The sequence below is a fragment of the Nicotiana attenuata genome, unplaced genomic scaffold (assembly GCF_001879085.1).
Source record: "Nicotiana attenuata strain UT unplaced genomic scaffold, NIATTr2, whole genome shotgun sequence".
Lineage (NCBI taxonomy): Eukaryota > Viridiplantae > Streptophyta > Magnoliopsida > Solanales > Solanaceae > Nicotiana > Nicotiana attenuata.
The window spans coordinates 20,553-92,641 of NW_017673523.1; the positions used below are offsets into that span (position 1 = coordinate 20,553).

At 39.4% G+C, this 72,089-nt stretch overlaps 2 protein-coding genes across 2 annotated transcripts; one reads left to right on the forward strand and one right to left on the reverse strand.

The window, feature by feature from the left end:
* Positions 1-1,897: 1,897 nt before the first annotated feature.
* On the forward strand, positions 1,898-7,671 carry LOC109216627. The gene is made up of 3 exons (XM_019380803.1): positions 1,898-2,126; positions 6,837-7,019; positions 7,230-7,671. The coding sequence occupies exons 2-3, from the start codon at positions 6,849-6,851 to the stop codon at positions 7,299-7,301; spliced, it is 243 nt and encodes an 80-aa protein (XP_019236348.1). The 5' UTR covers positions 1,898-2,126; positions 6,837-6,848; the 3' UTR covers positions 7,302-7,671.
* Positions 7,672-10,181: 2,510 nt separating this feature from the next.
* LOC109216626 (heat shock cognate 70 kDa protein 2-like) lies at positions 10,182-13,367 on the reverse strand. Its single transcript, XM_019380802.1, has 2 exons — positions 13,030-13,367; positions 10,182-12,148 (listed from the first exon to the last, which is right to left on the reverse strand). The coding sequence occupies exons 1-2, from the start codon at positions 13,241-13,243 to the stop codon at positions 10,416-10,418; spliced, it is 1,947 nt and encodes a 648-aa protein (XP_019236347.1). The 5' UTR covers positions 13,244-13,367; the 3' UTR covers positions 10,182-10,415.
* Positions 13,368-72,089: the final 58,722 nt, after the last annotated feature.

Genomic DNA, 72,089 nt, shown 5'->3' on the forward strand with positions numbered 1-72,089 from the left:
AGTTCTGAAGTTACGCTTTGACCTTTTAAAATTCAGACCCAAAACTCTTAAGAATAAGAAGAAACATCAACAACAAGTTCAGTATGAAGTTTACCAAAATTGGCGTCAAAGTATAGAAAATTTTACAAAATTTCTCCTATAAATATATGTTTAAACGGGGGATTTTTTCCTAACTATACCATATATGAAACCTTATTATTAAAAATGTGCATTGTTTGTTAATTACCCGCCCAGTCCACGTTTTGCCTACAAATTTTGAACCATTCGACTATTAGGCATTAAAAGGGCAGAATATTCCCTAAAATTAAGGAGAGAATCTTGGTGTTAATTGATTATACATTAAATTCAATTTTTAAAAAGGGAAAGGAGATTTCTTATCTGCGTATTTTTCTCCGGAACTACAATTCAAATTCTCGAAAAAAAAAAACGAACAATTCAAATTTTCGAGTTTCAACAACTCAAAGTTGAAAAAATCTGTGCTTCGTCGTTTCTTCTATCACGGGAGGTTTGAGAGACTTCAATACCAAGTTCCGTTGCAGCAGGATTAGGGGTGTTTGAGGATCCTGATCCACCACCCTCTACTTATACCCTTATCTTCTACTGATCCTCCCACCGCAACTGATCAACCCCTTCAACATCTTCAAGGCTAAGATCAAAATGAAGTCAATGACAATAACTTAAAGCTTGTAATGAACAACAAATAATTAGAAGAAAAAAATAACAGCAATAGGCCTTCTTAGTTTTATGATATTATCTACAAATTTACTACGTATATCTACAATTTGACTACAATTTCTTTATTTGGTGCAGGAAAAAAATATTTTAAATACAGTGTCTCCAGATTGTAGATAAATTGTAGGCAAATTGTAGTTTACTTATAGTTTGTAGTTAATTTGTAGATAAAATGTAGATATATTGTAGATACTATATTTTTAATATTGTAAATTTTTTTTCTTTGTGTTTGTTCTGAAAATGTAGGTGAGGGCTTCGACAGATCATATACATACTGTGTTGGATGGTGTGAAGCGGTACATTGTGTGTCTAGAAAACAAGAAATGTAGTTGTGGCCAATTCCAACTTGAAGAACTTCCATGTGTAAATTGTTTCCAGATTGTAGTTATAATGTAGGTTAAATATAGTTAATTTGTAATTTTTATAAAATTTTGCAGACAATTTGCAGATTAATTGTGGATGTCACATTTCTACAATTGGCTCTTCATCTACAAAATTTGTACAAAAAACTACAAATAAAAGCTGCCAAAATAGCAATTCATAACATTCCAATCAAGAAATATGAGAAGACGTTTAGAGGTGATTTATTATCATGTCTTTTTCCATTAATTGGATCGACACTAACATATCGCCCATGCTGTTTTATGACACTTGATGGCCACGATGGTGATGCCTGCAATCTTGATGGCCACGAGGGTGATGCCTGCAACCTTTCGATCAGGTGACGTCGAAACGGAATTCAAACAAATCATTTTCCAGAAAGAGGGAATTTTGTTTGGTTACAGAAGAGGGAAAATGGTAAAAAGAATGTGGGGTATGGGTAAAAACGTGGGTGAGGGGGTGAGGGGTAAGGAGAGAGAAACGTGAGATATATGGATACCTTTAATTAAGGAGTAAAAACTGCCCATTAATTGGATATGGATACGTTTAATTAAGGAGTAAAAATAGCCCATTAATTAGACCCTTAATTAAGTATGGTATAGGATTGGTAATTTGGTATACGGGTTTGTAATTAAATCAAACCTTAAACATTAAGGGTAATAAGGTTTCATATGTGGTATAGGAATGTAAAAATCCCTTTAAATAGAGGTGCTACATCCTGGCGTCATTTCTACAACTCTCTGCCAATACAAAAGTTGTTTGGGTTGACTCGATAGAAGGCTCAATTAGTTTCAAATTGCGAGCCCAAATTATGTCTAGCGGATTGGATCAATAATAACTGTATGGGCTAATTCTACAAACCCAAAATTGAATAGATTTTCGGCCCATTAATTTGCGTAAGATTCTCTTCTTGGTTCAAGTTCTCGCATTTCTCCCTCGACGGCGAACTCTCTAGAACCTCCTTCTCCCGTCGGCGAACTCGTTCCGATCTCTTTCTCCGGCGAATTCCACTTGTAAGAAACTCTCCAATCTCTCTTCTATTCTAATATTCTTTTCTTTTTGTACAATTTAAACTGATTTTATAATAAAATTTACTTACCGTGTTGTTTTAAATTTTAAGCTGGCATTACTTGCTGATTGCTTGTTTGAAAAATCTGTGTATGAATTAATGCCATAAAAAGGTGGAACCTTTTCATTGTTTTATGGATGGAAATTCGTGACTATCAAGTCATTTTTCCGTTCCTGCAAATTATGTTAAAATTCCAGGTTTCAAATTTTTGTTTCTCACAAGCCATAAGGTCAACGTTAGTTTGTTACAGTACTAGATAATCAATATCTCTAATAAGTAGCAATTATTAGTTTTTCTTTTCTTAGAAGGAGCAATTATTATTAGTTCTTAAAGGGTGCATTGTATACTACATCTAGGAGTGCGCTAATCTTGTTTGATTGTGTAAATTGATTCTGTATTGAAAAATGACCCCGGAAATGATGTGGCGAACTAGTTATAAGAGATATGGAAGAAGACGCGGGAGTGCGATAACTTCAGACGATTGATTAAGTTATGCGATCGTTGTGTTTATTGTTTACTACAAATATACTTTAGCTTGTTGGTCTATAATCTCAGTGGAAGCTAAAAATTCTGTGTAAACGTTGATGGGAAGAATTATCCGGTACTTGCAGGGGCGGACACACATTAAGCGAAGCGGTGTCACGCGACACCGCTTCATCGGAAAATTTTACTAAATATATGTATCAATACTATGAGGAAACGGATACGTAGGAAGAAATGACACCACTTAACGCAAATTGTCTCCTGGCGCATTGGTATGTGCCTGATTTTGCTCCAAGAGGTCAGAGGTTTGAATCACAATTGCAAATACTTGAGAGAGCCTCTATAGTTAAAAATTGTGATGAAGTAGGATTGAACTCGGGATCTTTTCTAACTTAAGATTCGACAGAACTAATGGACTAAAGCTATTTACTGTCTAGAAATATGATAATTAAAGTTATTTATTCTTGTTCTTCTATAGATTTCGACACCGCATACAAAAGTTCATGCATACGCCCCTGGGTACTTGTATCGGTGGGAGGTAGCAGGTACCCGGTGGAATAGTCGAGATGGGTGCAAGTTGGCCTGATACCACCGTCAAAAAAAAAAAAGAAGAAAGAAGAATCATGTTGGTGCAAGGAACATGCTTGTAGCACATTGGATATCTTGCTTCTTTTGCATATCCATGTTACAACTTGCAATACATGGTGCTTTCTCAAACTGATTGTTTATTCTGATACTTGATGCTAATTCCAACATTAAAACGATAAATCAAACTTTCCTTGTCAATTCACTGGTGAAGGACAAGCTTGGCGCTGACAGTTTTGCCAGAAATAAAAAACAAACAGAAGGAATTTGATGTTTTAGGGGTTTGAAGAGATGTGAATAGGTTTCTGTGTTTCAAGTTTAAATTAGTGCCTGAAATGGATAATGTTGTCCTTTTATCATGCTGTGTGGTGCCACACTTGTTTGAGGATCCTTGTGGATTTGAGGTCTGCAAAATAGGCAATAAGTTAACATAAGAAGACAGGAAAAGGATTAGCTCTGGGTGTTGCACTCGGGGTGTTTTAGCTTTTAGTTGTTCATCCATCTTCTCTTATAATTGTACACTTTAGAGACTGACGCAAGTCAAATATGGAGTTCAAACTCAATTTCCCTTACATTATTTGGCCTTTTTCTGAGTTGTCAGCTCAATCCAACTCTTTCACAAATATAAACCTTGAAGCCCCAGTTAGGTAGTTATTGTTGTTGATGATGACTTGATGGTCGATTGCCTAGTAACTCCGCGGATAAAAAACTGAAATGATACATTATTCTGTGTTACTCGCAAAAGCAGGGGTGGAGGGGTTATTGATTTTCTTATCCTGCTGAATTGTCACCTATTATTCCTTGATAGGAGCAGGGAGAAATTACCTCTTATTTTCCATCTAATTTTAATAGATTGCATTTATTGATTTTACTTCCTGACTTGGATCTAGTTAGTTGGTTAACTGTTCAACAGGTAAATTTCGTTTCCTTCGTTGCTGATATTTAGTTGTGGAGACAGAGTTTGGTTTTATCCCTAAGAAAATGGAGGAGATGAGTGGACCTTTGTCTTGGCCTCTTATTTTGGTTACTCTTTGTCATAAGAGTGAATACATAGACAGACCCCTAAACTTGTCCCTTTTTTTCACCTAGATACTTAAACTCACCCGATGACCTATTGAGCACTCAATCTCTATTGAGATCATGCCAATTAAACACAAGAAGCTGACATGGCACAAAAGGTGAATCTCACCTATTTTGAACGCGTGTTCATTAAAAAAGAGAGCTAAAATGGTCTTCTTCTTCACATTGAAGCCAAACGCACTTTAAACTTGCTTAAGCTCCTTTCATTCACCAAAACAAATACACAATAGAAACCCAACACAAAGTTTTATAGAGAACTTTACGAACACCCAGCAATAAAAAGAAAGAAAAATGCACAGGAAGAAGAAAAGAAAAATGCATACCCAGCTTCTGGAAGAAGAATTTGCAGCTCATCGACTATTTTAATTTTCGTTTTACTTTTATAATTATTGAAGAATTTTTTGTTATTCTCTTTGGGGCTAGAGAGGTGAGGTCGTTGGTTTATTCCAAAATATAACTCTTACTTTCATTATAATAGACCCAGAAGCTTTTTTCTTAATTAGCTGTTGGATATTCCATAACAGATTCGGTGTTGTTCATCAAGTAAAAAATGAGATTTGTCCACAAGTCTATGGAACTTGGCCATAACAGAGGAATGAGATCGGCGAGGATGATCCCCGATCTGGTCAAACAGAGGAAGGTCTTGAAAAAGAAAAGAAGCTCGTGTGGGGAAGAAGACCAACAAGAGAAAAAAAAAAACTACTGTAAACTAACAGAAGAAAGCCATAAATTAATGGAGATAATTTTCTGTGGAAGAAGAAGATGTACGTGGGGAGTATATTGTTTTTCTATTTTAATGCTCAAAAGTTAAATAGATCCACATGTTCAATTTTCATTGGCTTGTTACCACATCACACCGAGAGTGAGCTACACGCATCTTGTGTTCTCAGCTGATCCAGCTTGTCGTGTCTAATTGGCACATTCTAAATAGAGATTGAGTGCTCAATAGGTCATGGGGTGAGTTTAAGTGTCTAGGTGAAAACAATGGACAAGTGTAGCGGTCTGTCTATGTATTCAGCCTTGTCATAAACGTAATGTTAGACTTGTCATTGGTGGGCTCTTAGTCTTCCCAACAAGGTGTTATTGATCAAAAAAGTACATATTATCATTGGATGTGCTTAATCTATTGAAACTACCTATGCTTGAAGAGTTTCAAAATCAACTTTAGTCAAAGCAAGAAATTGAGCTTTTGAAACAATTTTTTGAATTGAAACCTTAGGCATTAAAATCTTTCGTGACCGACTTATTGCGAAAGAGTACGGGCTCCCTACATTTTTTACCATGAGAAAAGCTCTTATTATTGCCCTGAGGGTTTTATTATAGTCAAAGCATAAAATTTACTTCAGAAAGTAAGTTTAGTTGTGCTGTTAGTCTGTGACAGTCCATGGGAAGCAACGTTTGAATCTGTATCACTCTTGTCAAACTAAATTAACTTGCAGAGATATTGGATACCTTACTGCTCATTGGTGGGAAACCTTGCCTTGAAGCGTAGATCACTAGAGCATAATTACCCTCATCAGAAATGCGCTAAAACAATAGGTAATATAGGTATAAAAAAGTTAAGCATCCACGGGAAAGAGGGAGAATAGTTGCATTAATTGTGGTCCCAAAGTGTCTATAGTAGTAGCTAATAGCAGAATCAGGTCACCAAGGTTCAAAGCATAATTCGCCACACTCTGTGTCAAAAAACATATGTTGCAGCAGCAACAACAACAACAACAACCCAGTATAATCCCATGTGTGGGGTCTGGGGAGGGTAGTGTGTACGCAGACCTTACCCCTAACCCGGGGGTAGAGAGGCTGTTTCCGAAAGACTCTCGGCATGTTGCAACAACAACAACAACAAAAACATATCTTGCGTTTCTTCCAACTTTCTTTGTTTGAGAAAACTGTTACAGAAAGTACTTGAGTAAAAGCTTTATTTCCCACTTTGTAGAGTAGGAAAACATAGTAATAGTATCAATATCTCTCCTTCTTGGGACTATCAACTTTAAAGCTTCCTCCTCAAATTGCTGCCTTTATGAAGTTTGAATATGCTACTTATATAAAAAAGTTATTAGTTTATTGTGCTACCATGTGCGAAAAGACTAGGCTGAGGGAGCAGCTGGTCGTGCAACCTGCAGCTTATAAAAATCCTCACTTTCACCGTGTATTATTTTCTCAAGGCTCTTTTTTTCCTTGTATTCTGTTAGTAACTTTTAGTTGTTCCGTCTAATGTATGTATGGTAATAGTGACTATAACTTATAACTGCTCACTCCTTTTATTGACCTCCTTGTGTGCATTTAGTTGTGGTGCCTTCATAGTAGAGAATCATATAGATGGCAAAACAGCATAGAAATAGTTTTTCTCTGTTCCATCAAGAATGTTTTCATCCTGCTTTTGTCTCTCACAGTGAAAAGTGTAATATATGAGTCTTTTGCCTGTTGATTTTGCTGCTACTGCTATAACTGCTGATTTGATTTAATCTAATGCCATGTCTAAGGCTTCCTCTTTATATTTACGTAGAACTGGAGAAGAATGGGCCGCAAAGCTGGGACTTTATATATTAATCCAAGGAACTTTGGAAGCCTCCAAAAACCTTGTGCAAAGGAAATGGTCACATTTCTTAATTGTTTGACTTTAAATCATAACAAGGATGAGAAATGTGGCAGGCAAAAGTCACTTCTGAGTACCTGCATGGAAGCTCAGGTAATTGGATGCCTGTTCTTTAGTTGAATAATGAATATTGCTTCTTTTTTTCTTCTTTAATATTGTTCTTAGCAAAGCTAGAGTAAGCTTCTTCCATGTATTTTCTATATTTTTGTATAAAAATTTAGTTATTTCTTGATTAAAGCATGTGATAAAATCCTGTTATCTTGCCTTTCGCATTAAGATTTATTGTGATACCTATTTCTGCAGAGTGGCAAGAACCGAAAGCCTTGGGGTAGCATCAATTATCACCTTCAGAGGCTTAGCAGGGGAAGGAAGTAACTTGAATCAAGTTACATCTGCATTTTTCAAACCGGGGCGGTTGTGGCTTTTTGGCATGTTTTGAAATTAGTTACTGAGATGGTTTTTTCAATTTCTCAACGAACAACATTTTCCTTGGACGGTCTGTAATTTCTATAGAATAGTATGAATTTAGACTCGATAAGCAGTTGAGGAACATCTTTTATTGTTTGTTTCAGTATGTGGATTTTTAACCTTTCAGTTGTAGCTATAAAGTTGATAACCATCCCTAGGTTTCAGATTGTCTCCACCACAATATCTGTAGCTCTTATAGTAGTGCAATAACTTGTGTTGGCAGGAAGGGATGTGTTTAAATTGAGAGATATATCATCATTTACATATTGTTTGGTCTTGTTGCATTAGCAATGTAAGGCTGATATTCACACCATTAATGTTTGATATCCTTGGATAGTTTCAACAATCTGTGGAATCAGCAGGTCCTTATCTGCTGGTGAAAGACTCATTAATTTTTTCATTGAAGTAATTTTTTGCAAGGGAATGGGGCATCGTGCCCCTTACAAATCTAAAATTAAAAAGATAGACTTTTATATATCTCTTACATGTAAAGTAATCTCTCATGTGCAAAGAAAAAGGGGGTCGTAAAACTAGAAAAAGTTTGCAAACCTACAAAACCATGACCCTTTTCTTAGCAGCTTTTTCAACCTACCCGAGGTAAGGAAATAAATCAACCATTTCACTTACTATGCCTTTCACCAGGTGAGCAAAAAGTAATTATCTTTAGTCCGGTCTTCCATTTTTGCCTGTGATTAACTTGCAAAATATGCCTAATTTTTTAATTGAAGTATTCTTTCTTGGTAACTTACAAAATATCCATCCAAGACAAAAATCTAATTCATGTCTTACAGAACAGAAAGCCCAAAACTTTGAGCCATCTTCAATATTACAATGTGGGTAGGAGTGGCAAACGGGCGGGGCGGGACGGGGTGGGTATAGTTCTGGTCAAAATGGATAATGAAAAAACGGATCAATTATCCGACCCAACCCATATTTAATACGGAAAAAAATGAGTTAACCGGCGGATAATATGAGTAAATATTATCCATGAATTCTTGCATATGATCACTTTTGGTAGAAGTTAGACACATTGGTTATCCATTTTCTAAAGAGAAACTTTCAGAAGCCACTATGTTTTAGTGGTTATTAGCTAGTTGTAGCTACCATTTATTATATTACTTCCTATAGCTATGTTTTCAGATTTATTAGAATGTATTCGATATATTTAGGCTACTGTATTCATGAATACAGTAGCATTTCTAGGCATGAAACAGGAGATTACAGCTAGACAGATTTTTGTATTCGAGTGTATTCGACTGTATTCATGGCGTGAAACATGGGATTACAGCCGGACAGGTTATTGTATTTGACTGTATTCACGGCGTGAAACAGGGGATTACACTGTTTTTAAACGGAAAGTGAATCAATTAACATAATAGACTCCTAATATAACTCAACAAACTCAATTATAACACATAAATTTTGTATTTCCAGTTATAAAAAAGATTCTCAACCGAAAAACACCCAAAAAACATAGCAATCTTCAGAGAAATTATAAAATACATCTGAATACATAAATTATATTAATTAAAAAAAATATATGAATACATTCATGGAATATAACGAGATAGTGAATACAATAAAATACATAGAATACAGCGGGATACATTGAAATACAATGAAAAAAAAGACAATGAATACAATGAAATACATAGAATATAGCGAGATACATTGAAATACATTGAAATATATTAACAGAAAATTCAAGTTGCTCAGCCCCCAACTCTGTCGTCTTTGTTCAAGAACAACCCTAATATCGTCTCGTTGAATCAGCATCAGTATCCAGTCCTCGCTCGCCGTCATCGTTGCCTCCGATTGCCGACGATTAGCACGTAATTACCGGATTGAAGACAAAGCATGTGATGAAGGGGAGAAGAAGAAACTTAGAAGCCGCTCTAATAGACTGTCTCCATCGACGCCACTGTTCCTGTTACCATAATACCCTTACGTGCGCTTCAAAAAACCTATTCTTTACAATTGAATTTGAATTGCGCTTGTGGATTGGGACGGAAAACCCCAGATTGGGCAGAACCCTAGAACGACGAAGAGAAGAGGACACAACATAGCACATTGAGTTAATTCAACTTAATAGGCTGTAATAAATCATAAATTACAAATTAAATCATCACACCTGTGCCATTTTCAACGTCCACATGAGTCTGTTTAGGGTTGTAAGGGTATTTTGATGGCCTTTTTTGGTTCTTGGCCGTATCAGATATTGAAGCTTTTTGATTTTTGTCCATAGTTGACTTCACTTCTCTCTCCATTCCATTCTTGCTGAAAAATTTCAGATGGAGAGTCAAAGCTGCCCGTTTCGATCTGTATTTGAGAGAATTGTGGTTGTACTCATGGAGAAAGACTGGAGTTGAAAGAGAGAGGGTGGAGAAAAATCTAAAAGAATGAGAGAGAAAAATAATACAAGACTGTATTTTATGGCTTAAGAGTAGCAGATGACAATAAATAGATATTTGGTTATAAAAATAAAAAAAGTAGATGTGGAATATAATTTTTTAAAAGGGTTTTTATTTAAAATAAATAAGGTATGAACCTTTGCCATAGGAGATAACTATTCCTTATCTAAATGGATAATGGTTCTTATACATATTTAACCCGTTTATAAAAAGTTCATTATCTAACTCATTTTTTAGTAAATTATATAGGTGGTTAACTGTTACCCCTAATTGTGGGGTTAGAATCCAGCCAGTGATCCAGAGAGAAGATACTTCTCTCTCTTCAAGGTAAAACAATAAGAAGAAATACTTGAGACTAAAATTGCACCCAAAAGTAAGAAGATAATAGGCTAGAGTAATATACTTGCATAGAAAAGAATCTAATAACTAGACATTGACAATGCAAAATCGAGGACGCTAATCTAAAGCCATCAAAGATGAAAATTCAACAGCATACTATATTCTCAAAAACCAATATACTGCCCAATTAACCATTGCAAAAATATTAAAAGTACCCAATATAAGAAGTACTGTACTAAAATATAAACCCAGCACTGATCACTCCACACACTTAGTCGACCTCCTCAATCTTGGGGCCTGCACCGCTACCACCAGCTGGAGGAGCATCATCATCCATAGGTGCACCTGCTTCACCACCTGCACCTTGGTACATCTTGGCGATGATGGGGTTGCAGATGCTCTCGAGCTCCTTCATTTTATCTTCAAACTCGTCAGCTTCAGCAAGCTGGTTGCTGTCAAGCCATGAGATTGCCTGATCAATTGCATCCTCAATCTTCTTCTTGTCATCTGGGCTTAGCTTAGAACCAATCTTCTCGTCCTTTATGGTGTTCCTCATGTTGTAGGCATAGTTCTCCAGTGCGTTCTTGGCCTCTACCTTCTTCTTGTGTTCTTCATCCTCTGCCTTGTACTTCTCTGCTTCCTGGACCATCTTTTCAATTTCTTCCTTCGACAACCTACCCTTGTCATTGGTAATTGTGATCTTGTTCTTCTGTCCAGTGGTCTTGTCTTCAGCAGAGACGTTCAAGATACCATTGGCATCAATATCAAAGCAGACTGTGATCTGAGGCACACCCCTAGGTGCAGGAGGGATACCAGAAAGCTCAAATTTACCCAGCAAGTTGTTGTCTCTAGTTCTTGCTCTCTCACCCTCATACACCTGAATCAACACTCCAGGTTGGTTGTCAGAATATGTAGAGAACACCTGCTCTTTCTTGGTAGGAATAGTGGTATTCCTTGGAATCAAGACAGTCATCACTCCTCCAGCAGTTTCCAACCCAAGAGATAGAGGGGTGACATCCAAAAGCAACAAGTCTTGAACCTTCTCGTTACCCTCTCCGCTTAGAATGGCAGCTTGCACAGCTGCACCATAGGCAACAGCCTCATCTGGGTTGATGCTCTTGCAAAGCTCCTTTCCATTAAAGAAGTCTTGCAACAGCTGTTGTACCTTGGGAATTCTAGTGGATCCACCAACAAGAACAACATCATGTACAGTGCTCTTGTCCATCTTGGCGTCCCTCAAACATTTCTCAACTGGCTCCATACACTTCCTGAAAAGATCCATGTTCAACTCCTCAAATCTAGCACGAGTAATGGTGGAATAGAAGTCAACTCCCTCATACAAGGAATCAATCTCAATTGTTGTCTGAGCAGTGGAAGAAAGAGTTCTCTTCGCCCTCTCACATGCTGTCCTCAATCTTCTAAGGGCTCTTGGGTTACCAGTAATGTCCTTCTTGTGCTTTCTTTTGAACTCTTGGACAAAGTGGTTCACCATTCTGTTATCAAAATCTTCACCTCCAAGGTGAGTGTCTCCTGCTGTGGCTTTCACCTCAAAAATACCTTCTTCAATAGTAAGGAGGGACACATCAAAAGTACCACCACCTAGATCAAAGATAAGAACGTTCTTCTCACCAACACTTGTGGCTTTCTTGTCAAGACCATAAGCAATGGCCGCTGCTGTGGGCTCATTAATAATACGCATGACATTCAAGCCAGAAATGACACCAGCATCCTTAGTAGCCTGGCGTTGGGAGTCATTGAAGTATGCAGGTACAGTAACCACAGCATTTTTCACAGTTGATCCAAGGAAGGCCTCGGCTATTTCCTTCATCTTTATAAGCACCATGGAGGAGATTTCTTCAGCAGCAAACTGCTTCTCTTCACCCTTGTAGTTGACGACAATCATTGGCTTGTCACCTGGTCCGGAAATAACTTTGAAAGGCCACAATTTGATGTCACTCTGTACAGAGGCATCACTGAACCTCCTTCCAATAAGCCTCTTGGCATCTGCCATTGTAAACACATAGTAAGTACTGATTCAATCACATGCAATCTTTACTTCAAAACTATTTAAATCAAAAGTTAAATCCCCCCCCCCCCTCCCAAAACCACGCACACTATGCATGAACGGCAACTATAGCACAAAACGTAACATAACAGCCAAAGACCATCAAATTCAGGAAAGCTTTAAGAATCGATGACAGCAGAGATATTCATGAATATTAAACCGGTAGCAGTCCAAAAAATCCATATTAATGGTCAATATTTTGGTGGAACAACCTATATGGCTAGGGGAGGATGCAGTATGAATGTGTCAGGACATGGAGCATATTAGATTTGATTGCAATAAGTAGTAGATATGAACCCCTAGCTTTAAAAATATAACAGGTTCAATGCTAAGAACCTTAAGGTTTAAACCTTGAAGCTTAAATCCTGAATTCACTTTTGTTAATATGGCTATGTCTAGCAAACATGAACATGAAATTACGAATAAGCCATTGGCATATGAATTAAGACATGGGACATGGAAGGCATTCAACTAAACATCTACATTAACTCATATATAGATAGACGATAGTTGTGCTGGTAGTACTTCGCTACAACTGGCTCGAAGTCCTAAATCAACAATTGGTTAGAAATAATTCATAACACTATTCTAGAACATTTACCTTCATCAAACGAGAAGGTAATACGTATTAACACTATTTAAAAAAACAATTACTACATACATTAACACTACTATTAACAGAAACAAGGTCATTATGCAATAGCTCAACATTCAATCTAGATCTAACAACAGCTCTACTATTAATCAACAACAAAACAAGCTAAAATCACAAACCACAAAAAAATTATGATCTAACAACAGATCTGAGCTCAAAACTAACCGAAAACAGTGTTAATAGGATTCATGGCGACTTGATTCTTAGCGGCATCACCAATGAGACGTTCAGAATCAGTAAATCCAACATAAGACGGCGTCGTCCTGTTCCCTTGATCATTAGCAATAATCTCAACACGGTCATGTTGCCATACACCGACACAAGAGTAAGTAGTTCCGAGATCGATTCCGATCGCCGGACCTTCACCTTTTCCGGCCATTACTTAGCTTTTTTCACTATACACCAACGTAAAAGCGAGACTCAAAAAAGAGAATGTGAAGACGGCTGAGAGAAAGTAAGGGAATAAAGAATTGTGGTAGGGTTTGATGAGAGGGCGAGGGGAAAGGAGAGGAGTATTTAATGGGCTGGGCTATTTGGTTCTAGAATGTTCTTTTGCAACTGGATCTGACCAATCAAAATTTACAGGGGTATATTTGGAGTTTCCTATTTCTTAGGGGAATTGGTCTTTTTATGCAGTGTTGTTGTTGGACAAAGAATCAACCACAATTTTTTTTGGGGCCCCAAACCGACTCCCATATACGCGCTCCCCACGAAGTTTACGTGAATTTCTTGCATTAATCATGTGGTTACAAGTGTGCAAGTAAAATGGACCTCATATTCATCAAACGTTCTAAAGTTCCAAATTTCCAATATCTTAACTTCACGTCCGTATTTTAAAAGGCGTTTTGGGGCGAGCCCTGAGGCGAGGCGCATCAAAAACGCCCCGAGGCGATGGTATGGGGTGAAAGTCTCAAGAAGCATACTGTTTAACTAGAAAATAAAAATTTCGGTCAAAGCTTATTTTTAGAAGTACTCGAGTTACTGATAATCAAGAGAAGGAATATTCTTGTAATAAGAAAGGAAAATTAGAGTATGAAATAGCAGAGTAATCAATATAAAGCAAAAGTAAATAATTGTATTCCAATGATAATTAGAACGTGTCCATACAAATGACATTTCTATTCTTTATATAGACATTTCTAAGTACAACGTCTTTTCCCCTTTATGACTGGGTCATTATGAGCATTTATGACATTAATGGAACGTTATAATTGGTTATCGTAATCGTTTCGTGAAGATTATGTAACGTATGTAATCATTCATGCTCATTAATTGAAGACCAATGAATCTGTCCTTTTTCCTGTCTTGGTTCATTCTACCGATGTCTTTTCAAATTACTAAAGAGACTCGAGCAACCGTTCCTTCTCGCCCCTCGGACGTTTTACTCGTACTTATTAAGACTCACGTCTTTTTAAGTACTCTTTTCCAGCTGTCACTTTTCTAATGACCCACGTGTCTTGCCATGTCAGCCACACAATTAATTCCACGTGTAATATTTATTTTTCCCCAATACATAGTCCCCCCACTTGCCAATTATTCAGCAATTGAATATTTGGGAAGTGGATCTCATTTAAAGCGGGAATTTTTGCCGCCGTTTCTCACATATACCTTCTTCTGAACCGACGCGTCGCATGTCACTTTCATTTAATGCACGTGACACGTGGTGGTTATCGATTGGTTCTGCAACTCTTCAACGCTTTCTAGGGCTTTTTTACGGCTGCATCAATCACGAAGTGACAGTTTTCATGATGACGTTTCCATCATTACCTTTTTTGCGTGACGGTTGCTTCTGCATATAAATACACCATTTGTCTTCACTTTCACGAAAAAACTTTCTTCAGTGTTCTTCATCCGCATCCTGCTCTTCTATACGTTCTACTTCTCTATACAACTATGTCTTCTTCAAATCCTAATCCTCGAAAAGTTCTTATTGTAGACGAACTTCCCACTTCTTCTGCTCCAACTAAAAGTAGGAGAGGTGGTATGTTGTGTAGTCTAGGGTCAGTTTTTGTACGCGGCTTTTCTTCTCAATTTAATTCTACTCACCCATCATCTTCTAGAACTAGGGCCTCTTTTTTACATAGATCTTCTGTTAGAGGTAGATATTCTAATGAACCAGTTCGTGAACCTTCTGTTGATGAGATCATCCCTGCTGAACTTTCTTTCTACTCTGATAGGGAATCGATTAGGAATCAAGTCACTTCTATGACTTCTCATGATCGTGCTGATGTTTGCCCTTCCCAAATTACTGAAGGTTTGATTTGTGTTGTGCGTAGAGACTGCCATTGGAAATTTGACTTCCCAATTTTGGTTCCTAATGAAAATCAAAGAATTACTTCCTTTAAAGCTGGTTTTTCTTTTGTGTATACATATCCCTTCACATTAGGTTTTAGGCCTCCTATTGACCCGGTCATCATTGAATTTTGCCGTTTCTTTTATGTGTGTTTAGGATAGATTGACCCTATTGTATGGAGGGTTGTGGTATGCCTTAGGTATTTGGCAAATCTGGCTCAATTACCCTCCACCTTTTACCATCTAATCCATCTCTACTCTCCCAAGTTATTTCGTCATTAAATTTTTACTCTCGTGGCAAGAAGTGAGAGAGTTTTGGTTAGCCCTGAGGATGATAAAGATCGTGGCTGGTACGCCCGATTCGTTGCCGCCCCTACAAGTGGGTTAGTAGGTGAAGAGAACATGCCCTTCCCTAAGTGGAACTTTGCACATAAGTTTTTCTTTCAATCTTTATTTCTCTTCTTTTTTGTGAAGAGCTTGTACTTCTCGTAACTGTTTTACTTCTCTCTTTCAGCAACCATGGGAACTGTTGAGGAGATTCCTGGTTTCCATGGTTGGGTAGAAATTTTTTTAACAATTGCTCCTATGGAAGTAAGATATTGGAAGTATCTTTCAAATAGATTTAGATGGAAAGTTAAGACTCACGGTAACTTTCTCTTTCACTTTCTTCTTTATTTTTGTTCTTATCCTAGAACTTGTTAACCCTTTTCTTTATTAGGGTTTCCCGTTCGGGGTGTGAGTGCTGAATCAATTGCTGCCTCAAGGCTCTCCTTAGCAAAGGCTCAGGAAATAATTTTGAGTTCCTCATCAAAAAGAAAGGCTGATAGGCACAGGATTCCGAAGATGAAGAGGAGAAGGATGAAGGCTCTTTGGTTTGTAAGCCACGAGCCAGAAGACGGGTCATATCTGATGATGAAGCTACTCCTCCTCCTCGTCTTGTTTCTGTGTTTGAGCCTGAAAATGCTACTTTAGTGAGTTCTGATGAAGAAACGCCTGCAGCACCCCGTGACTCTACTTAACACCTCTTTTCTCGTGGATTTGATAATGAAAACTTTGGCTTAATTTCTGAGGAGGCGCCACTTGTCTCTTTTCCTGTGTCTGCTCCAATGGAAACTCAGTTGCCTGTTCCTACTATTGTTGCTACTGCTCCGCCCGTGGCTATTTTGACTTCTTCAACCGTTCCTGCTGCCACAACTTCTTGCGCTGAAATCGGTTCCTCTAGTGGAAGTAGGGCAATGAAGCAAGTTACCATCTGGCCAGGCTGATGTGTGGTTGAAACCACTGATAAGCCCAGTTGAGAAGTCTAAACTAGAAAGTCACAGCTCTCTAACTTGGATGAACGATATTGTTCATTCTTCTTTGAAGGTATAAACCTCGCCTTTTTATCTTATGTGAATTTTCTTTTATCAATATCACATTTCTTTTTCTCATTATGTAGATCAATCTCATCGGTACGGAGATGATGAAAAGGATCGTCCATACAAAGCTGCTAATGCATGAATACCATGCTGAGGCAGATAATTGGAAGGAGCAGTACGAGAGTCTTCAACTTGAAATGGAGGTGTTAGAGGAAAACAAGTGTACCTTGGAGCAGCAAGTAAAGGTTTTGGCAGCAGAACTAGCGGTTGAGAGAGCCTCTTCTAATCAGGCGGGCAAAGACAAGAACCTTCTTGAGTCTTCATTTGCTGAACAACTTTCTAGAGCTAGTGAAGAGATTAGAGATCTGAAAGACCTATTGAATCAGAAAGAAGTTTATGCTGGTGAACTCGTTCAAACGCTCACGCAAGCTCAAGAAGATCTCCGAATGTCTTCTGATAGGGTTCGATTTTTAGAGAATTCACTTGCCCCCTGTAGGCTTCTTATGATGTTGCCTTAATTGAGAAGGAAGAACTCAGGAATGAGATTGAGCATTGGGAAAGAGACTATGAAGCCCTTGAAGACAAGACTATCGTTGAAGTAAGTTGGGCTTTTTTGAACGCACGCCATGATACTTTACTGGAAGCAAGCCAGAAAGGCTTTGACTTAGCTGTTGAGATTGCAAAGATCAAGGAGACCATTGAGAAAACCCAACAAAGTCAAAGCTTTTCTTCACGCGTGACTGACATTCCCGAGGGTGATGAAATTACTCCTGGTGAGGCTGCTATTCAATTTCCTTCCGCTCAAGTTACTCTTCTTGCTTCTGATGATGCCGTTCTTCCTGGTTCTGATTATGCCTCTTAGTGAAAGTATAAGAAAATGTGAAGTGTTGTTTTATTTTTTTATTGGTAGAATATTTGGAGGTTTTACCCCTGGTCCCATTTGGGGCGATATTTTTGGAAGACCTTGCCACTAGTTTGTTTCGGGGTTTTTCGTAAAGACAATCAGGTTGAAACTAAGTTCATACTTAGTTTTAACCAAGTTATTATGATATTATAAAGTTTTTGTCCAAGTTTTATGACATCTTTATTTCGAGTTTCTGTTTTACTCTTTTAGTGGTTTGCCCTTGCTTTTTTCTTCATAAGTTTGGGGCTTTACTTATCACTTAACTTTAATGTTTGGGTTTGTGTTTTACCCTTTGCTATTTTAACTTTTGCATTTAAAAATGCTTTGTAAATTTCATGACTTCTTTGAACAAGCACGAATTATAAAAGAGGGCCCTTTTATATACGACATGTAATGAAGAAGATATCTCAACTTTATAAGGGTGTAAACATACGAAAGAAGAAATAGGAACACACATGTTTCTTTGAACAACTTTGAGGAAATTTTTGTTTCATTTGAACTTTCAACAATAGTTTACATGTATTTACGTATCATCTATGACTTTTTCGTAACTGTTTTCTTTACAACAGATTTGTAAAAAATTCGAGGTATCTTGGCAACCCACAAGACTAAATATTGCCTTTAACCTATACATTCGTAAAATTTTTGGAATTTACATCCACGAGTGTATTCTTCATAGGTTTTTGAATCAGGCTTGCGTTTTTGGCTCGTGACTCTGCTCTGAACTTTCAGATGAGTAGACTTTTAGGCTTAACTTGAATTATGATTGTTCCAGTCTTCTTTGCCTTTCTTATATATATAGTCCCCCAAGTGTTTGACCTTTGAAGTATGAAATCTCGAGCACTTGATTAATCCTTCCATGTGGTCCTTTTTCTAAAAAAGGAAAAACGTACGGGACTCGGAGGCATATATATTTTAGATGATGACTGCTTAACCCTTTATATTTCCATCAGAAAGACTGTAACCCTAGACCGGGAATTATGTTGCTTCCGTTAGTCTTTTAGGTCTAATATCATCATTGGTACGGGTTAGCTTTTTCCCTATCATCAAAAATCGTTAGTATAATTTTAACTGTACAAAATAAAATCGTAATTAAGGGGTACCTGACTGTGGGTATTTCCTTTTCTTGGAAATAATACTTCTTCAGACGAACAATATTCCAACTCGAGGGTAGAACTTTGCCATCCATGGTTTCCAACTCATATGCACCTTTCCAGCGATACCTCGAACCTTGTAAGGTCCTTCCCAATTTGGACTCAACTTCCCTGCATTGGCTGCTTTTGAGGATTGGAAAACTTTCTTGAGTACGTAGTCCCCAATCTTGAAGTACCTAAGACGAGCTTTCTGATTGTAATATCGCTCAATGATTTGTTTCCGCACAGCCACCCTTATTAAAGTTGTTTCTCTCTTTTCTTCAAGCAAATCGAGATTTACTCGCATCTCCTCCTCATTTGAATCTTCGGTTGCTTGGGTGTTTCGCGTACTTGGCTCTCCTATTTCGACCGGAATTAAGGCTTCAGCACTATACACAAGTGAAAATGGTGTCTCTCTGTACTTGTTTTTGTTATTGTACGGTAAGCCCACAAGACTCCAGGTAGAACTTCTGGCCACTTACCTTTTGACTCCTCTAGTCTTTTCTTCAAGTTCTTAATAATTAACTTTATTTGTTGATTTAGCTTGTCCATTGGCCACATGGTGATAAGGTGTTGAAGTAATCCTTTTAATTTGCCAACTTTGAAAGAATTCTATGATTTGCGCACCTACAAACTGCGGGCCATTATCACACGCGATTTCCTTTGAAACACCAAACCGACATATGATGTTTCGCCAAATGAAGTCTCTGACCTCTTTTTCTCGTACCTGTTTGAAGGCACCTGCTTCTATCCATTTAGTAAAATAATCAGTGAGCATTAATAAAAATTGTACCTTTCCTTTGGCTTGTGGTAATAGACCCACAATATCCATTCCTCACTTCATAAAAGGCCACGATGCAATAACTAGATGTAGTAACTCTGCTGGTCGATGCATGTTATTACCATATCTTTGGCACTTGTCCCATTTGGCCACAAATTTTTCTGCCTCTTCTTCCATTTTTGGTCAGTAATACCCTGCTCTAATTAGAGTTTTTACCAGGGATCTTCCTCTGGCGTGATTTCACAATGTCCTTCATGTACTTCTCCCATCACATACTCCGTTTGAGAAGGTCCGAGACACCTTGCTAAAGTCCCGTCGAAGATTTTTCGATATAAATTGCCTCGGTACAAACAATAACGGGCAACCTTTTGACGGAGTGCCTGAGCCTTTTTCTTATCTTCAGGTAATATTTCGTACTACGAAAAATTGACGATCTCGTTTCTCCAATCCCAGGTCAAATTATTGAAATTTACCTCGTTTTATCTTGGTCGAGTGCCAAATGAAACAAACGTATTACAGATGCATTTTCTTCATTTGTCACTTCTGCAGCGGATGCGAGGTTAGCCAATGCGTCTGCTTCGACGTTCTCGTCTCTCGATATCTGCATGATTTTTCAAGTTTGGAACTGTCTAATCAAATCTTGTGCCTTTTCCAAATACTCCTGCATCCTCGTCTCTCTAGTTATATAAGTCCCCTGCATTTGATTAACCACGAGCTGCAAGTCACTTTTGATTATGACCTGCTCTATTCCGAGCTCTTATGCCAATTCTAAACCTGCAATCACAACTTCATATTCTGCTTTATTATTAGTAATAGGATGGCATTTTATGGCTTGCCCTATAGTCTCTCCCGCAGGTGGGATTAGGACAATGCCTAAACTCGCTCCTTTTACATTTGAAGAGCCATCGGTAAATAGGGTCCAAGTTCGTGGATTAGACCCGTTAAATACCTGTAGTTCTTTTTCTGCTTCTGTTATCATCCCTGGGCTAAAATCTGCCACGAAATCTGCTAAAACTTGTGATTTTATCGCACTTCTAGGTTGATAAGTGATGTCATATTCACTTAGTTCTATGACCCATTTTGCTAACCTACCTGATAACTCTTGCTTATGCAATATATTACGTAAGGTGTAGGCGGTCACTACAGAAATAGGGTGACACTGAAAATAAGGCCTAGTTTTCTAGATGCCATAATTAATGCTAAAGCAAGTTTTTCTAAATGAGGATATCGAGTTTCGACATCCAATAAAGACTTACTAACATAATAAATCGGAGATTGTCGCCACTTCTGAAACAGCAAGGTAGATGAGTGGCCATTCTCCATCCTTTGGTTTAGCCGGCAATGGTGGATTTGACAAGTACGCTTTTAAGTTTTTGAGCGCTTGTTGACATTCTTCAGTCCATTCAAATTGATTTTGCTTTTTCAACACTGAAAAGAACTTAAAACTTTTCTCCGAAGATTTAGAAATAAATCTCCCCAATGTTGTTATCCTACCTGTTAACCTCTGTACTTCTTTTTTGCTCGTAAGTATATCTGGTATCTCTTCAATAGCTTTAATCTGTGCTAGATTTACTTTAATTCCACGGTTAGAAACAAGGAAACCTAAGAACTTACCTGACGACACGCCAAATGCACATTTTTCGGGATTTAACTTCATATTGAATTTGCGGAGAATCTGAAATGTATCTGACAGATGTTGAATATGATCCCCCGCCTGTTGTGATTTGACTAGCATATCATCGATATAAACCTCCATGATTTTTCCTATATGTTCTTGAAACATCTTAGTTACTAACCTCTGGTACGTGGCTCAAACATTCTTTAAGCCGAAAGGCATTACTTTATAACAGTAAGTCCCCCCCGTCTGTAATAAAGGAGGTTTTTTCCTCATCTGAAGGATCCATTTTTATTTGATTATAACCTGAATAGGCGTCTAAAAAACCTAATTGTTCCTGTCCTGCAGTAGCATCAATTAGTTGATCTATGTGCGGTAATGAAAAAGAATCTTTAGGGCAAGCTTTATTCAAATCAGTATAGTCTACGCAAACTCGCCACTTACCATTCTTTTTGGGTACCACTACAGTATTAGCTAACCAATTAGGATATTTTGCCTCGTGGATAAACCCGATTTTTAAAAGCTTTTGTACTTCATCCTGAATCATCTGGTTTTTGAAGGATCCTTGCTTTTTTTTCTTCTGTTTAATAGGCGAATACGCCGGATCTTCATTCAGCTTATAGGTCATCACCTCCGGTGGTATACCTGTCATATCTGAATGGGACTAAGTAAAGCAATCTGCGTTAGCTTTTAAAAATTCAATTAACTTACTTTTCATCTCTGGGCTGAGGTTGGTTCCGATGTGGATTTTTCTGTCTGGCCAATGCACAAACAACACTACTACTTCCAGTTCCTCTATTGTTGTTTTGATGTTTTCATTTTCTTCTGGTTCTTGAATAGTATCAGTCCTCGAGTCTACATCCGTTTGTCCATCTGCAGTTGAGGCTTGTGTTGCTAAACACTCAACTGAATTCTGTAATTGTTATTTTCACATGCAACGTCATTTTTTACGCTTGAATCTGCCACTGAGTTAATGCTTCGGGAAGCCTGTTGATCACCACGGATTTGTCTTATCCCCTATTGTAAAGGGAACTTGATTACTTGATGTAAGGTAGATGGAACAACATCCATCTCGTGAATCCAAGGTCTGCCAAGAATCATATTGTACGCCATGTCCATATCTATTACTTGAAATTTAGTATCTTTGACTACTCCTTCTGCGAATGTGGTGAGTATTATCTCCCCTTTTGTAACAACGCTCGAGTTATCGAAACCAGACAAGGTACGTGCTTTAGGTACCAATTTATTATCGGCTTGCATCTCGTTTACCACTCTTAGTAGAATGATATTTACAGAGCTACCTGGATCAATCAAAACTCGTTTTATATTAGTATCATGTGTGAGCACGTGATTTTTCCCTCTAAGAATTACTCCCATAAACTCTAAGAAAATAATGTTTTCCCATTATTTGCAATTTTGTAGATTTTGCATAGGATTTTTTTATTAATTGTTTGCATTTGTCTGTGCATGTTTATTTTATTTAAATCATAAAAAATAAAAATAATACTTTGAATGGCATTTGGGGTTTATTTTTACATTTTTAGGTTAATTGGTAAATTAGTTTTTTTATAAAAATGAAAAATAAAAAAAAATAGCTCATTTTTGCATTTTTTGTCTTTAATTTTTAGTTTATTGATTTTGTCTTTTAATTTAGAATTAAGTGATGTTTATAATTTTTATAATTAGCTAATTATTATTATTTCACATTTTAGATAATTTAAAATTTTTAATTATTAGGATTTTTAATTAAAAAAAAAGAAGAAAAAAAAAAGGAAAAGGGGAAAATGAAAAAGGGCTGTTTTTTAAAACCAATTGGGCCAATTGTTTGCTAAGCCCAAATCCCACCCCAATAACCCAGATCCAGCCCAAACCACGCCCCAACCCGGTCCAGCTTTGCCTTCTAACCAAACGACCCCGTTTGAGCCTTTCTCACTTCAACTGTTGGATCAACAAGATCCAATGGACCGGACATAAAGCCCCCCCCCCCCCCACGTATAAATCTGTCAGAACCGGTCCACCCCTAGCTTCATCTCCCATTCCTAACTTACCCAAACCCTAATCAACTCTGCCGCCCCAAAATTCCTGCAACCCTTTGCCGGCGGCAGCCCCACACAGCCCCAATCCGCCCCAAAATCACACCTTATAATCCCATTCATCCCCTCATCCCAAATCTCTAACCCATTTCCCTCGAATCCCTCTCAAACTCCCCCGATTTTAGATCCAAGACCGGAATACCAAAACCCTAATCCCCCCAAACTTCCCTAAACCGATACATGGCAACTGTTGTCCTTTCCTCTCCCCACTTCTATCATCAATTTCCCCGAAAATACCCCTAGAAGGTTCAAATCTCGAAGCTGAATGGTCAAGCCCTGATTTCTGTTTTCCCTTTTCGTTTTTGGGGTCGTGTGATGTTCGAGTGAACTCAAAACATCCGTTAGTCGACTGTTAAGAACAGTCGATTAACGGTAGTTCGAGTTCACTTTTTGGCTTGTGTTTTGAGCGAGTGATTCCAGCATTAAAAGGGAGAGTATAGGTTATTTCCTTTTCTTTTTTCTTTGTTTGATTTTTGTTCCCTGCATGTTATTGTTGATTTGGTCACATGTTTAGTTATCAACATGCTTAGATTTTATTTTTGGTATTTCTTGGTTTTGATTCTGCTTAGTGGTTTGTTCATTAGGAAAATTGAAATTGCATATTAGTTGTTTGTTGTTATTTGGTTCCCGGACTAGGTTCAATTCTCTAAGGATGGCCCTTTGGTCAAAAATTCCGGATTCATACTAGATTTAAATATTCCTGTGTGTGTTTATTTCAAGTTCTTTAAGCGATGGATTCAGATTTAGTTACAGGTTTAAAGTGAATCAGTATTTGTTTTCTTGATCTCCATTGTTCTTTGATTCTGGATTTTGTTGTTAGTCCTAGCTTGTTAATTAGTAGGAACTCTTAGGGTCTTAATTGCACAAAGAGGAAACTTGAGGGGTCTGTTTGAATGATTGGGTAAGTGTAATAGGATAAAAACCAGCTGGAAGGCTCTAGATTACAGGGCAGCTGTCCTCATTTGGTTAGCTGAAGTGCTGAGACCAATGAGAAAAAGACAGTTGTCCATTTTCTGTTAAGAAAAGATGTCCTGTGAAGGGTACTTTGGGAAAATCCCCTTTCCTTGCCCTGGAAGGCACACAACAGATTTCTGTTGTATAAATAAGGCCCTCCCCTCACTCTTTACACAGACATTCACACTCTGAAAACTACTGAAAATTTCCTGCATTTTTTGTAAAAACTTGCTTTGGCTTTGCTCTTTGATTTCCATTGTTAGTCCGAGTTTTGAAAGTCTCATAAGAATTTTCGTGCATCTGGGTTTAAAATGGTCTAAATTAGGCTAAAAATTTGGTGTTGATTTGCTGGTTTGCACTGTTCTATTGCTGCTGATTTCCTCATCTTCTCTTGTTTTAATTTCTGCCTTCAGGTACTTCTTGGACCCTGTTAAACGTATGAAATACAAGTTTGAAGCCATGTAGTTGGTTTGGATATCTATGGACGAATGATTAGATGATTGTAGATTAGTCTATGTTCTTCAAAATTTATTTCTATTTTTCATACTAAATTAGCTTTACATGTAATTTTACTGCATTCAATCATACTGCCAACAACACATTTTTGGGTTTGTATTAGGACTTTAATTTTGTCATTTTGGTTTTTGACTGGATTGAACTCTTTCTATCATGGATTTGGGTTTCGGACTGTTACAGCAGGGGTTTAATTCAGATGAGTAGCACCTTTGTTGGGCTTTGGTAATTGTTTCATGTTGGTAGTGATGTTAAGTTCATGGTCATCTCGCATCATGATTCTATTATTTTAAGCTTTGGTTTTAAACATATGAATGAGCTTAGGAGTTATGCACCATTACAATACTTGATTCAAATGTGTAGATTACCCTTGTTGTTAGAATTGCTCTATGAATTCAATAGCAGTTAGTATTAATTTTAATGTTCAAAAGCATGTGGTCAGTGATTGGTTTCAGCAAATTAATTTCCATATTTAGCATTGTATGCATGTGCCTAAGGCAGAAAGTAGCAGGAGGCATGTCTTGGGCCTGTTGGGTTATTTTGTTCAATGCAAGGCCCAAATCTATCAGATCCAGTTCTCTTCGGATCATGGGCCAAATCTCAGGCCCAAAGGTCTTTAGCCTTGGTCCATATCGTGTGGCTCGCTTGCAGCTCATCGACCCTCTGCCGGTTTCATTTTTTGGGCTCAATTGGGCCCAATGCTCATCTGACCATGGGTCAAGCCCCATCTCCTTTGTCCTTGTTTGTTCTACTGTTCCTATACGTGATCTGGGTTTGTATTTGGCCCAAATGCAATGCAAAGATTGACATGTATCCCTGGCTTTCTCGCTGATGATCCGCTTTGCCTTAACAAACTTCATAATTTGTTTCAATCAAGTATTGTCTTTTACCAATAATTTGGGGTGTGCCATTTAAGTCAAATAACCCATTGCCCTCATAAATATCATGACTAGCTATTTAAAATGAATCCCGTAGTTTGCTTTAGGCACGTAATTAAACTATCACAACTACGGGTACGGTTCCCGTGACGTGGTTGTGGTGATTTTTTTTAAATTAAATAAATAGGAATATCTTTAGTTGGCCTTCGAGAGTATGTATACAAACCTTTTCCTTTAAAATAATTTGAGGTGCGCCATACGCAAATAAGATTCATAACATATGGCCCTCACAAAGTTTGTTTAGAAAATGCTTCATAGTTGCTTTAGGCGCGTTAATTAATTGATTGTCATGGCTACGGGTACAATATCCCCATTCATAGGTCCGAGATCTACATCTATGAATTGAAAGGTCCGAGTGATCAGCTCTGCAATCAGTTGTTAGAATCAATAGGTCTTGAAATTGTTCATTTGAAAAAATTGAAACCCTTCTTATTGGACGATCATGATACTTCCCAAAAATCGAAATTCTTGATCAATGGAGGAACAATATCACCATTTTTGTTCAATAAGATACCAAAGTGGATGATTGACTCATTCCATACTAGAAATAATAGCAGGAAATCCTTTGATAACCCGGATTCCTATTTCTCTATTCCACGATCAAGACAATTGGCTGAATCCCGTGAAACCATTTCATAGAAGTTCATTGATATCTTCTTTTTATAAAGCAAATCGACTTCGATTCTTGAATAATCCACATCACTTCTGCTTCTATTGGAACACAAGATTCCCCTTTTCTATGGAAAAGGCCCGTATCAATAATTCTGATTTTACGTATGGATAATTCCTCAATATCTTGTTCATTCGCAACAAAATATTTTCTTTGTGCGTCGGTAAAAAAACATGTTTTTTGGGGGAGAGATACTATTTCACCAATCGAGTCACAGGTATCTAACATATTCATACCTAACGATTTTTCACAAAGTGGTGATGAAACGTATAACTTGTACAAATCTTTCCATTTTCCAAGTCGATCCGATCCATTCGTTCGTAGAGCTATTTACTCGATCGCAGACATTTCTGGAACACCTCTAACAGAGGGGCAAATAGTCAATTTTGAAAGAACTTATTGTCAACCTCTTTCAGATATGAATCTATCTGATTCAGAAGGGAAGAAGACGTGGTCATGACGCATAATTTCTAAAATCCGGGGGTACATTTATGTGACCCGGCCACAAATTAATCTTGTTAATAAAATAAACATGTTGTGGATCGTGGGTACGGTTCCCGTGACATAATTTGCAAACGTGTAATCAACAATTGGATTATTAGAAAGCGGTTTTTAAAAGGAATAAAAATGCACATAGGTTTTAAAGATGTTTTAAAATCAAATAAATAGGCCAATAATAACAGTTGAGCGACCGTGCTAAAACCACGGAACTCGAGAATGCATAACACCTTCTCCCGGATTAATAGAATTCCTTCCCCGGATTTCTGTGTTTCACGGACTGTGAAACAGAGTCAATCTTTCCTCGATTCGGGATTTAAACTGGTGACTTGGGACACCATAAATTATCCCAAGTGGCGATTCTGATTTTAAACAAAATAATCCTGTTTTGATTGTCACTTAAATTGGAAAAAACTCCCTTATACCCTTCCGAGGAGTAGTAAAAAGGAGGTGTGACAGCTCTGGCGACTCTGCTGGGGACAATAACCCAGAACTTTTTGTTCAGGGTTTAAGAATTCGAGCTTAGAATAACTGTTATAGTTGGCTTTATTTATTATCTGATTTTTGCATGTTTGAGCCTAATGTGCTAAATGCCGTTTTTTACCGCTTTGATATTGTCTGAACTGTATATAAACTGCTACGAAACCCCTCTCTTCTCCCTTATGAGGAGTGCACGCTGGCGTGACTTCTTTCTGTTAGTGTCATATCCCAAATTAGAATGAGGTTCGGACAAGTTGCAAAGCCGGATGATCTTTTGGTTACTGGTATGCTGACCCCCCCCCCCCCCCCCCCGCTCGAGTTGTCCGCTCGGGTAAGCCAGGTCTAGAACAATACACCCAGTTTTTAAACCTAGAATAACTCAGCCTCATGCCGGATCCCTAGTAGGAGCGCTTGTTTGCATCATGTGCATTTGACCTTGGGGACTCAACACAGGGTTTGGGTCCGTCTAGGACAGGCGTACCCGAAAATAAAAGACCAACCTGATGCATTTTTATGTGCTACCTGTGCATTTAATTTATTTCGGATTGCATGTTGACCGGCTTCTAGATTGAGTGAGGAAAACCGAAAGAAAAACCAAGATGAGGTATGAGAGAGGATTTCACCCGTTTCCCAAAAATGATGCCCAAAATGTCCCGAAGCTCTGCCGAATTTTTGAAAAAAAAAACGAAAAAAAAGAGAAAAAGATCCCTTGAAAAATGAAGAGAAAAAAAAAGAATTTCTTGAAAAAAAGAAGGGTTAGTCCAAAATGGTTTTGTTTTTACCTTTTCATGTCAAAACTGGTCGAACTACGCGGGTTTGATTCTTACCGGACGTGGGATACGTAGGCAACCCTCATCGGGTCCAACCCCGCTCCTTGAAAATTTTGAAAAAATATATGAGGTGTCGTCATTTTGTCATAAATAAAGTGGGTGATGTCGTTTTTGTCTAAATAGCCGAATGTCCCAGCGGGACGCCGGAAGGCTGCTTCGCAAAAATAGCCACCGACGGTTTCTTTGTTATATTTTGGCTATTGGCGAACACAGCCCTAAGAACTTCCATTACGAAGTGATGAAAGGCTGTATTCGCAAAAGTGGCCCTGATTTATTTTTATTTTTCGCAAAAAATAAGCCTTCTGTCAGTTTTCAAACAAGGTTCACTTTGTTTTTAAACCAATCGCTTTAATCTAAATGCGTAGAATGAGCACGAGTCAAAATTTATCAACGAAGGTCATGTCCAAGATTCCGTTGGATCTACTCATGTGGTGGGAAGACTTGGGTAAAGAAGGACGAGATGTGGTCAACCTTTATTTGGGAGGGCTCACCGGATTGATGAAGATCAGGCCTAGATGAGACATAATAAGGGCACTTGTAACATTTTGGGATCCAGCTCACAACGTCCTACATTTCTCAGATTTTGAACTCACACCCACCTTGGAAGAGATAGCGGGTTATATGGGAAGTACCGAAGGTCTAAGGCATAAGTACCTGGTCGCTCCAAGAGCCGTTACCCTTCACAAGTTCCTGGATTTGCTAAAAATAAGCAGGGAGGTCCAGTACGCAGATTTGGCAGTCGGTTTTTCCACTCTACGCTTCATATACCAGAGGTATGGGCATATAGGAGGATTTGACAACCCGGAAAGTGAGGTTTGTAGCAAAGGGAACCGAGCAAAATGGGATGAGCTTAGGCGCTTCGCTTTCATGGTAGCTTTCTTAGGTCTCGTGGTGTTTCCCGGGAAGGATGGGAATATTGATCTGCGGGTAGCTGGAGTCGCCAATGTCTTGATTACCAACGCCAAGAGCACCCTCGCCCCTATGATCGTGTTTGAAATATACCGAGCTCTCACAGCTTGTAAAGCTGGGGAAGACTTTTTCGAGGGTTGCAATTTGCTATTACAAATGTGGATGATTGAGCATCTGTGTCACCGCCCTCAATACATGAATTATGGATCCACGGGAAAGAGCTGCATTGAAGAGTTCGACACAAGGGTCTCAGGTTTCAAATTGCCAGAAGGGTTTGGAAATTGGGTATCTCGCATTCGCTCCATAACAGCAGGACAAATAGAATGGACACTAGGTTGGCTTCCTGTCGAAGAAGTTGTGTATATGCCGGCTACCGGTCCTTACTTCCTCCTAATGGGTCTTCGAGGCATTCCGCCTTACGCTCCGTCCTGGTGATGAGACAGTTGGGAAGATGCCAGGTGACGCACCCAGATGAAGATCTCAGTGATTATGCAGTCGAAGTCAGCTCCGACGGCCAATTTCATGAAGAAATAGTTCGTCATATTTGGAACGAGTGCCAGTATTTGACAGCAAACACTCGAGTGCGTGACCTATCTAGAGGCGAGGTCTCACCCGCCTATCTTGCTTGGCATAGAAAGAAGAACACTACAAGGGCCGAACCTGAGAGACCAAACAAAAAGCCTCACATCCAGGAATTCGTTGAAGCGTCGCAAGAACAGTGGGCTTGGTTGGCCAAGGAGAATGAGTACAGGGCCACAATAGGCAAATTGGAAAAACAAGTCAAGGATCTTCAATTCGAGAACGGTTTGCAAGCCACCGCCGATGAGGGTGAGAAGAAAAGGCTGGCCAAAGAAAATGACGCCCTCCGGGCCCAAATTCAGGAAATGAAAATAGCAGCCGAAAACCCCGCCACAAGCGCAAAAGATGAAAAGATTATAAGTAACCTTAGGCAGAAAGTGGGTGAGTATGGTTTTGATCCGAACAAGGCCGAGGGCGAACTGGCAAGGGCTCGAACAAAATTGGCTAATAATGCAGAGGAACGAGCGCGCTTGCTTCAACAGTTAAAAGAGAAATATGACAATGAAGTCGTGGGGTTAAAGAAAAAGATCACCGTCCTTGAGAACAAAATGACCAAGCAGGCAAAAGATTTCAAAGCAGAAAGAGAACATTGCTATGCCCTGATGTCGCAGCTAGAAAAAGACCTGCAGCAGCTTCAAGAGCAGAATCATACAGCTGAACAAGTTTTGGGGGCCAGATTTCAGCAGATTGGTCGGTTGCTTCAAGAGAAGGGTATTATCAGAGAAAGGGTTAGGAGCATTGCGGACTACATAGTGATGAAATGCAATGAGTGTAAGGACATGACCAGGTCCATGTTCTTCGCCTCCGTTATGATTTTTGTTCGGCAGATCATGGATGACCTATTTCGCCTTCAAGAAGATATGGCGCGTAGGGCCACGGCGAGACCGACTGATGTCCCGCGGGCCCCAGGAGTAATTGAAGCACTTATGTATTCATAATTTTTATTCGAGTTTGTATTTTCATTTTCTCGGAGTCTATTAATTTTCGAGTTTGTATTTTCATTTTTCAGTTGGAATCTGTTAGTCCACCTTTTCGAGTCTGTTAGTTTTTATGATTAAAATCTGTAGTAAAAGTCGTCGTAACCGGGATGTTTGCTTTTGTTTTATTTTTATAAAAATTGAAAACCCCAAAAAATGTATCTTTCTTTTATTTTGCACTTATTTTCCAAAACTACGCTTGGTCTGATTCATGCAACATCATGATAGGTAGGCAATTCCCAGAGGATTCGATCATAACCATGAAATGAAAAAAAAAAAAGAGAAAAATAAGAAAAACTGTGGAGAGAAACAATGGCAAAACAAGAGAGGGAAAATGAGAGAATAAAAGAATAAAAACAAGAATCAAACAAGGAAAAGCAGGAATGAAACAGAGAGCGAGAAGTTTCAAAATGAAAATTAGTGAAAGCCGGGATGATGCAAGCGGCCGTTCAAATGCATGATAGAAAGGGTTAAATGTTTAGGTGCATTGCATCCCCAACATGCGGTTGCCTATCTGTTAAGCTCTTAATCGCTAACAAGTTTGCTTGCTGTCCTCAAATTCAGGCAGGTGGTTAGTTTGATCGGCATTCTGGCAACCCACCCGTACAACACCAGGTCTAAGAACAAGTTGATCATGGCTGGCCAATTGGATGCAAGTGTTATCGATCTGTCCAGAGAGGGGGAGGGGGGAGGAGTCCGAGGTTAATCTGAAAGAGAAACTGTATAAGTTGAAACATCAGATGGCCGAAATGTACCAAGCCTGGGTGAAAGGGCATCCCCCACCATCATACCCTGCCAACCCCGCTTTCATCCCACCATTGGCTCAGCCCCAAGAACCTCCCACTGCTGATTCATCCCCACAAAATGCACCAGGTTTCGCCCACTACCACCATTATCAAGGCACCACTTCCCAAACCACCCAAGCACCACCAGCTAAACTAATCCCATATCCCCCTCCACCAGCCACCCCTGTTTTCATGGCACCACCGCCAGCTACACTTCATCGATCCTTCAGCGAACCTTTGTTCCAGACCCAAGATAACCAATACTATCCCCCGGAGCCCACTTTTAAGGCTCCAGATCATTATTCCTACACTCCCCGTTTCGACCTCCCAATTGAGACTGAAAAACCACCTAAAAACCCAGAGCAGGAGGAGATGTTCAGGAAGGTAAAAAGCCTGGAATAATCGTTCAGAAGCATGCAGGGATTGGGAGGCCAGGTGAGCGTGGCCTACAAAGATTTGTGTCTATTCCCCGATGTTCAGTTGCCTGTGGAATTCAAGATGCCTAAATTCGACTTATATGACGGGCACGGGGACCCGGTGGCCCACTTGAGGGAATTCTGCAGTAAGATGAGAGGAGCGGGTGGAAGAGATGAGTTGCTAATGGCATACTTCACCTAGAGTTTGAGTGGCGCGGCGTTATAATGGTATACACGTCAAGATCATAACAAATGGTAGACTTGGGATGATTTGGCCTAAGCTTTCGCCCGCCATTTCTAGTACAACATCGAGATTATTCTGGATCGACTGTCTCTAACTAAGATAGAAAAGAAGCCAGGAAAAAGTTTCAGAGAATATGGTTTTCGCTGGAGAGAACAAGCGGCAAGAGTCAACCCTCTGATGGAGGAGAATGAAATGGTGGAGTATTTTCTGCAAGCTTTGGAGCCCACTTACTTTGGCCATCTGATATCGGCCATAGGCAAGTCATTCAACGAGGTTGTGAAGATGGGTGGCATGGTGGAAGAAGGTCTTAAGTCAAGCAAAATCATGAGCTACTCGGCCATCAAAGCAACCACCCAAGCCATCCAAAACCATACCGGAGGAGTGATTGGAAAGAAAAAGAAAGAAGATGTGGAAACAGTTGATTCAGGATCGTGGTTTGGACCAAGGGGCCCGTCACACCATTATACCCAACCTCGACCCCATCACAGAGCCTACACCCAAAACCCCTATAATCCACCCCAGCAATACTACCCATCACCAGACCCTCAGATTTCTGTCCACCATGCCCAGTCGTATACCCAACCTCCTCCCTACTCACAATGGCGTCCCCCAGTCCCACAAAACACCTTCCCAGCTCCACAAAATGCTTACCCACCTCCCCGAGCCTACCGAAACCCTGCCGGTCCAGGTTTCTGACCCAATCCAGTATTCAAAAATGAGAGGCCGCAGCGGAAGAAAACTTTCACCCCATTGTGGGAGTCTTATACCAGTTTATTCCATAGATTGAGGCAGTTGGATATGCTGAGGCCAATTGAGTCGAAATTGCCAAACCCTCCTCCCAAGAATCTTGATTACTCTGTGAGCTGTGAATATTGTTCTGGAACTCCGGGGCATGATACGGAGAAGTGTTGGCACTTGAAAAATGCCATCCAGGAGCTCATTGACACAAATCGGATTGAAGTCCAAACCCCAGAGGCACCTAACATTAACCAGAACCCACTGCCAACCCATGAGGAGACAAACATGATCGAGATAATACACAAGGAGGGGGGAGCCCATGAAGCTATCGCAATCTGTTATGATGATTCAGTCCAGTGAGGTCAAGCCAGCCAAAGGAAAAATTGTCACAAAAGCAATGGTTGAAGGAGCAGTGAACAAGGTGAGCATGACAAAAGGTGAACCTTCTGTGGTAGTTGAGAAGAGATCCACAAGTGATGCAAAGTCAAAAGTGATCGTGCCGGGGTTGGCAAACAAGCCTATCTTAATTGTGGAGGGTGCCCGCACGGACCCTATCATCATCAAGCCTGTAACCCAGTTGCCGGTAGTCAACACCAAGGCTGTCCCCTGGAGCTATGTACGGGTGATAGTGACTTACAAGGGGAAAGAAGTGAAAGTAGAGGTCAATGAGGCCCAAGGGTTAACTCGTTCGGGGAGATGCTTTGCCCCGGAAGGGTTAAGGAAAGCTAAAGCACCCAGAGATAATCCAGTTCTAGTGAAGAAAGCAGTCACTGAGGAAGAAGCGGAGGAATTTTTGAGAAAAATGAAGGTACAAGATTACTCTCGTGGAGCAGTTGAGAAAGACTCCCGCTCAGATTTCATTGCTGTCATTGTTGATTCATTCAGATGAGCATCGTCGGGCCCTGATGAAAATCCTGAACGAAGCTCATGTCCCTGACAAAATTTCAGTAAACCACTTGGAAAGATTGCCAACAAAATATTTGAGGTGAACAGGATCACCTTTTCTGATGATGAGTTGCCCATGGAAGGAACTGAACACAATAAAGCCCTCTATCTTACGGTAAAATGTGAAGAGTCTGTGGTCACCAGGGTGTTAGTTGACAATGGTTCTAGTGCAAACATCTACCCTCTCTCTACTCTGAACAAGTTAAAGGTTGATGATGAGAGGATTCACAAGAACAACATTTGCGTCCGAGGTTTTGATGGTTGAGGGAAAGACTCTGTTGGTGATATAGTGCTTGAATTGACAATAGGACCGGTGGAATTCACCATGGAGTTCCAAGTACTGGATGTAGCCGTCTCTTATAATTTGCTGCTGGGTCGGCCTTGGATACATGCCGCCAAAGCAGTCCCGTCCACTTTGCACCAGATGGTCAAGTTTGAGTGGGATAGATAGGAGATCGTCGTGCATGGCGAAGAAAATTTGTGTGCTCATAGTGATGCCTCCGTCCCATTTATTGAGGCTGAAGATGACAAAGGGCCTTGGGTCTACCAAGTTTTTGAAACAGTGCCAGTCGAGAAGGTTCCAGAAGGGGAATGTGTTCCAACTCCAAGGATGGCTTCTGTATCTGTCATGGTGGCCTCTGAAATGCTGAAAGATGGTTTTGTGCCAGGAAAAGGTCTGGGTGCATCCCTGCAGGGTATCTTACAGCCGGTGTCCCTCCCTGAAAAATTTGGGTACATTCGGTCTTGGATTCAAACCTATAGCGACAGATGTGAAAAGGGCTAAAAGGCTGAAACGGAAGGCGTGGGCACTTCCAAAGCCTATCCCACGTCTCTCCAGGTCTTTTGTTAAGCCCGGTACCAAGAAACGCCCAGTGACAACAGGTCCAAGTTCTGTGGTTGACATTGAGGAGGAGTTAATTGAAAGGTTCCAAAGGTTGTTTGATGATGTGAACATGGTTGAAGTTGGAGAAGGTTCTAGCAAAGCAGGCGTGCAGTTCGTCGGGCCGAATGTAAAGCTTAACAATTGGAAGGCTACTCCTCTCCCTACCCGGAAGGAGTCTTGGTAGTTTGTTTTGTTTTCCTTTCTATTTGGGTCATTCCAGAGTTGTGACCCAGACTTTTATTTTCCGCTTGTTGATGTATAAACCCTATTATCCTTTATTTTCAATGAAATGCAATTTTCCTTTTCCATCATTCCTGATAGCTCTTATTTTGTTTTTCTTTTCTTCTTTGTACAGTTCTTTTTATGCTGGTTTCAATGACATGACATGCATGAGGAATCCTCGGCCAGGTCTTAAAAGTCAATCTAATTTTGAAATAATAATCCAAGAAATAAAGTGCGACGATGAATCAGAATATGATGAGGATGAGGCCTTTGAAGAGATTAGTAAGGAACTAAATTATTTTGAAGAAAAACCCATGCCTAATCTGAATGATACGGAAGCAATCAATTTAGGGGACCCAGATAATGTCAGAGAAACTAAAATAAGTGTCCATCTTGAACCGCAAATCAGGGAAGAGATAATTGAAGCATTGTTTGAGTATAAGGATATTTTTGCATGGTCATATGATGATATGCCCGGCTTGAGTACTGATTTGGTGGTCCACAAATTGCGAATCGATCCAGCATTCCCTCCCGTTAAGCAGAAGTTGAGAAAGTTCAAAACTGACATGAGTGTGAAGATTAAAGAAGAAGTCACAAAGCAGCTTGATGCAAAAGTCATTCGAGTCACGCGGTATCCCACGTGGTTAGCCAATGTTGTGCCCGTGCCGAAGAAAGATGGTAAGACCAGAGTGTGTGTTGATTACTGTGACCTCAACAAAGCGAGTCCAAAGGACAATTTCCCACTGCCAAATATCCATATTTTGATTGATTATTGTGCCAAGCATGAGATTGGGTCTTTTGTGGATTGCTACGCTGGGTATCATCAGATTTTAATGGATGAGGAAGATGCGGAAAAGACGGCATTCATCATGCCATGGGGAACATACTGCTACCGGGTCATGCCTTTTGGTTTGAAAAATGCTGGGGCAACTTACATGAGGGCGATGACTACCATATTCCATGACATGATACATAAGGAGATTGAGGTTTACGTGGATGATATGATCATAAAGTCCAGGAAGCAGTCTGACCACGTCAAAGATTTGAGGAAGTTTTTCCAAAGGCTCCACAGGTACGATCTTAAGCTTAATCCGGCAAAGTGCGCATTTGGTGTTCCATCGGGGAAATTGTTGGGATTCATAGACAGTCGGTGGGGCATTGAATTGGATCCATCAAAGATCAAAGCTATCCAGGAATTGCCACCACCAAAGAACAAGACTGAGGTGATGAGTCTGTTAGGGAGGCTAAACTACATCAGCAGGTTTATTGCTCAGCTCACGACAACTTGTGAGCCCATCTTTAAGTTGCTAAAGAAGGACGTTGCTGTCAAATGGACTGATGAGTGCCAGGAAGCGTCCGATAAGATTAAAGAGTATTTGTCGAACCCACCTGTGTTGGTCCCACCGGAACCGGGGAGACCTTTGATTCTTTATTTGACAGTCCTGGATAATTCGTTTGGATGTGTATTGGGTCAGCATGACATCACCGGAAGGAAAGATCAAGCCATCTATTATCTTAGCAAGAAGTTCACATCTTATGAGGTCAAGTACACTCACCTTGAAAGGACATGTTGCGCCCTAACTTGGGTAGCACGAAAGTTGAAGCATTATTTGTCATCCTACACTACTTACCTCATCTCTCGTCTGGATCCTTTAAAGTATATCTTTCAGAAGCCCATGCCCACAGGAAGGCTCGCAAAATGGCAAATCTTGCTCACAGAGTTTGACATTATTTATGTGACTCGGACCGCGATGAAAGCCCAAGCATTGGCTGATCATCTGGCCGAGAACCCGGTCGATGAAGAGAATGAACCATTGAGAACTTATTTTCCCGATGAAGAAGTGATGCATATTGAGGAGATGGAGCAGGTTGAAAAACCAGGTTAGAAACTTTTCTTTGATGGAGCTGCTAACATGAAAGGCGTCGGGATAGGGGCCGTGCTTATTTCTGAAACAGGGCATCACTACCCTGTTACGGCTCAGCTTCGTTTCTATTGTACCAATAACATGGCTGAGTACGAGGCATGCATTTTGGGTTTGAGGTTAGCTGTAGACATGGGTGTTCAGGAAGTCTTGGTCTTGGGAGACTCGGACCTTCTGGTGCACCAGATTCAAGGAGAATGGGAAACACGGGATTTAAAGCTCATACCGTACCGACAATGTTTGCATGATCTTTGTCAACGGTTTCAGCCATTAGAGTTCAGGCATGTTCCAAGGATCCATAATGAGGTTGCTGATGCTTTGGCTACTTTGGCGTCAATGTTGCACCATCCGGGCAAAGCTTATGTTGACCCTCTGCATATTCAAGTCCGCGATCAGCATGCTTACTGTAACATGGTGGAAGAAGAACTTGATGGTGAGCCATGGTTCCATGACATCAGGGAGTACATCAGAATGGGGGTATATCCGGTACAAGCCACGGGTGATCAAAAGAGAACAATTCGACGTTTGGCTAGTGGATTTTTCTTCAGTGGAGGAGTTTTGTACAAAAGGACTCCAGATCTTGGATTATTAAGATGCATCGACGCAAAGCAAGCCACGACTATCATGACCGAAGTACATTCCGGAGTTTGCAGGCTGCATATGAGTGGGTATGTTCTGGCAAAGAAAATTCTTCGAGCAGGTTATTATTGGCTCACCATGGAGCGAGATTGTATCAGTTTTGTGCGCAAGTGTCATCAATGCCAAGTACACGGAGATTTGATTCATTCTCCGCCATCTGAATTGCACACAATGTCCGCACCATGACCCTTTGTTGCTTGGGGTATGGATATCATCGGACCAATTGAGCCAGCATCATCCAATGGGCACAGGTTCATTCTGGTGGCCATTGATTATTTCACTAAGTGGGTTGAAGCTAAAACTTTCAAGTCTGTGACCAAGAAAGCAGTGGTCGATTTTGTTCACTCAAATATCATTTGTCAGTTCGGAATCCCAAAGGTGATCATCACAGATAATGGCGCTAATCTTAACAGTCATCTGATGAAAGAAGTGTGCCAACAATTTAAGATTACGCATCGCAATTCCACCCCATACCGCCCCAAGGCGAATGGAGCAGTCGAGGCAGCCAACAAGAACATAAAGAAGATACTTCGGAAAATGGTGCAAGGTTCCAGGCAATGGCATGAAAAGTTGCCCTTTGCGTTGTTGGGTTATCACACTACTGTTCGCACTTCAGTAGGTACAACTCCTTATTTGTTAGTATATGGCACTGAAGCAGTGATACCCGTAGACGTTGAAATCCCATCCCTTCGGATTATTGTTGAAGCCGAAATTGATGATGATAAGTGGGTCAAAACCCATCTGGAGCAATTGAGTTTGATTGATGAAAAGAGATTGGAAGCAGTGTGTCATGGCCGATTGTATCAAAAGAGAATGGCAAGAGCATACAACAAGAAAGTGCGTCCCCGAAAATTTGAAGTGGGTCAGCAAGTATTGAAACGCATCCTTCCACATCAGGCTGAAGCAAAAGGCAAGTTCTCCCCAAATTGGCAAGGGCCGTTCATCATAACAAGAGTGTTGTCCAATTGTGCTTTGTATTTAACAGACATAGAAGGCAAATGTGTAGATATGGCTATCAATTCTGATGTAGTCAAAAGATATTATGCATGATTTCTTTGGTTTAAATTGTGTGTTTGTACTTGGCATGTTTTGAAGATTGGAATGACGAAGGCATTTTGTTCTGCTATCTAAACACTTTATCATTTGTTACCCCTTTGAGCCTATTTATTTCCTTTCATACTCCTCTTTTGGAATCAATAGCGAAATTCAGTAAAGAAAGAAGAAAAGACTGAAGTAAAGAAGAAAAGAGAAGAGAAAAGAAAAGGAAAGAATGGAAAAGAATGATAAGAAAGAATAAGAGAGAAAAAGAGGAAAAAGAAGGAAAAGAGAGAAAAAGAAAAAAAAAGAAAAAAAGAAAAAAAAAGGAAAAAAAAAGAGAAGTAACAACCACAAAGCAATTCCTGTGACATGAACTACATTCGACATGATTCCTTTTAAGGATACGTAGGCAGCCTCACGGCTCGGTCCCATCAAATTAAAAATTCAAAAGTCCCCAAGCAAAGAAACTGGGGCAGAAGTTGTCGTTGTTGTAAGAGATCTGATTCCAAAGTTGTAATTTTAAACCCATTCAAGCTGTTTTGAGCCTTTGTGACACCCTTTCTTTTTAACCCGATCCAAAATCTCACATTACGGTCCAAAGAAAGACCTTCCGATCAGTCTTCGAGAGATGCCAAGTCAAGCAAGAAGAGGTGATTCATATCAGGGGCAACACTCCGGTCCAAGCAGGAAAAATAAAAAAATGAGAGAGTCTTATTGGTGAAAACCCTCACGGGAACTGTAAGGCAACGGAAAGCTGAGAGAAATCAAAAAATGAGAGAGTCTTATTGGTGAAAACCTTCACGGGCACCGTAAGGCGACGGTGAGTTGAGAGATGAACAAATGAGAGAGGTTTGTTGGTGAAAACCCTTCAGGGCACCGCAGGCCGAACAAGGTCAGTGGTTGGGCAAAGAAGTTGGGTTATGGAGATCCTGGGGCACAAAGTATGACAACTGAAAGATTGGTTGAATAGATTGGGCTGATTAATCCGAAATGCATGTAATGATCATTGGTACCAGCTGCTCCACTCAGATAAGTCTCTTTTCCTTTTCTCCCTCAAACAGTCATCTAGTTTTGGATTCTCTTCTTTATTCCTAACTCTCGAAGTCATTGCATTTCATTTCTTTTGGGTTTATTTCTCGAAGGCTTTTCCAATGTCAGCCTTGTTTAAGCAAGTAAGAAGGGATTTCAAAGCTTGCTACCAACTTCCAAATTGCACAAAGCAAAGTGCAGCCAGAACATACCAGAGATAGCGTGATGTAAAGTGGGAAGTAAGGTGTCAGTGAAAGTTCCATTGGTTGAATGGTTTGGTAATCTTGTGGGAGATACAGAGGTTCAGGTAGAGGGGTCAAAAATGTAAAACAACGGTTTGGGTGTAAAGCACTCCGGTCATCCAGGGTCCTGCGGTTGGGGGTCAGTTAAAAAGTCAAACAGTTCTTGGCTAGTTCAAAGCAGCCAGTCAAAGCAAAGCACGGCAGTGAAAGGGCCACCTTCAGCAAGAATGCCACAAAGTAACCACCACATTTTTAAACTGACAAGATTTTTCTTTGATTGAAACAGGGGCAGAAAATCTCGTTTGTTTCGGAGAAGCCCTCCGTAAGGAAAGCAAGTACCGGACAAGTTCGATCATAAATTCTCAGGACCTCCTGAACAATGGGACTTAGTTAAAATTCAAAACATATAACAAGATCTAACATAGGTTCTACTTTTAGGAAGTGTAAGTTGGTTTTGAAGTTTTCATTCTTAGGACGAGACTCAATTGGAAATTTTCAGGACCCTCCTGGATAATGGGATTTAGTTTTAAGACCCTCATAGATAACAAGATTTAGCGGAAGTCATACCTTTAGGAAATATAATTTAGCTTTAAAAACTATCATTTAACTAGGAGTTTTCAGGACCCGCCTGGATAATGGGATCTAGCTTTTAAATTCTTTGAGGTTTTCTGGTAACATGATTCAATTAGTACTCACAGGTGTGCCCAGCTACCAAACTGGGGCAGAAAAATTTCGTTTGTTTTGTCTATTTTGTTGAAATCAGGCGCCCACCTGGAGAACAAGGGAAGACAACGGGAGTTTCAAGGGAATATAGTTCAAGTCTCGGCAATCAGGTGCCCACCTGGAAAACAAGGGAATACAGTTCAAGTTTTGGCAATCAGGTGCCCACCTGGAGAACAAGGGAATACAGCTCAAGTTTCGGCAATCAGGCGCCCACCTGGAGAACAAGGGAATACAGTTCAAGTTTGGGCAATCAGGCGCCCACCTGGAGAACAAGGGAATACAGTTCAAGTTTTGGCAATCAGGCGCCCACCTGGAGAACAAGGGAATACAGTTCAAGTTTCGGCAATCAGGCGCCCACCTGGAGAACAAGGGAATACAGTTCAAGTTTTGGCAATCAGGCGCCCACCTGGAGAACAAGGGAATACAGTTCAAGTTTTGGCAATCAGGCGCCCACCTGGAGAACAAGGGAATACAGTTCAAGTCTCGGCAATCAGGCGCCCACCTGGAGAACAAGGGAATACAGTTCAAGTTTTGGTAATCAGGCGCCCACCAGGAGAACAAGGGAATACAGTTCAAGTTTTGGCAATCAGGCGCCCACCTGGAGAACAAGGGAATACAGTTCAAGTTTTGGCAATCAGGCGCCCACCTGGAGAACAAGGGAATACAGTTCAAGTTTCGGCAATCAGGCGCCCACCTGGAGAACAAGGGAATACAGTTCAAGTTTTGGCAATCAGGCGCCCACCTGGAGAACAAGGGAATACAGTTCAAGTTTTGGCAATCAGGCGCCCACCTGGAGAACAAGGGAATATAGTTCAAGTTTTGGCAATTAGGCGCCCACCCGGAGAACAAGGGAATATAGTTCAAGTTTTGGCAATCAGGCGCCCACCTGGAGAACAAGGGAATACGGTTCAAATTTTGGCACTCAGGCGCCCACCTGGAGAACAAAGGGAAAGCAGTTCAAGTTTTGGAAATCAGGCGCCCACCTGGAGAACAAGGGAAAGTACCTGAGAATACAATTCAAGTCAGCAACAAAGGAAGCTCACCTAGAGAGTACAAGTCAACAGAGCAGCAGAAGCTGCAAGATCAAGTTTGAAGAAGTGTAGATAGGATTTTTGTAATTCATAGATCATAGTTTAGTCTAGCTTCTTTTATTTTTTCTTGGTGTAATAAGGAGATCAGCAAGCAGTAGCAGCAGCAGCAACAGTGAAATCACAGCTTCCTGGTAGTCCCAGCTACCGAAACTTCCCGAACTATACTGACCTGATTCCTTTATAGCCAAGGATATGTAGGCAGCTTCGAAAGCAGGGTGCGGTCAAATCTTTCAAAAATGCTTCCCACGGAGTATTCAAACGGGCAAAAATCGCTCGTATCCGCTCACTTTATCTTTGCACGGAAACTCTTCGTATTTTCGAGCAAAGAGGGGCAGCTGTAAGCACGTGATTTTTCCCCTCTAAGAATTACTCCCATAAACTCTAAGAAAATAATGTTTTCCCATTATTTGCAATTTTGTAGATTTTGCATAGGATTTTTTGTTAATTGTTTGCATTTGTTTGTGCATGTTTATTTTATTTAAATCATGAAAAATGCAAAAATACTTTGCATGGCATTTGGGGTTTATTTTTATATTTTTAGGTTAATTGGTAAATTAGTTGTTTAATAAAAATGAAAAATCAAAAAAAAAATAGCTCATTTTTGCATTTTTTGTCTTTAATTTTTAGCTTATTGATTTTCTCTTTTAATTTAGAATTAAGTGATGTTTATAATTTTTATAATTAGCTAATTATTTTAATTTCACATTTTTAGATAATGTAGGATTTTTAATTAAAAAAAAAAAGAGAAGAAGAAAAAAAAGGGGGGAAAAGGGGAAAATGAAAAATGGCTGTTTTTTAAAACCAATTGGGCCATCCCACCCCAATAACCCAGATCCAGCCCAAACCACGCCCCAGCCCGGTCCAGCTTTGCCTTCTAACCAAACGACCCCGTTTGAGCCCTTCTCACTTCAACCGTTGGATCAACAAGATCCAACTGACCGGAACTCCAGCCCCCCCCTTTATAAATATGTCGGAACCGGTCCACCCCCTAGCTTCATCTCCCATTCTTAACTTACCCAAACCCTAATCAACTCCGCCGCCCCAAAATTCCTGCAACCCTTTGCCGGCGGCGCAGCCCCACACAGTCCCAATCCGCCCCAAAATCACACCGTAGAATCCCCTTCATCCCTTCATCCCACCCGTTTCCCTCGAATCCCTCTCAAACTCCCCCGATTTTAGATCCAAAATCGGAATCCCAAACCCTAATCCCCCCAAACTTCCCCAAATCGATACATGGCGACTATTGTCCTTTCCTCTCCCCACTTCTATCATCGATTTCCCCGAAAATACCCCTAAAAGGTTCAAATCTCGAAGCTGAATGGTCGAGCCCTGATTTCTGTTTTCCCTTTTCGTTTTTTGGGGTCGTGTGATGTTCGAGTTAACTCAAAACATCCGTTAGTCGACTGTTCTTGTTAAGAACAGTCGATTAATGGTAGTTCGAGTTCACTTTTTGGCTTGTGTTTTGAGCGAGTGATTCCAGAATTAAAAAGGAAAGTATAGGTAATTTCCTTTTCTTTTTTCTTTGTTCGATTTTTGTTCCCTGCATGTTATTGTTGATTTGTTCACATGTTTAGTTATCAACATGCTTAGATTTTATTTCTGGTGTTTCTTGGTTTTGATTCTGCTTAGTGGTTTGTTCATTAGGAAAATTGAATTTGCATATTAGTTGTTTGTTGTTATTTGGTTCCCGAACTAGGTTCAATTCTCTGAGGAAGGCCCTTTGGTCAAAAATTCCGGATTCATACTAGATTTAAATGTTCCTGTGTGTGTTGATTTCAAGTTCATTAATAAATGGATTCAGATTTAGTTACAGGTTTAAAGTGAATCAGTATTTGTTTTCTTGATCTCCACTGTTCTTTGATTCTGGATTTTGTTGTTAGTCCTAGCTTGTTAATTAGTAGGAACTTTTAGGGTCTTAATTGCACAAAGAGGAAACTTGAGGGGTCTGTTTGAATGATTGGGTAAGTATAATAGGATAAAAACCAGCTGGAAGGTTCTAGATTACAGGGCAGCTGTCCTCATTTGGTTAGCTGGAGTGCTGAGACCAATGAGAAAAAGACAACTATCCATTTTTTGTTAAGAAAAGATGCCATGTGAAGGGTATTTTGGGAAATCCTCTTTCCTTGCCTTGGAAGGCACTCAACAGATTTCTGTTGTATAAATAAGGCCCTCCCTTCACTCTTTACACAGACATTCCTACTCTGAAAACTACTGAAAATTTCCTGCATTTTTGGTTAAAACTTGCTTTGGCTTTGCTCTTTGATTTCCATTGTTAGTCCGAGTGTTGAAAGCCTCAAAGAATTTTCGTGCATCTGGGTTTAAAATGGTCTAAATTGGGCTGAAAATTTGGTGTTCATTTGCTGGTTTGCACTGTTCTATTGCTGCTAATTTCCTCATCTTCTCTTGCTTTAATTTCTGCCTTCAGGTACTTCTTGAACCCTGTTAAACGTGTGAAATAGAAGTTTGAATCCATGTAGTTGGTTTGGATATCTATGGATGAATGATTAGATGATTGTGGATTAGTCTATCTTCTTCAAAATTTATTTCTGTTTTTCGTACTAAATTAGCTTTACATGTAATTTTACTGAGTTCAATCATACTGCCACCATCATATTTTTGGGTTTGTATTGGGACTTTAATTTTGTCATTTTGGTTTTTGACTGGATTGAACTCTTTCTATCATGGATTTGGGTTTTAGACTGTTACAGCAGGGGTTTAATTCAGATGAGTAGCACCTTTGTTGGACTTTGATAATTGTTTCATGTTGGTAGTGATGTTAAGTTCATGGTCATCTCGCATCATGATTCTATTATTTTAAGCTTTGGCTTTAAACATATGAATGAGCTTAGGAGTTATGCACCATTACAATACTTGATTCAAATGTGTAGATTACCCTTGTTGTTAGAATTGCTCTATGAATTCAATAGTAGATAGTATTAATTTTAATGTTCAAAAGCATGTGGTCAGTGATTGGTTTCAGCAAATTAATTTCCACATTTAGCATTGTATGCATGTGCCTAAGGCAGAAAGTAGCAAGAGGCATGTCTTGGGCCTGTTGGGTTATTTTGTCCAATGCAAGGCCCAAATCTATCAGATCCAGTTCTCTTTGGATCATGGGCCAAATCTCAGGCCCAAAGGTCTTTAGCCTTGGTCCATATCGTGTGGCTCGCTTGCGGCTCATCGACCCTCTGCCGGTTTCATTTTTTGGGCTCAATTGGGCCCAATGCTCATCTGACCATGGGTCAAGCCCCATCTCCTTTGTCCTTGTTTGTTCTACTATTCCTATACGTGATCTGGGTTTGTATTTGGCCCAAATGCAATGCAAAGATTGGCATGTATCCCTGGCTTTCTCGTTGATGATCCGCTTTGCCTTAACAAACTTCATAATTTGTTTCAATCAAGTATTGTCTTTTACTAATAATTTGGGGTGTGCCATTTAAGTCAAATAACCCATGGCCCTCATAAATATCATGACTAGCTATTTAAAATGAATCCCGTAGTTTGCTTTAGGCACGTAATTAAACTATCACAACTATGGGTACGGTTCCCATGACGTGGTTGTGGTGCTTTTTTTTTTTAAAATTAAATAAATAGGAATATCTTTAGTTGGCCTTCAAAAGTATGTATACAAACCTTTTCCTTTAAAATAATTTGAGGTGCGCCATACGTAAATAAGATTCATAACATATGGCCCTCACAAAGTTTGTTTAGAAAATGCTTCGTAGTTGCTTTAGGCGCGTTAATTAATTGATTGTCATGACTACGGGTACGGTTCCCATGACATGGTCATGACGCATAATGTCTAAAATCCGGGGGTACATTTATGTGACCCGACCACAAATTAATCTTGTTAATAAAATAAACATGTTGTGGATCGTGGGTACGGTTCTCGTGACATGATTTGCAAACGTGTAATCAACCATTGGATTATTAAAAAGCGGCTTTTAAAAGGAATAAAAATGCACATAGGTTTCAAAGATGTTTCAAAATCAAATAAATAGGCCAATAATAACAGTTGAGCGACCGTGCTAAAACCACGGAACTCGGGAATGCCTAACACCTTCTCCCGGGTTAACAGAATTTTTTACCCGGATTTCTGTGTTTCGTGGACTGTAAAATAGAGTCAATCTTTCCTCGATTCGGGATTTAAACCGATGACTTGGGACACCATAAATTATCCCAAGTGGCGACTCTGATTTTAAACAAAATAATCCCGTTTCGATTGTCACTTAAATTGGAAAAAACTCCCTTATACCCTTCCGGGGGGTAGTAAAAAGGAGGTGTGACATCATGTACAAGTAAAGATATTACTAGTGCATCATTGTGTGGGATCAACACGCCATCTGCATCTACATCATCAAATGTTATACTGTCTTCTTCCAAAACTTGGCGAACTCGCTTCCCATGGGTAACCGTGATTTTTGACACCTTTTTTGCTGCCGTATATGTTACGCCGTTGACCTCCTCTTCTCTGCTCATGACATTAACTGTTCTTTTTGGTGATTGAGGTTTTGGTGGCTCCTGCCTATTCTTCATATATGCTTGATTACCTTTCTCACTTAACAATTCGCTTAAGTTACCTTGCGTTAATATATGCTCAACTTCACTTTGTAGCAATTTGCAATCTGCTGTTTTGTGACCGTGATCATTGTGAAACTCGCACCAGAAATCAGGGTTTCTCCTATTCGGGTTTGATCTCATTTCTTTTGGCCACCACACTTTATCTCCCATGCTTCTTAAAACAGCTACCAACTCAGACGTGCTAACATTGAAGTTGTAACCACCAATATTTGCTTTTGAGCTTCTGTCGTTGTCTCTCGTATTATGCGTATTTCGCTCCTTTCCGAATCTGGACGACGAACCCGAATCTCTATCCCTTGATCTAGAATCATACCTGGGGTTTTCTTGTTTTGAACGTGAATCCCTTCCTGTTGGTCCCATATAAGGTCCGTACCTGTTTTTACTGGACCTTTTTTCAATTTCTAGCCACCTTGAACTTTCTCTTTCATCTCTCCAGTACTGAGTGATAGTGTCTTCTTCTATCCACAGCTTCGTGTTGTACCTGTTGTAAACATCATTCCAAGTTGTTGCTGGGAATTCTCGTAAGCTTTCTTTGAGTCTCCTCGTGGCTTCTGAGTTTTTTTTATTTAAATTGCTTGCAAATGCCATAGCCGCCCAATTGTCAGATACGCGTGGTAGTATCATCCTTTCACGTTGGAACCTATCTATGAATTCCCTGAGTAACTCCGTATCTCCTTGTTTTATTTTGAAGATGTCTTCCGAGTATGCTTTTATAAACGAATCTGCAAGCTCGGCAAAAGAATCAATAGAGTTTTCAGGTAAAAGAGAATACCATGTTAATGCTCCCTTTGTGAGCGTTTCACTGAATATTTTGACTAGTACTGATTCAATCTCCTGCTTGGTCAAATCATTGACCTTTATGCCAGTTGTAAATGCAGTCACATGATCTCGGGGATCGGTTGTCCCATCGTACTTTGGGATATCGGGCATTTTAAACTTCTTCGGAATAGGCAAAGGAGCGGCACTTGACTTCCAAGGTTGTTGAGAGTATTTGTCCACATCCACTCCTTTGATTATAGGTGGAAAACCAGGTATCTGTTCTATGCGTTCGTTCTGCTCCTTGAGCTGTTTCTGCAAAGTTAGTACAAAACTTTGTAAATCAGAATTAACTGGGATACCTGACCCTCCATCGCGAGATTCGCTAGGAGTTCCTATGCTGCCCGAATTAGCAATCCCAGAGCGTGGATTCTCTATGGTCGCAGTGTTGTTTGGAGGTGGAGTTAGTGGTACCGTTGGCAACCCACTAACAAAAGCTTGCAGAGCATTTCTGACTTGTTCTGCAATTAACTGTTTCAATGCTGCATCCATATCTTGATCGTCCCCATGTTGATCATTCACATGCGATTCATATCTATCAGGTGTCCCTTCTCGAGATTGTGGAGGAGAGTTTCGTGTTGAGGGGATTAGAGTCCCATCTCCTTGTTGATTATGCTTATTCAATTATTGTGGGTTTTGTAAGTTTTATTGGTTGTTGTTGTAACGACCCGACCGATCGTTTGCCTTTTTAGAACCCTGTTTCCCCAAATAAAATTCTTCGTGCTCGCTTTAACTAATTTACGACCTGGGGGGATGGTTGGTTCGGGATTTAGAAGAAATTTGGTTTGAAATACGCACATTTAACTCTTTAGGATTTTCTTAAAAGGCTAAGTTTGACTTCGGTCAACATTTTGGGCAAACGGGCCCGTATTCGTGTTTTTTGATGGTTTCGAAGGATCCGCGGGAAAATATGGGACCTGGGCGTATGCCCGGAATTGAATTCCGAGGTCCCTAGCCCGAATAATGAATTTTTATTAGAAATTGTTAATCTGAAATATTAAGGATTTAAAGAAACTAACTAATGATTGATTTCATGAGTATCAGGCTCGTATGTTGGTTCCGAAGCTCGGTACAAGTCCGAAATATCATTTAAGACCTACCCGCAAAATTTAGCGTCAATCCGAGTAGTTTAAGGGCGTTTTGGCCCGTTGGAGGAAAATTAAGAACTTGAAGTTCAAAAGTTTGATCCATTTGTTTTAGGGGGTGATTCCTAGATTTTGCATTGTTTCGGGCGTTCCGAAGGTTCGAGTAGGTCCATCTCGTGATTTCAGACTTGTCGGTATGTTCGGGCGGGGCCCGGGAGCCCAGAGCGTCAAACGGACGAGGCTCGAGTGAAGTGAAAATTTTGAAAAAGGACTGAAGTTTGCTGCTTCTGTCATAACCGCACCTGCGATTGTTGGACCGCAGGTGAGAGACCGCAGAAGCGGTCTTTTAATCGAAGAAGCGGCCCAGAGCAGGGAGGCCAGGAACCGTAGAAGCAGCTCCCAAGCCGCAAAAGGGGCTCGGCAGGTGCGCCCTTGAGACCGCAGAAGCAGTCCCAGCTCTTTCGCCCCATTCCACAGATGCGGTCCCTTTCTCGCAGATGCGGGACCGTAGATGCGGTCCCCTGACCGCAGATGCGGAAATCACTAAACCAGTGAGGTTCATTAAAGATGGGCTCCAAACCCATTTTTGACACTTTTCACTCCTCCATTGGCGATTTTTGAGCTCTTGAGAGAAAATCTTCACCAAGCATCTTGAGTTTGGGATCGTTAGGCTCCGAATTGAGGGCTTGGACCCGTTCTTTGAATTGGAAGTGCGCTTTGGAGCAAGGTGAGTCTCCTTTCTAACCTTGTAAGAGGGAATTGTCCCCATAGGTATAATAATTGAATTAATTGCCATTATATGCGGGGGCTACGTACGTAGTAGCTGACGAGAGTCCGTGCGTAGCGGCTATTATGTTAAGTTCAGGTAGTCTAGGACCCATAAGCATGCTCTACGTGAAATTCTTGTAATTTGATGATAAATTCGAATTCGTATAAGCTATTTTGATTAAGGTAAATGAGACTAGTGAAGGAACCTTATCCTGTTTGGTCTTTTAAAAGAGAATATTGGGTATTCCTGTGAATAACTGCTCCTCAGATATATATTTTATTTTTTGCTTGTTGATGAGTTTATTTATATTTGACCGCATCGCATGGATGATTCGCGAGCGGGGTAATATATGCATCTATGGTTCGAGCCGTTCGACCCTCGGCAGTGCACAATTTATTTCTATGTTGGATCGGGCCGTACGTCCCACGGTGTTACTTGTATATGTTTTCCTTAGCGTTTCTCTGAGGACTAAATTCCATATTTGCTTGAAATATAGGTGATTATCCATGAAAATACTTGGGAAAGAACTGTTATGCCATGATCTGTTAAATGCTATCAACTTGTGTTATCCATGCTATTTATAAAATTCTTCTCACATTATTTGACCCTAGTAAGTGTCAAGTCGACCTGTCGTCTCTACTTCTTCAAGATTAGACGGGATACTTACTGGGTACATATTGTTTATGTACTCACACTACACTTCTGTACTTAATTGTACAGGGTCTGAGGCAGGTGTATCTGGCTATCAGTCTGGTGCGTATATCTGAGCGGACTCGAGACTTCTACGGTGAGCTGCTTCTCTTCCATGCCGTTCAGCAGCCTGGAGAAGTCATTCTTATGTATTTTTTTGCTGTCTATTCCGTTTCGGACAGTAGGATAGTATGATTCCTTTTTGTATATTCTACTAGTTGCCCATAGCTTGTGACACCAGGTCTTGGCACACACATTGGTAGACGGTACTATTTTTGGGGTTGTATGATTTTCGCTACTTTATTAATCGTTTCTGATTTATTTCAACTTAGAGAATTATCCCTTCTATTTCGGAGTAAAAGTAAAAGAAGGTTTAGTTAGTATTTTTCCGCGTTAGCTTGCCCGACAATGGTGTTGGGCGCCATCACGACCTACTGTGAAAATGGGTCATGACAGTTGTGGTTGACGTTCGACATGATTTTTTGGCAGAAGAATGGATTTGAAAACCTAAAAGATTATCAGATTCCCGGAGACGGAACCAATTTTTTAACTAGAAAATAGGAATTTTGGTCAAAACCTATTTTTAGAAGTACTCGGGTTACTGATAATCATGAGAAGGAATATTCTTGTAATAAGAAAGGAAAATTAGAGTATGAAATAGCAGAGTAATCAATATAAAGCAAAAGTAAATAATTATATTCCAATGATAATTAGAACGTGTCCATACAAATAACATTTCTATTCCTTATATAGACATTTCTAAGTACAACATCTTTTCCCCTTTATGACCAGGTCATTATGAGTATTAACGATATTAATGGAACGTTATAATTGGTAATCATAACTGTTTCGTGAAGATTCTGTAAGGTTTGTAATCATTCATGCTCATTAATTGAGGATCAATGAATCTGTCCTTTTTCGTGTCTTGGTTCATTCCATCGGTGTCTTTTCAAATTACTAAAGAGACTCGAACACGGTTCCTTCTCATCCCTCAGATGTTTTACTCGTACCTACTAAGACCCACGTCTTTTTAAGTACTCTTTTCCAGGTGTCACTTTTCTAATGACCCACGTGTCTTGCCATGTCAGCCACACAATTAATTCCACGTGTAATATTTATTTTCCCACAATCCACATATGCCCAACAATTTGGGGCGTACGTCCGGGTGTTTGAAGCGCGTTTTTGCAGTGAGGCGTAAGCCCCAGAGACTTTTTCAAATTATAACAAAATTTGTTGAATAAGTCCTTCATATAATACCCAATTTCTCAAAAGTCAGCTTGTAATTATTCAAAAGTTTTAAAAAGGAACTAAAATGTATTAAATTTAAAAGTCAAGGCCTTTTTATTGATTAAAGTACTAATTTATGGTCTTTCCCAATTCTTTGTTTGTTCGCTAGTCTGCTAATATCTCCCAAAACAAGGAATATTTAATGTTTTTTACAAATACAAAGAAAACTCCATTCTCGTTCATAGCAGCAAGTTCAAATTTCAAATTGCAGGTTAGTCATCCTTTTTGTTCCTGCATGTAGAAAACTTTATTCTTTTCGACTCAAGTTACTTGTGCTTGTAAGAAGCGTATAATAAATTATTTTGACTAGTTTTTTGTGGGGATGGAACACACACACGCGCGCGCGCACACACACACACACACACACACACACACACACATATATATATATATATATATATATATTCACATATTTATAGTTTTCTTTATTTTTTATGCAATTTCACATGTTTATAAATATTTACTGTAATTGTATTATTTTATAAAATATTAAAAACTAAATACCCATGGGGCTTACACCTCGATGCTGCATATGTAAAACGCCTCGCCTTACACCCACGCCTTTTAAAACACTGCTTCACGTTTTTTTTTCAACTTCAAATTTTAGATATTATTCGCTTTAGCTCTTTTCGCGCCCATAAAAAAGAATAAATACAAGGTAATTTAGATGAGGTAATTTGACTCGCACGGAGTTTAAGGAAAAAAAAAGACTATTGAAACTTGTGGTCTTAAAAACTTAAGGTATAAAAGCTTGCGCTACTTGTACATCATGCCCCTTTACAATTTTAAATTTAAGAAAATGACTTTTCTAAATTTCTTATGTGTAAAAGACAGATCTCTTACGTGTAAAAATAAATCTCCCATATGTAAAAGAAGAGGTAGGGCCATAAAACTAAAAACAAGTTTATAAAGAGCCAAAAAATCAATTGACCCGTAAAAGTTTTGTGGGGCCATGACATTTATGTGGTAATAAATCCTCTTATTACGGTTAAAATGGGTAAAATGAAGAGTTTAAAGTTGAATTATTTCGAATTGTAGAAATGTGTCATTCTTGTTTGAAATTGAACAATATTAAAAAGAACTAAGTACTATTTATTTACTATTAAGGATATAGTTGAAAGTGTATAAACTTAATACGGATGGGGCTCTCAAAAAAGTGGGCAACAAAGCTGGCATTGGGGGAGTTTTTCGAACCAGTAAAGGAAAATGGGTTTTAGGTTATCAAAAAATGGACAAGGCAATGTCACCTCTTCATACAGAAATCCAGGCTATCCATGAAGGTCTGAAAAAAGCCACCCGATTTAATCTATTTCCACTGGAGATAGAAACAGACTCAACAGAGGCGCTCTATGCTCTCAAGAACGATCATTTCATTGTTGCTAACACTGTTCATGCATGCAGGTTATTGATGCTCCAGCGGAAGGACCTGTCCCTGCGGCATAACTTCAGGGAAGGCAATCAAGTTGCTCACCTCCTGGCAACAAATGCGAACAACGACTCCTTTTGGCAACCATGCAAGCAGACTGCGAAACTACTTTCAAGTCCACCTCATTTTGTCAACTCTCAACTTGCAAAGGACTTGGATATAGCCTACTCTACCGAAAAGTCATTAGATATATCGGATTGTAATAGACTTACTCTCCTAGGTAATCAGAATGTAACTAGTATTGATCCACCAAGTAGTGGCAAGCTACATTCTCTGAATTCATGTACTATGAACAATCTTTAGTACTTCTATAATATAACTATCCTTACTATCAAAAAAAAAAAAAAGGATATAGTTGAAAGCAATTAACAAATTTAGTCTTGAATTCCTAAAGTAATAATTATTTTGGAATATTTTTTTTAGCTAAAACGGCAATTAAAATAGGACGGATGGAGTACTAATTGAGCAATATTAATCACCACCTTATTATCGTGAGTTTGAGTAGAAATGATACCAGAGAACTGTTTTTAGCACCCTTATTTAAACTATATTCAATTTTTAAAAGCTATATTATCTAAACTTCTTCATAAATATTGAAGCCTAACTTTATATCCGATGGTCTGGAGTTTGAGCCGTCAAAATCAGAAGTTCACACATTTAGGTCTAAAAGCAGAGCCTATTTCTGCCCTAAGGTTTAAAATTTAAATTCAAACAAACATCGCGGTCCTAAAGGTTAACTACGTAAATTTTGTCTATTTAACAAACAGCGTTGCTAAAAACAACTATTTGTGCACTCTCCCCGAGTATGGTATGCTTGTCGGGTTAATTTCGCTTGTGATCACTCAACTTTGTTTCAATTTCACAAAAGTAGCTCAACTTCCGTTTATAACTTAAAAGTCATTCAAATTTGGCTATATCATTTAAAAGTCACACCTAATGAAATATGGATATATCATCATCGGAAAAATGACATGACAAACCTTTTGTTATTTTATGCCACGTGAGCAACCAAATAGAATACGATGTGGTATATTTGTGTCTTTCTTTTGTTTAAACTGTCGGCTTAGGTTGTCTGTATTTGTGGGTATTCCTTAATAAAATATTGCTAGAATGACAATTTAAAAGAACTTTCTTATGACTTGACTATCTATTATGTTTAAAGGAAAAAAAGTATGGTTACGACTTTTCACATCCAAGCAAGAACAGGCACAACATGTATTAAATTATCCAATTCGTTGCTAAAATAAAGTGTATGCACATATGTTACTCTTAATGAAATATACAATATTGAAAAAATTTATATATATAATCCTAAATGGATGTTGATGTGGCATGGTATCCTAAGTGGTTGCTCACGTGGCATAAAAAATAACTAAAAGTTTGCCACGTCATTTTTCCGGTGATGATATATCTATATTCCATCAGGTGTGACTCTTAAGTGATGTGGCCAAAGTTGAATGACTTTTAAGTTATAAACGAAAGTTGAGTGACCACGGAAATTAACCCGATCTTACCCTATGCTTGTCTCCAAATGAATCGAAAAGTGGATCATAACACCAAAACATTTTAAAATCAAAATCTCTTTAGCTAGAAATGTAATTGCTATTCAATTTATTGTATAATAATATAAAATCATATCCTACACTCGGGAGAATTCGTTTGTCCTTTTTCTTCATGTTTTCCAAATGCTTTGATAGTTTGATGTGGATTAGTAATGCAGCAAGGGTGTGACACAACATTTTGCTTAGATTGATAATTAATTTTAGTTACAACAATTTAAACCTTTAAATGGATAAAGCACTACTCAAGTAACCCAAACAGTTTGATTTGAGTGTTATATATTTATGTATCAACATGAATTCACACTCATATACTCCCAATTTATGAAGTAATGTTCCCAAACGGGCCGAGTATAGTCCAGCCCAAACAACTTATATTAGGACTTGGACAATGAGCAGGTTGTAGTAAAACTAAGCCCAAATTCCGTGGGCCTATTTTATATATATGAAGAATTAACCCAAATAGCCTCCCACCTAATTTCTTAAACTAAAAAAAATCAATAGACATATAATACAATAACAACAACAAACCCAGTTTGATTCCAACAGGTGGGGTCTGGGGAGGGTAGTTTGTACGCAGACCTTACCCCTACATAATGGAGGTAGAGAGGCTGTTTCCAAGACATATAATATATGCATAATTCACATATAATATGTGTATATTTATTTATAATCTATGTATACTGGCTAGAAAAGGTAAGCAATGATTTGACCAGCTATTTGTGTAACAATCCCTATATTTATTGGACAAGTTACATATTTAGCCGGTCGGTCAACATAATTACATTTATAAGTTAAAGATATAAAAAATGTAATAAAACTAAATATGTATATTATATGTATAGTAAAAATTAATATATAAAAGATTATATATTTTACCGGCTATTATTTTTAAGAGCGGCTATAATGTGTAGTTTTTGCACATATATATATATATATATATATATATATATATATATATATATATATATATATATATATATTTTGTGATCAGGTCCCCAATAGTCACACACACTGTATACTTGGGAGGCCCAATTCCAAGTGTGGATAACTCGTGCAAGACAAAAATGCATAGTGTCTTTCCAAAAGATATATAGAGAAGGAAAATCCTCAAACTTAATGATCAAAATTAAGACAAAATTACATCAGATATCACTTAGGTCTACAGCTCATTTGAAAATGACCCACATATATTTGAAGCCCTAACCTGGTTTGGCCCAGGTTGTACATATTTTAAAATTTTCTTTGCACCCATTAGCCCATAGTAAATTAGTAACGGTAATTCATTTTTTTTTTGGCTTTCACTCTCTCATCTTCTTACATATTCTACATATGCTTCAAGGGGTCGTCCGTCATTATTGTTTCTCTCCCTGTGTCACCTGGTTGCAATGTAAGAAAATTAAAGAGTATAAGTCCACTATTGAAGGCCATTCAAGCTTCGCTTTCGAAAATAGGATTTTTTGAGTTTGTTAGTTGTTTGGATTGGGTGTTGCTCCAATTGATTTAAAATATCAAAAGGAGTCCAAAATTTTAATTTAAAGTGATTTGGTGTAGATTTGAGTTAAATTTCAGAAAAGACGCAAGGAAGAAGACGAAGTTAGTTTTTTTATATAAGTATGTATAATAGTGTATATGAGTGTATAAACACACACATCTTATACACTATTATATACTTTTATACACCTTTATACAAGCGTTTGTAGATGAACTTCCACGATTTTCAGTTGCAATTCTTGTTCAAAATCAGTCTAAATCTCCATTAAATGACTTCAAATTTTATATACAACCTCCTTATATTATTTCTAACAAGTCTAAATAATACCCACTCAAAATTTCTCACAAAAACAAATTCCACATTTAAACCGACATATTTAAGCTTGTTAAAAATCTAATTTTTACCACCCAAATGGATTTGGTTTGTTGAACTAATTTTTGAGTCACAGTTACTGATTCGAAAATCAACTTAAAAGCTTGAGAAATCTTTTTTAAAAATTGAATAGTAATTTCGAGAACCTATTGGAGTTGGATGTTGAATCTTAGCTTATTACTTTTTGGGCTAGTTGATTGTAAATTGAAATATGCGCTAATAAAATTGAAAAGTATGAAACCCAGTTGTCTTTATGTGAAATTTTTCCCAAAATTAATTACTGACATACTGTGGAGTGTAGCAAAGGATATATATATATATATATTAAGTATTTGTGTTATATGATTGATTAGTTATTCTACTTTCCTTCCTTAATTTTCCAAGCTATATTGTAGTGCATTACTAATTTTAAAGACAAACTCAAGATCTAGAGTCACCTCCTTACATATGAAAGTACAAGAGGGGGGTGAATTTTTGACTAATTAAAATTTGACAACTAATACAAGTATCCTTCTTGTATTGGCAATGCTGTTAGGTTTTGATGGCTTGCGTAGCTTGGTTGAGTTAGAGGAATTTAGTCCTGACGATTTGGCTTTGTGCAAATGGGGTTTAGAGAGTTCTTGATGAGTTCTACCATGGTTAGAGGTGTATATTTTCTGTTGGCGTGAGGAGCATGGGATGTGTGGTGATTTCCTTCCAGATGGGATCAATGGAAAGTTCTTGACTAGTTGAGTACGTAGTTGCTTGTGGCTCAGAATGGATATGAAGTCCTTATGTTTATCTCAGGATGGCATGGTATATGATGTATGTTGTGTGGGATTGAGAATTGCATGTGTAAGGTCACGGTTCAGTTTTGGAAGGAAGGTTATAAATTCTTAGGCAGCATAGACAATTCCAGATGACTAGATAAATGAGATCACTGATTGGTGTAGCTTTGATGAGGGTATGCATTTCAGAAAGGGCAATGTGTTTGGGTCATGGGTACTTCACCAGTATTGCGGTACTGTCTTGTCTGATCGACTGCTGATATTCAAAGTTTGCTTGGCGGCACAGAAGAATTATAGGAGTATCCATCGTAGAATGATCAAGTATCAGATGTGTGTTAGATGTTCGGGCAGTGTAGCGGGGATCGGATATGGTGATTCGTGTGCTTTATGCATTGGGTGGCTGAGAGTTTCCATGAGTAGATGGTTTTGTGACTGTGGACTGTTAGAAAATAGCTAAGGTTAGTCAGAGGGTATCATGTGCTATGATTCAATCATGGTGATGCGCGTGATGTATAGAATTAGGGATTGGGAGTTCTCATAAGCAGGTTAGGTTGTGGTTGTGGACCGCGTATATCAGTCTTGTGTGGTAACTGTTGGAGGTTTGGAGACCCGAGTGGATCCTTGTTGCTTAGTATGCTAGATTTTGGTGTGATATTGGGTATGGACTGGTGGTCTCCGTGTCGTGTTATTATGGATTGTCATGGTAAGATAGTGACGTTGGCTACGCCGGGGATGCCACAGATTGAGTGGCAAGGTTCGACGGATTATGTTTCCAGTAGGGTGATTCATTCTTTTTGAAGGGTTGCCTTTTTCCTATTGGGCCTTTGTGATGGATGTCAGTGCAGAGACTCCCACCATTGATTCAGATCCGGTGGTGAGGGATTTTCCGGATGTGTTTCTTGCTTCTGGGCATATCGTCGGACAGGGTTGTCGATTTCGGTATTGATTTGGTGCCGGGCACCATATCGTATGGCACCGGCGGAGTTAAAGGAGTTGAAGGGACAGCTTTAGGAACTCCTTGATAAGGGGTTCATTAGTAGGACAATATGGAGGTGTGTTCTACATCGAGTAGGCTTGGTTGACTCCGAGTTGTATTGTTGGGGGATGTGTTGATTCGATTGTTATTGAGCTTATTAGTGATCTGGGGAGATCTATGAGTTACCTTTCCGTGTTGCGAGGCGTTAGGATTTGTTGGTTATAGGCACATGTGGTGCGGTTTTATTGGGGTCTCTCAGTGGAATTCGAGCGGGAAGAGTGTTGGGTATTGCTAGGCGGATGGTGTATCGGTTGTGTCCTTTCGGGTTTGTGTAATGTTATGTGAATTGCTTCGCCGTGGTTATGATGATTTGCTTTGGTTATAGACATCAAATTGTGCGTGGTTGTCGATTTTGAGCATAGTGACTGGAGGTATCTCATGTGGGCCAGAATATGGATAGGGTCGCGTATTGCAGCGAAGTTATGTGGAGGTATGACCCTTCGGGTTGGATTCGTGTGTTCTATTTCTACGAACGTGATGGGTTCTCAGCATTGTGTTGTGGTGGTACTGGTGAGATTGCGGTACAACTCTTTCATTTGAATCATTTTTCATGATTTGAGTACATTCGGATTGTTGCTTATTAGTGTGCGGATTGCACGAGTTGTGGTTGTAGATTGTATTGATGTGTCATGTCACCAGAGTAGTTGTGTTGGATTAGATGAGATCGTTGGGATCTAGAATGAATACAAACGAATTCGGTTTCAGCGTGTTGGAAGGATAATATCGATGTTCGGCTCTAAAATTTGCTATGGTCCTTGACAAAGGAGAAGTGGCTTCACGAATGGTTGATCTGAGGAATGGTTATGACTTTCTACTTGTTTCATTAATCATTGATAGTATACGGAAGAGTTGGAATGAGGCTTTATTTGATAAAAGGCTTATTATCGAAATTCAGATGTTTTAAGCAACCGCCGTGATTAGAAGTTATCGCTCAAGTGTTTGAGTTATGTGGTATGTCATGTAATTGCACCTGAGGTTGCAAGTATGGGTTATTACAGCTTGTTCGGGCTTATTCAGAGTATAAATGTGAGATTCTAATCTTGTAAATGATTTCAAAAGTGGAAAAGTGGTTCTAAGGTTTATGGGCTAGGTTGGATTGCGAAATTGCAGTTACATTGTGTTATCGGACCTATATGAGATAGGGTAACGTGGGATCACCCCCGGGTATCTGCATGGTAAAGTTATACAGCGACTTGTTGGCTTTTGTAACAACTATGGGCACATTCGAGGACGAACGTATGTTTAAGTGGGGGAGGATGTAATGACCCGACCGATCATTTTGAGCTTTTCCACTTTGCTCGCCAGTTCTCGGGCATGGCTAGCCCCGTGTGATGTATTATGACTTATGTAAATCGTCGGTTTTGGTTTTCAAGGTAATCGGAATGGTTTTGGAAGGACAGTTCTCAATTGAAGCTTGAGATTTGAAAGGTTTGACCAAGTTTTGACTTGTTAACATATGATCTCGAATTGGAATTTTTATGATTTGGTTAGCTCCGTATGGTGATTTTGGACTTAGGAGCGTGATCGGAATGTGTTTTGGAGGTCCGTAGTAGATTTAGGCTTGAATTGGCGAAAGTGGAATTTTGGCGTTTTCCTGTTGATAGGTGAGATTTTGATATAGGGGTCGGAATGGAATTTCGGGAGTTGCAGTAGGACCGTTGTGTCATTTGGGATGTGTGTGCAAAATTTCAGGTCATTCGGACGTGGTTTGGTAGACTTTTTGATCGAAAGCGTAATTCGGAAGATTTTTAGAACCTTAGGCTTGAATCCAATGTGTTTTGGTTGATTTGATGTTGTTTGAGGTGTTTTGAAGATTGGTATAAGTTTGGATGGTAGTATAAGACTTGTTGATGCCTTTGGTTGAGGTCCCGGGGGCCTCGGGGTAATTTCGGATGGTTGACGGAAGGTTTGGAGTGGAGTTTGATAGCTCAAGTATTTTTGCTGCTGTCATAACCGCACCTGCGGTTAGGAGGCCGCAGGTGCGATGCCCGCAGAAGCGGAAGGCAGCCGCAGAAGCGGCTAAGTAGACGAGTAGCTGGAACCGCAGAAGCGGTGAAGAGGGCGCACCTGCGGTAGTGCAGGTGCGAGATTTTAACCGCAGATGCGATATTGGTCATTTAAGTGAAAACCGCAGGTGCGGTCGTCTTGGCCGTAGAAGCGGGACCGCAGGATCGGGATTTGGACCGCAGGTGCGAAAAGCCTGGGTCAGAAGGTATATAATTCTTCCTTTGCGATTTTCAGAGGTTTTCACCATTTTTAAACGCGATTTCTGCAGTTTTTGGGCGATTTTGAAGAGAGAATTCAAGGAGACTTCATTGAGGTAAGGTTTTGGATCATAAAAACTCGTTTCTATGGTATTATTTCACGGATTAGGGCTGTAATTATGGAAAATTAAGGGTTAAATATGGAGGAAACTAGGGCTTGGAAACTTAGACCTTTGATTAAGGATTTGAAAGACCATTTGTGATCGGATTTCGGAACTTTTGATATGTATGAACTCGTGGTGGAGATAAGGAGTCTAATGATGTAAAATTTGTCGAATTTCGAGACGTGGGCCTGGGGGTCGGGTTTGGGTAATTTCGGGATTCGCATTGTTTTTCGATTGTTTTTGAGTGGGCTTTGTTCCCTTAGCATATTTTGATGGTTATGTACTGATTTTGCCAAGATTTGGAGCATCCGGAGGTCGATTCGAGGGGAAAAGGCATCGCGAGCTAGAGTTTGGGCCGGATTGAGGTGAGTAATGATTGTAAATGTTGTCCTGAGGGTATGAAACCCCGGATTACACATCGTTGTGCTATGTTGTGGTGACGCACACGCTAGATGACGAGCGTGGGGTCGTGCACTGTTGGGGATTGTGACTTAGTCCATCCCGAATGACTGTTTTACCGCGTATTTGATTGAAAACTTTTTGATGTATTCATGTGTTGGGCTAAATGCCATATTTGGGCTTCGTGCCAACTGTTTGGACCCTTAAGGTATTTTTACTGCTATATTCCTCACCGTTTTGACTTTATACTTGTACTTAGTCATGCTATGTTCTACTGTTTTCTTAACTCAGCCATGTTTACTCTGTTTAAACACATTAAATGATATTTTAAGTGATATTTTGGGCTGAGCATCATGTTTTACTATTGCCTGAGTGGCTTATGAGATTCTGACTGAGTAAGGCCGAGGGCATGTGTTGTGAGGATACTTTTGGGTCGGCCTGCACGCTGCAGCGGTGATACACTGATTATGATTATGAGGCCGAGGGCCTGGGATTTGTACGCCACGAGGTGGCTTGTTGATATGAGGCCGAGAGCCTATTGATTATGCCACGAGATGGCTTGATATTGCGCTTGGGCCGTAAGGGGCCCCTCCCGGAGTCTGTACACCCCCAGTGAGCGCGGATACCCATTGTGATATGAGATATAGAGCCCAAGGGGCTGGTGTTGTTCCATGTTATTGACCGAGGGGCTGATTCTGTTGACATTGTGCCCGGGGGGCGGATTTTTTTGTGTTTTATCACTTCTTGCTGCCTTTCTTTTACTTGTTTAACTGCTAGAAAGGTATTTTTAAAGAAGCTTATTCTGAACTAAGGTGTTTTATGAGATTTCACTATTTTGTTGCACTTTATGGGTTTTATTCTGCTTCTTTATAGCATATTGTTGTGTTTTACGAGATTCCTTATCGCTCAATCTTCATTTATTGTTATTACTCACTGAGTTGGAGTACTCACTTTACTTCTTGCACCCTGTGTGCATTCAGGCGCTACAGGTCCCGCTAGCGAGTGTTGATTTCTTCTAGCTCAGGCGGTTCAAAGATTCACTAGGTAGCTGCTCGGCGTTCGCAGCCCAGTGCTTCTTCCCCTATCTTATTTTTTTCTCTTGTTTTAGTTCTGTAATAGACTATGTAGACTCTTCCTGTTTTTAATCGGTTAGTAGATGCTCATGACTGGTGACACCCCGATGTCGGACTGTGTTGGTTGTTTTCCGCAAATTGTGTTATTCACCTTCATTTTGGGATTATTATTATGTTAAAGACTTAAATTGTGCTATTTAGTTGTTTAAAATGAATAGTGTGATGTGTTGACTGGCCTTATCTTCACGAGAGGCGCCATCACGATCCGGTCCGGGTTTAGGGTCATGACAACGTCTGAACCTGTCTCCTTGTCTCCTTAGTGACATCTCTAATCTTATCTGCCTATTCTTTCATCTCCACAAGCAGCAGCTTGACTCCATCAAGGTGTTGTTGAATTTGTTGAATGTTCGGAGAGGTAGTCGACTGAGAGACTGGTTGATCACCTTGAACATCAACCGGAGCTGGAGCACTTTCAACCTTGGCTCGCTTAACCCATCCACTTTCACCCAATGAGTATCCCATCATAGAAAATGTAGTCTTATTATAAGTACTTGAGATGTGCTTGGGTGTGAAAGGTGCCAAGTCTACCTTCATAACTTCCAGGATATGAGAGATAAGAATACCACATGGCAGACAAGCAACAGAAGAGGAAATATCCCTGATACTCTCAAGCATATACTGACGAATCCACACAAACCAATCAAGACGCTTGTTGTTGATCAGACAGTAGAGGAAAAAAATATCTCTAGAGGACAAAGAACTTAGGGACCCAGGCCTGGGAAGGAGAGTGGTGGCAATCATGTGGGCCAAAACACGGTGTTCAAACTTCAGATTCTTGGGGCCAATGTCAGGGGGGTTATCAGACAAGAAAATTTTTGCTTCTCCAAGAGACACTTCAAAGTCGGCCAAGAATTTTGGACAAGCACATCATACCCACTAAATTTAGCGGAAAAAATCTTTTCAAATTGGTAGGATTCCAACACAATTTTAGTTCCCAAACCATAGATTCTAAGTCATCCTTATCATTCACAAACAGATTTGCATAAAACATTCTTACAGGTTCTTCATACACAGAATTTCCAATAGTGTCAAACAAAGGGGAAAGGTGCTGAAAATCAAAAATTGCAGTCACATCACAATGAAGACTTTGCATAAGAGAGAGACTTACAGAGCGTCCATAAGCCATGGAACTTATAGGACTCAAACCTTGCCTTTCATTGGGGCCATAGAAGATCAGCTTGTCTTCTGGACCAAATTCCAAGCGTTCTACCTTGCCCTTCTTGCATGCAGCCTTTTTGGGTGTTTGCTCCATGGGTCTTTTTCCGGTCTTTTTCTGGCTGATTGGGTGATTTTCAGATGAGGCACTACTATTATGGTCTATTTTGAGAAGGTCTGAGTCAATGGATGATTCTACATCCACAGGCTCTTCTGTATTGAGAGGTTTTTGAAACCTACAGCTTCGTCTGGTTGCAGAGGAAGGGTTTCTTTTGGCCATGGAGAGATTGGTGGTTTGGTAGGGAATGAGAGGAGTATTTGGAGATGGAAGGTTTTTAACAAGAGACTTGAGAGGAGCGAAAGGGCGTCTTGGTTACTGGAAGGGTCAAGTACAGACGGAGGTGATGGTTTTAAATGACTGTTTGGCGGTACAAGTAATAATAACACCTCCACAATAAAAGTAATTAGTACACGGATAATTTAGGAAATAAAATATATTGAAAGCGTGTAAAATAATTTAACCATTTATAAAAATATTTGGTTTACAAATTTGGCAAAATGCCAATCTTTTTTCGAAGGATGCAAAATCTTTCTTCCAAAAGAGGTTTAGTAAAAATATCAGCAAGTAGAGAATCAGTACTAATAAACTCTAATTTAATATCACCTTTTGCAACATGATCACGAATAAAATGATGTTTAATTTCTATATGCTTTGCTCTAGCATGATGCATAGAATTTTTAGATAAGCCGATAGCACTGGTGTTGTCGCAAAAAATAGGAGTGGCAGTAAGACATAAATCATAATCAAGGAGCCGATGCTTAATCTATAAAACTTGTGTACAACAGCTTCCAACAGCTAGGTATTCTGCCTCAGTCGTTGAAAGAGCAACACAATTTTGTTTCTTGCTATGCCAAGATACTAAGGCATTTCCCAGCAATTGACATGTCCCACTGGTACTTTTCCTATCAGTTTTGTCTCCTGCAAAATCAGCATCTGAAAAGCCTCTCAAGGAGAAATTGTTAGTATGATCATACCATAGTCCTAATTCAGTAGTACCAGTTAAATATCTAATTATGCGTTTAACCGCAATTAAATGGGATTCCTTAGGAGCTGACTGAAACCTGGCACATTTACATACACTAAACATAATATCTAGTCGACTAGCAGTTAAATAAAGTAGAGATCCAATCATTCCTCTATACATGGTTTCATCAACCATTTTTCCATTGCTGTCTTCATCTAGCACAGTAGTTGGACTCATAGGAGTGCCGATAGCCTTAGAATTTTCCATCCCAAACTTTTTAATAATCTCCTTGGTATACTTGGTTTGGCTGATGAAAATTCCTTTAGGAGACTGCTTGATTTGAAGTCCAAGGAAGAAGGTTAGTTCTCCCATCATGCTCATTTCAAATTCACCTTTCATGGAAAGAGCAAATTCTTCACAAAGAACAGTGTTAGGGGTACCAAAGATAATGTCATCAACGTAAATATGAGTAATGAGATTACCAAAATTTGATTGCTTAATGAAAAGAGTTGTATCTATATTACCTTGTTTGAAACCTTGATTTAGAAGAAAAGAACTTAACCTTTCATACCAAGCTCACGAAGCTTGTTTGAGACCGTACAGGGCTTTAGTCAGCTTGTATACATGGTTTGGAAAAGTGGCATTTGCAAACCCAGGAGGTTGCTTCACGTATACTTCTTCAGATATATAACCATTTAGGAACGCACTTTTGACATCCATCTGATATAGTTTGAATCCTTTGTGAGCGGCAAAGGAAAGTAGGATTCTGATGGATTCAAGTCTTGCCACAGGTGCAAAGGTCTTATCATAGTCGATTCCTTCTTGTTGAGAGTAACCTTGAGCCACCAGTCTTGCTTTATTCTGAACGACTTGGCTTGATTCATCCAATTTATTTCTGAAAACCCATTTAGTCCCAACAACAAAGGAGTTTTGAAATTTCTGGAACTAATTGCCAGACTTTGTTTTTCTCAAACTGATCTAATTCTTCTTTCATAGCGTTGATCCAATGAGAATCCTTTAGAGTTTCATCAACCTTCTTGGGCTCAAATTGGGAAATGAGAGCTACATGATATTTGTTCTTTTGAGATCTCCTTGTAGTTATTCCTTCCTGTGGATTTCCTATAATGAATTTGTGAGGATATCCTGGTTCGTTCTTCCATTCATTTGGAGTATTTGTTGTAGAGATCTTTTCTTTGTTAGTCGACTTATCTGGTTGAGATAAGTCAAGATCTTCTGGAGGAGCTTCAGCTGGTTGAGTCTGTAGATTAGCTGACTCACTTTGATGATCTTTACCTACAATAACAGACTTTGGAGCGCAAGAATTTCCCCATCTTCAGGAACATGTTCATTCCTTGGGCGAGGTTTAGTATCAATAAAAACAACATGAATAGATTCTTCAATACATAAAGTTCTCTTATTGTAAACTCTGTAAGCTCTACTTGAGGGAGAGTAACCAAGAAATATACCTTCATCACTCTTTGAATCAAACTTACCCAGATTATCCTTTCCATTGTTATGAACAAAGCATTTGCATCCGAAAGGGTGGAAGTAGCAGATGTTTGATTTCTTACCATTCCACAGTTCATAGGGAGTCCTTTTGAGTATAGGTCGAATGAGACACCTGTTAATGATATGACATGTTGTACTTACAGCTTCTGCCCAGAAATGATGAGGTAAAGAGTTTTCCACTATCATGGTTCTTGCCATATCCTGTAAGGTTATGTTTTTCCGCTCTACTACACCATTTTGTTGAGGAGATCTTGGTGAAGAGAAATTATGGGAGATTCCTTGATCAATGCAGAAATTTTCAAACGCTCTGCTTTCAAACTCTCCTCCATGATCACTCCTGATTCGTTTTCTATGAACCAGCCATGTTTCTTAAAACGAACCTTATAATCATTGTCACATAGTTGACTGATGCTGAGAAGATTGTAGCTGAGTTCATCGACTAAGTAGACTTCATCCACGTCACATGTAGAGCTTAAAGGAACCTTTCCAACACCAATAACATTTCCTTTGGATTTGTCGCCAAAGATATCTGTTCCTCTATCTAGCTTGGTGACTGATTTGAACAATTGTTTGTCGCCCGTCATATGTCTGGAACACGCGCTGTCGAGATACCATTTTCCTTTTCGATTCTTCTTGCGGTGTTCCTGCAAAACAAGATTACTTATTTTTAGGTACCCAAGCCTGCTTGGGTCCTGAATGGTTAAATTTCTGAGAGTTAGTTTGATTTGAAGATTTTGGTCTCCAAATTTATCTCCTGTCGTTCTTGAACCTGCAATGATTTGAGGTGTGACCTCTTTTACCACAGTAGGTGCAAGATGAGCTGTTAGAGTTGCCAGAACTATTTTCAGCTCTAATTCTATTCCTGCAATTGTTAGTGCTATGACCATTTTTACCACAAAAGGAACACGCTATTTTCTTTCTGACAGGAACGTTCTGATTAGACTTGACTGAACTAGAACTTGAGGTTCTTTGCAGTCCATTTAATTGAAACTTGAGTTCTTTTACTTTTTCTTGAAGTATATCATGCTCAATTTCGCATACTTCTAGTTTTAGGGCCCAGTCCTTCTTCTCTCTTTCTTTTTCTCTCTTGACTTTTCTGAGCTCGTTTACTACTCTTTCTATGTCTGCAAGAGCAATATCAACAAATTCTTGAAGTTCATAATAGTTTGGACATAAAGGAGTACGTACCTCAGTAGTTCCTTCATCCATCGGTGAATGAGGTTCTCTTGAATCATCTTCTCCATCGTTGTTGTCTGCCATTAGTCCAAGTTTCTCTGATTCTTCATCGTCGCTTAGAGCCATAAAGCAAATGTTGGCAATTTCCTCGTGATTAGATTCCTCCTCATCACTCCATGCTCCAAAAGCTTTCTTCTTTTGCATATTTCTGTTAAGCTTCTTTTTTAATTCCGGACGGTCAGTCACCTCTGAGTTCATCATAGGAGATTTTTTCCAGATCTTGACATTCTAAAGCGATGACCTTTGGTTGCCAGATTGTAGGTAGGCTTCTGAGGATCTTTCTAACCTGTTCGCCACTTTTAATAGGTCTTCCAAATGATTTGAGGTCTCCAAGAATTTTGCTGAACCTGGAAAATATTTCTTCAACAGATTCTCCATCCTTCATTTGAAATAATTCATATTCCCGAACCAAGAGATTTATTCTAGTCTCTTTTACCTTGTTGGTTCCTTTATAAGTGACTTCCAGTTTATCCCATATTTCTTTTGCAGTCTCACAACTGGATATCTTTTACGGTAGATTTTTTGCTTTTGCATTGACACTGATAACAGCAGCTTGCTCATCAGTGTAATCGTCCAAATCCAGAGGATCAATTGATGTGATGACTTGACCATTTGTATCGTTCTTGGGAGGAATTGGAAGGTTTCCCTTTTTTATCACACGCCATACTTTGATGTCATATGACATAGTATACGTTTCCATGCGAACTTTCCAATGAGAAAAATGCTGACCATTGAAGTAAGGGGTCGAACCTGAGAGGTTCCTTCTTGAAAGAGAGCACCGAAAACAGTGTTGGATCCCATTAATCTTTTTCTCACTAGCGGTAAAGCAAAGGTTGTGAGCCTTGCTCTGATACTAATTAAAAGTACAAGAGGGGGGGGGGGTGAGTTGTTGACTAATTAAAATTTGGTCAACTAATACAAGTATTAGTTGACTAATCACAAGACAGAAAGAGCGAAAGCAGTAAAGAGAAATGATAAGGCACACAGCGATTTATACTGGTTCAGTACCGTTGTGGTACTTACATTCAGTTTCCCTTGGGTCACAAGGGTTCCCTTAAGATCTTTGAACAAAGTTACAATATTGATGGTTTTATCGCGTTTACCACCAACGTACAGTATCAGCACTTGAGTTCTAATCAGTTGACACAACTTTCTTTTGTACTCTAGACCTCTCTATCTTTTGAGACACTGATAACTTAGAATTACAGTGTTTGAACTAAGAAGTAGACAGATTTGGAATACAGCTTGTGTAATTGCGTAATCTTCTTCTTGAGGGATCAACCTTCTTATAGGAGAGAAAAGAGCCGTTGAGTCTTTTTCGAAATCAGAGGCACAAGATCTTTAATTAAGGGATTTGACCCAAGGGGTGCCTCTTCGAATCTTGCTCTTTGACTAGCCCAGATTCGAATGTGACCTTCCTTGTCACAGCTGAATTCAAGGAGATGTTTACGCCCGGAGCGATTAATTCACGAGCGCGATCTTCTAAAATAGAGTATCCGTGATTGGCAATTTGAGTTCCCTTGATTGAGGACGAGTCAATCTGCTTCTTGATTGATCATTAATGCAGTAACGGTATCTTCATTCTTTCCTTACTTGCTATTTTGAATCCAGTAGCAATCTTGCTGAGCATCTTCATTCTTTCCTTTTTGTTTGTCCTGTAAATATAACATAATATAATATTATCATCATTGAAACTTAAACTTAAACCTATCAACATATATCCGGCTTTAACTAACTTTAAGCATATACAAATTTTATGGTTAGTTATGGTAAGCCCTTACAAAAGTAATTTACAACAATTTATTTATTATATAATGGGACAATAGATAAAATTACTACTTTATCGTCGTCGTCGTCGTCGTCATCGTCGTCGTCATCATCGTCGTCGTCGTCGTCATCATCATCATCATCATCATCATCATCATTATTATTATTATTATTATTACGTGTAGAATTTTTGAGAACTTCAAATTGTCCTGTGAAATATGCTCAAGTGTACTAAAATATATCTCACAAGAGGAAACTATAAGTTCGCAAATAGTAGCAAAATCCTCCACTTACTATCTTTACTTGATTACTTCGCCCCCAAGTGATAGCTTCTTTTATGAGTCCCTCCTTAATTCACTCATATGTTGCTATAAAAACCAAATAACTCTTTTATCCTTTTTACTAGTTTTAAGGAAAATGATTAAGATAATTTTGGTTATATTACGTGAAAACGTTATGCATTTGAGCTCATTTTGACTATATTAAGATGCTCCTCTTTAATTATTATTAATATCAGATTGAGACTTGTAATAACTTGTTTTTAAGGAAATCGCTATCTAAAGTTAATTAGAGGCTTCTAACACTTTGCAGTTATCCAAAATATAGTTATAATTATAAATTTTAAAGAAACTTGATTTCTAAGAGTAGTTAGAGGTTTCCTTAAAACGCAAAACTAATATTTATGCTTGCATGTACAGTAAAAAAAGGCCCAAAACTTAGTGGTATAACTCCACACATATTGGTTTATTTTGTAATAGATGCACGTGCGTTGCACGTGTCCAAATACCTAGTACTCCAATTCCCCACCCGCTTAGTTTCATAAGTCTAAATGATTTGGGGCACAGAATCTGCCGTAAATGTAAAATTTGCTAATTTTCATTCTCAACTTTCTCATCACATGAATGAGACATAACTTCTTATCATAAGAATAGTGAATTAGAAATCAAATTTTAATCCGTTTGGGACGTTAAGGTAAAACGTGGTTTATTACTGCATTTTATATAAAACGCTTTTTAATACCGCAATTTACCTAGAAGCTGATAAGACGGCTATGTAAAGCACGGTTCATTAACACATTTTATATCAAACGCATTATCATATCGCGCTTTACATATATAAGTAATCGTCCCCTTCCCTTTCCCCCCACGTTCCGGACAGAATTCCTCCCCCCGATTTTTAGAAACCTTCAGCCCCCCCCCCCCAATTAACTCGATAAAATCATCGAGTGGACCCCACCCGTCCCAAAAAAACTAATCAAAGTTGGTCCCACATCCTAGACAAGCCTTCTATTGTTGTGGGTTGCTTGTTTCGGAGTCAAATTTTTAATACTTCAACTTTCTGAAAAACATAAATCGAGGTATTCCGATTTAGTTTATGTCGAAACTCGTATAAATAATGCATATTAGTTGTTTTGAATGTGTTCCATGTTGTTTTGTGTTTTTTTTGCGATTAAATTGGTATGTTATTTTTATCCGGACTAAGATATTAATGTTCTAAAAAAATATGTAAAAATTGCGAAATCGTTATTATTTGTTAATAAAAATGTTAATAAATTATTTTTACTGTTTTATATGTATTTTTGTGATTAAAATGTATTTGTTGTGTTTTATCTGGTTTATATTATTTATTTGCTTAAAGACTAGTAATATAGTGCCCTTTTAGGGTAGTAGAATGTAATACCTTTTAGCGTAGTAAAATATAGTGCCTTTGAGCGTAGTATAATATAGTGCCTTTTAGCGTAGTATAATGTAGTTCCTTTTAGCGTAGTTTCTCTTATACTAAAAAATACGTCAAAATAACTGATAGATCAAACACACTCTCTCCAAATTATAGCCAACATGTAATTGGTGCTACTGGGCCGCAAATATCGAGCCTGGAACCCATATATGAATATTTAATAATTAAATATTATGTAATTATAAAAATTAATTATTTAATTTATAAAAAAAACATATATAATTATAAAACTAACATATAAAATAATAAAACTAACACATAGAAGAATTCAGGATAAATTGGTGCTACTCTGCCGCAAATATCGAGCCTGGAACCCACATGTGGATATTTAATTATAAAAATTAATTATTTAATTTACAAACTAACATATAAAATTATAATAAAACTAACACATACAAGAATTCAGGATATCTTGGTGTTAGTGGGCCGCAAATATCGAGGCTGGAACCCATATATGAATATTTAATCATTAAATATTGTTAAATTATAAAAATTAATTATTTAATTTACAAACAAACATATAAAATTATAAAACTAACATGTAAAATAATAAAACTAACACATAGAAGAATTTAGGATATCTTGGTGCTACTGGGCCGCAAATGTCGAGCCTGGAACCCATATGTGAATATTTAATTACAAAAGTTAATTATTTAATTTACAAACAAACATATCAAATTATAAAACTAACATGTAATTAATGTTGTTTAATTTACAGTAGACGACATGGAGGTGCCGCCTATTCATCCCGGACCTTCCAGCGATGAGCTACTGTCGTTACAGGGCGATCATAGGTCCGCCCACATATGGGAGGGAGAGTTACTGACCCAGACTCTCCGCGTCAGGAGAGTGGACGACATGTGGGACTTTCTGCATGATAGAGTTCTCCATCCCTGTGTAGTCACACGCCTGCGGGAGACGGGTTTCTACAGGATTTTGGAGATCGGGCGGCTGCAGCTCGATTGGTCTTTGGTCACGGCCCTGATAGAGCGGTAGCGACCGGAGACACACACATTCCACCTGCCCATTGGCGAGGCCACCATCAGATTGCAGGACGTGGAGGTTTTATATGGGCTGCCCGTTGATGGACACCCCGTCGCTCTGCTGCCTGGCATGAGAGAGATGACACGTGTGCAGTACCTGGACATGCTGCAGCGGCTCACTGCTTTCCGGCCAAAGGATGAGAATGTACTTGATGGGACCAGTCGTTTTCCGCTGATGACTATTCGACAGTGACTGTTGGAGGCATTGCATCCTGACATCGATGGCGATATACCGGATTATCATGTTGACCGGTATACGAGGTTACTGCTACTAGCCTACTCCTTATGTTTGGAGGGGTCTTGTTCCCGAACACTTCGGGGAACCTAGTCAGCTTGAGATTTCTTCATCATCTTGAGCTCCTAGATGATTTACCCCAGTACATCTGGGGTGCTGCTGTTCTCGGCTACTTGTACAGGAAGATGTGTCAGGCGAGCATGGGCACCCAGCGTGACGTTGCTGGATTTACTACAGGTGACAACATATTCGAATACTCTATTCATTTTGACATACCTAGTAAAAATATATCTTAAATTTTACGTCAACTTTTTATGTTAGGTTTGGGCCTGGGAGCGGTTCATGCAGTTGCAGCCACCTCTACCACCATTAAATCCGGATGTACCACCTCCGTTTCTCCCTCTAGCTAGGAGGTGGGTTCTCCGATGGGGACATACGCGCAAGTACGAGGCTCGGCATAATCTCTCCTTGTGCAGGGATATCTTGGATTTGCTGGAAGGCGCACAGGTAAATGTATATCTAAGTTTACTTGTCATAACTTCAAACACAAGTTGCGTATACTTACGTTTTCTGTTCTTACTTTATAGTTCATCTGGACACCATACAACGACGTGTTGATAACTTGCTTGCCCTGTTATTGCTCGGCCGGCCGACTTATGCGGGGCTCTTCCGTCCCGTTGATCTGCCTTGATATTGTGGAGCATCATGCCACCGAGTGGGTACTTCGCCAGCTTGACAGGCCGCAGCTCATACCGACACCTCCCACCTAGCAGTCCACACATTACCAGCGGGATGATCGTACCAGGGCGGACGACGCATATTTAGCATGGCTAGAGGAGCAGATCGATACTTGGGACCGGTGATCTGACCTGATTTTGCCCCCTTCACCGAGGCTAGATACTGAGCATGATTATATGGGCCGGTACTGCGGCGTTACCCGACTTATCATCGGGAATCCCATTCATCGAGCTGGCGGTCGGTACGTTCCATATGCTGGGAGGCACGAGGCAATAGTATGTTATTTGTATTCTTACTTATAACTGTGATCTAGCGTTTCGTAATTTATTTACATGTTGTGCAGGCTATTGGCCTACATTTAGTCCACCAGTTGGGACTGAAGATGCAGCAGCATGCCGGCAAGGGAGCGGTCACTTTTCACGAGTATGGCCGGCAGGTTACAGAGCTGGCTGCCCGGACACTGCATCGAGCCAGAGAGGACCAGCGCTTAGAGCACATCCCTGCTTATGTGGCGCTAAAGCACTATCATCGAGGTAGGCCTATCCCACGATCGGGG

Coding starts and splice junctions, on each gene's coding strand:
- LOC109216627 (XM_019380803.1), top strand. CDS start 6,849: ATGGGCCGCAAAGCTGGGACTTTATATATTAATCCAAGGAACTTTGGA. Junction 7,020..7,229: donor GTACCTGCATGGAAGCTCAG/GTAATTGGATGC, acceptor CTATTTCTGCAG/AGTGGCAAGAACCGAAAGCC.
- LOC109216626 (XM_019380802.1), bottom strand. CDS start 13,243: ATGGCCGGAAAAGGTGAAGGTCCGGCGATCGGAATCGATCTCGGAACT. Junction 12,149..13,029: donor TCCTATTAACACTGTTTTCG/GTTAGTTTTGAG, acceptor TTACAATGGCAG/ATGCCAAGAGGCTTATTGGA.